Source organism: Ostrinia nubilalis, chromosome 14, assembly GCF_963855985.1.
Source record: "Ostrinia nubilalis chromosome 14, ilOstNubi1.1, whole genome shotgun sequence".
Classification (NCBI taxonomy): Eukaryota; Metazoa; Arthropoda; class Insecta; order Lepidoptera; family Crambidae; genus Ostrinia; species Ostrinia nubilalis.
The window spans coordinates 12,627,715-12,699,803 of record NC_087101.1 but is presented as its reverse complement, the minus strand read 5'-3'; the positions used below and the strand labels follow the sequence as shown (position 1 = coordinate 12,699,803).

At 36.7% G+C, this 72,089-nt stretch overlaps 1 protein-coding gene across 1 annotated transcript; it reads left to right on the top strand.

Moving 5' to 3' along the window:
• The first annotated feature begins 30,751 nt into the window (after nucleotides 1-30,751).
• Nucleotides 30,752-71,065, top strand: LOC135078181 (B-cell lymphoma/leukemia 11A). Its single transcript, XM_063972766.1, has 5 exons — nucleotides 30,752-31,441; nucleotides 54,171-54,347; nucleotides 54,656-54,859; nucleotides 55,900-56,085; nucleotides 67,480-71,065. The coding sequence occupies exons 1-5, from the start codon at nucleotides 31,405-31,407 to the stop codon at nucleotides 69,465-69,467; spliced, it is 2,592 nt and encodes an 863-aa protein (XP_063828836.1). The 5' UTR covers nucleotides 30,752-31,404; the 3' UTR covers nucleotides 69,468-71,065.
• The last annotated feature ends 1,024 nt before the right edge of the window (nucleotides 71,066-72,089 follow it).

Below are 72,089 nucleotides of genomic sequence, written 5' to 3'. Positions count from 1 at the left end.
TAGAATCGCACATGTTGCAATAACATTATTGCGTCGCAACACAAGTGACCCATCTGGTCAGGGCTCCTCATATTTTTACTAAGTGCATACAGTCACTAGCAAAAACTTTATAAAACAGACATTTAGTCGGCCGTTTGGTGTAGTGGTTCAGAACAGACTACTATGCCGAAAGGTCCCAGGTTCGATTCACGGCCGGGCAGAAATTAAAATGATGAATTTTAATTTCTGTGACGGGTCTGGGTGTTTTCTATGTATAATATGTATGTATTTACAAAAAAAAGTATGTACTAAGCTTTGCTTAGTTTAGGACTAGCGGCGTAGTGTAAAATGTCCAAGGATATTTATTTATTAATATTTATAATACAATGTCTACTACATTTACTATCGCCAAAGGTTTTGGATAGACTATTTTCGACAGGTTTCAGGATTATTCTGTCTCTATCAACTTCAAACGGATTGACAGCATTAGACTTGTCTCGAATCAGAATTAATCATCTTTCAAAGCTTATTCATTATAAGATTATCTATTTTAATTCATTATGCCAATCATTATCCTATATTGACAAAAACCTCTAAACAACCTCAGGTTGGTTAACGGTCAAAGATTTAATTACGAACGTAAATATTATGTACCTTCTAACATTTGAGTTTGTTTTGTTACTACATAATGTCAGCTTGTACGCGAGAAACTAAACACTTCTGAAAGGATTTCATGCGGTTTTCACCAATAAATAGATTCATGGGGAAGCTTTTAGCATGTAGTTGATACTTCTCGGTTTTAAAAAGGGAAATTTCCTCTCTAGCATAAATAACAAGTGACAGACAGAATAAAGCCGTTGAAAGAAAGAAAGAAAGAAAGAAAGAAAGAAAATATATTTATTTGGCAACTAATAAAAAAAGTACCGTATCTATTTCATCCAACCGCAGCTGAATAAAGTATATGACACTGTTTAGTATTATAATGATCTATTAAAAAGTAATTTTCGTTCCGTCTGTACCACAAACACCAGTCGTTGGTCCTCAGTTCTCAGGCGGTGTCCATCACATGCGGCTCCGTCTGGCGGCCACGTGTGCAGGGAGGTAGAGAGAGAAAGCGTGGTTAAAATAAGAAAAAGAGAGGTACTACGAGTATATTGGTGTGTCTCTATCGTGTATTAATGCTGAATACCCAGTTAAAGAAGTGCCAAAACACTAGTCAAAATTGAATACATATTTTTGTTTCGGTTTGATTTCAAGTAGAGTTTAAAAACTTCTGGCAGGACATGCCTGGATTGTATTAACTTTTACGTATTTACCTGAAATTGCAATAAAATTTTTGCCTACCGTAGCACTAAAAATCCGTCTGTCAGTCGTTGGTCCTCAGTTCTCAGGCGGTGTCCATCACATGCGGCTCCGTCTGGCGGCCACGTGTGCACAGAGGTGGATAGAGAAAGCGTGGTTAAAATAAGATATCAAACGGTTATGAAAAAGAGAGGCTGAGTTCCACCACCTAACTTTGACTGTAACTTTAACGATAAACGGTGTTTTTGTATGAAGATTGTCAGATTTTTGACGTTTGTCAAAGTTAAGATGGTGCAACCCAGCCTAAACCAAACTCAAACGGTTTTATTTAATATCAAACTGAGAAGATCGTTCTGCCTTCTTCCAAAAGTTGCTGTGCCCTAACTGGGTCCACATTGTATACTGCTTACATCGTAAGACCTAATGTGACTTTGCTAATGAAAAGCACTATCTGCATGGTATTATGTCTATACTGAATACCCAGTTAGAGTTAATAAGGAATTCTGGCAGCTCTGAATAATTATTTGTACTTTAGGGTCAACAAAACTTTGCCTACCTTGTAGTAAAAAGGTCTTTTCCCTTCATTATTTTTAAGAAGCTGTGATAGTTACTACATAACTTTTTTGTGCTTACTGGACTCATTGAAAATCGCCTGACATTAAATCTCAATTGATCTCAATGCAATTTTGAAGGTTCTAGCTACTTATATGTCTTATAACATACTGCGGTTTTATAACTAGTTCTGAACTTTTTCTAAGAGTCTCTTCATTCAGTTAGTTTTAATCCAAACTAACAAACCCAAGTCCAAAACCGAATGTCACGGTCACGTAAATGTCTGAATGGAGATCCTTAGATGGCAGATTAAGGCCATAAATCATGGTCATTCTACGTGAGAATCAAAATAATGCAACCGAACACTGACCTAAGTTTTGACGAAATATGACGCTCGAGAAAAAAGCGGACAAAAAATCGCTCACGATAAAATCTCGAATGGTCGGTGCGTAGTTTCGGATGCATTTTAAATTTTGACGTTATTTTGTGAGATTTTCCGTACATTGGTGAATTCTGGATTCGATGAGATGAAATAAAAGTTATTTTATTTAAACTACCAAAAACTTTGAGATGTATTTAGAAAAATGTGTGGTAAATAAAATTAATTGTTCGTTACAACGTTTTGATTTTGAAATACAGTAAGAAGGGCCACAGGTTACCCTAGTAGCAAAGAAATGAGAAAAAAAATCATTCTTCAATATATTTACATAAAAATATTATTTTGTGTATTTTTGAGGAACACGTTAGCTTTATTTACCCCTTGAGTAACACATAATTATACATAAATATTCAAAGAAATCATAATCAGAAAATATTTCTGGTGATTCTGAAATATTACCTACGTCCAGACAGCAAATGCTATAAGTAATAAACTTTAACCTTCGCATGCGTTATCAAAAATCAAAGGACCCATTTGGGCGTGACTTTTTGTGGGACCACAAAAACCGAAAACCGTTATGTGGACACCAAACGCGTTTTGCATAAATCATCTCAAGTGGGACCTGCTATTGGCCCTTTTTTGGGGATTTCTCGCAAGTCGCCGTGTACGAAATATTAATAGAGATGCGGGTTTTAGCTGGAATTTACTCCTGGATTTTGGTTGTTTTGGATGAAGAGAAAAGTATTGAAATTATTTTTCATTACCCATAATTTAAGGGAATTCTAAGGCTGTTCAAGTTATCTAGTAACTTTTAGCAAAAAGATTTTTCAGCAGTAATTGCTTAAATAAATTATAAATTTCATATAAGTTATTCAGAGCAGGTGACTTCCATCTTCTATCTTCTGCCAGCAAGTAATATTATTTTAAGTATCTATATCGCACTGTAGAGGCATTATGTAATATTAACAGACCTACCTTCATCAGAATTTCCTTTTTGAGTCAAAATTACACCTATAACATACAAAAACGCCGCAGTGCTTATCTTGATCTGATCACATTCAAAAACACTGCACAGCATGCTCCTAATGTTTTCGCCAACATCAAAACAAATCTTTTTCTGATGACTGTGTCCTCAGTCATTAGTGCCCGCAACATGTGTCAGATACAATCAGCGCATCAAGAGCAGTGTTTATGTGCCGAGTCAAGTGGGCAAAAAGTGACGCAAAATGACCGCGCGGGTAAATTGGTGACGTATAGTCTACCTGCGGTTATTTGAGGGTTAGATACCAAAAAAGCAGAAATAAAAATGTGTCTGAAAAAAATACATACATACCTTTAATAAATATTTTCAATTGCTTTTAATAAAATGACAATGTCCAAAACTGCACTTTTTATGTGTTCAAATATGGCACACTATTATTAAGAGTCCAATTTTCGTAATCTAATACAATTTTATTATGAAATCTCCCATAAATTGATTGAATAGAAAATTAAATTAAAACATTCCAACAATGGCCGCTGGCTTTCATCAATCAACTCTTTCAAAAAATATACCAATAGATCATTAAAAAACTAAAAAAACTGGACAATAACACTGGGTCTATACTAAAGAGGTCTATCAAAAGGAGATTAGATCGATAAGGCCTACAATGCATGTGGGCGTTCGGAACTAGCCTGCGTTGAAAAAAACAACCTTTTTTGAAACATGAAGCGAAGGAATTATTCGCATCGATTCCTTTGAGATTTTATAAAACCGTTTTTTGTTGCAAAAAAACGTAAATAGGGGTGCCCGGTAAAAAATAGTGGACAAAGGCCGGCGCACAAAGAAGTCTGTTACGACGTTTTTGTGCTGACCAGAGTTTTTAGATGTTTAAACACATGTGAGCCTACTTGTGCATTGAGGTACGTTTTTTCGAATGTAAAACAAAGTAAATCAAAACTACCTGAACAATCTGAGCTTCCATAATCAACCACAAGGAGAGTCTTATTGAATTTCTCTGAGATATGTATTTTAGGAATATTTAAAAGAAAATGGGCAACCTTACAGATTTAAGGCTTCTCATTTTTAAATATTGAAACTAATTTCACAATTTGTACCTTAATGTGAGTAACATAGGCAGGATATCACTAGGATTATGCAACTACAAAGTACAGAACTGGCCAAAAGATTGCTATAGCCGATATTAGAACGTCCATATAATCTCGGGGAGGAGCGGCGACAGTCGCGTCCGCGCTAATGACAGAGCGCGCGTGTCCAGCCGCGCTCATTCAATGCTAATGCGCGCGAACCATAGACAAGACAGAACTGTAGCAACCATAGAAATTCCAAATGACGTCCACTGCTGGACAAAGGCCTCCCAAGGATTTCCAATGCCAACGACTAGTCCTAACCTAGTAGACTGCTCTGCCCGTGACCTTCATCAGAACGCGTCGATCCCCTAGTCCTAGTGGGAGGCCTGCCCTCAGTACGCCTACCGGCCCGTTGTCGCCACTCGAGAAATTTTCTGCCCAGTGGCCATTTAAGTTTGGCTATTTTGAGGGATACCTATGTTGGTTCCTTTATTTTTTGTGTGGAGGAGCGGCGACAGCCACGCAATACAGAACTATAACAGTCATGCTCGTCGTAGGCAGTAGTCATAGATTAAAGCACGTTCGTTCGTTTCAATCAAATGACATCCACTGCAGCAGTGGCACTCCAGCAGCTGGACAAAGGCCTCCCCCAAGGATTTCCACAACGATTAGTCCTGCTCTGCCCGCATCCAGGTGCTTCCTGCGACCTTCATCAGAACGTCGGTCCACCTATTGGAAGGCCTGCTCACACTACGTCTTCCGGCATGTGGTCGCCACTAAAGAAATTTTCTGAACCATTTAACTTTGGCAATTTTGCGGGCTATGTCAGCTACGTTTGGTTTCCCTATGGATCTCCTCATTTCTCAACCTCCAGATAATCTCGGGGAGGAACGGAACAATCACGTGATGATGATGATGATCCATCTGACCGACTTCGGCCATGGCGACCACTCCGACTCCTAGCTGTCTTGGCGGAGCTGGTGCGCCCGAAGATGGCTTACGTAGCCGATCTTCGCGGAAAACCCCCTCGCACATTGAGGGCATCTGAGCACGCCGCCAACATAGTAAGAGCTTAAATTTCGCGTTGCCCTGTCTATACGTCATACAGTCTGCAGCACACAATGACCCGCGATGACAGCGCCTGCCCACGCGCACTCTAATCACACCTATCCCGTCCATTCATACATATTTGGACTGGTTTTTATTACGGCTACGTTACTTAAATGGACTGTGTATTTTTTTAATTGGGATTATGGAAATGAATGGAAAGGGGTTGGGATTTTAGCTTTTGCTGGAAATTGTATTTAGTTTTTATTGGATAAACAAAGATGCCATGTTATATAAATTCGGTATAACAGCAGCAATTGAGCATAAAATATCAAGAATGTTCAATTGCAAAAAAACATACAAAAGAATTTAGATCCTCCTTCCACCACCACCTTTTTTTTAACCTTCTACTAACCAACATTCGTATACACATCAGTCTCTGGATACATAATAATTTTAAAGGAAACCGAAGGTAATAAACTACACTGCGCACATTAAAAGTGCAGCTTAAAATGTACATTCGTAACCATACATCATCAACTCTGGATACGTTATATTAGGTACATAAAATTGACAATGACTCTTATAAACCAATTAACTTCATTAACTTAAAAAAAAACGAGCTAAAAACTACACTAAGCACTTTAATAGTGCATCTTCTAATACTGTGCCCGAGTGGGCAGATTCGAGCCTTCATTGTGTTGTGTGTATTTGACGGCTAATCGTTTTAATATTATGGTCAAGTCATTAATATGATGCGGTAACGATGATTGTACACACCCACGACATTGATGTTATAATGCAAAAAAGATGTAGTAGGCTCACATTGTACGAATGAATGCCGCAGTAAGTAGTCTCTCTACTCGACGCGAAACGCGATGAAGGCCCGTCCATCTGCCGCCATTCTCTATAAACTATGTTGGCGGCGTACTCAGATGCTCTCAATATGCGAGGGGGTTTGCCGCGAAGATCGGCTACATAAGCCATCTTCGGGCACACCAGCACCACCAAGACAGCTAGGAGTCGGAGTGGTCGCCATGGCCGAAATTGGTCGGATGGATCATCAGTCAGCATCATTCTTTCTATAATTTTTCATAATAAAGTTGTTAAGTATCCACTGAAAGAGAACCCTCTCTGATTTAGGAGCAAATTATTATTATATTAATAGGAGGATTTGTCCTAACACTGCCCATACTTCTTCTTGTCGTATCGACAACAAACCCACACAGTGTCAGTAGCATTCATTAAATCTTCCTGCGTGCAGTTGTTTGGGCACGCAGGGCACGAAATCATGTGCTTCATCGACTGGAGAACAAAACTGCCTACACGTTGGAAAGGCTACCTAGACTGGGCATTTTTAATACAATAAATAGAGAGTCGCTCTACATCTCATATCTTTTTGCATTATAAAAGATTTTTTATCAACAACAAGGAGGCGACCTAGAATGTTGCAATCCACGAAGGCGAGTGAGCTTTACATGTGTGGCTCGCTAGATACTGTTCGTTTTTCAAAAGTTTGACAGACATTACACTATCGTTATGTGCAATGTACACACACACAAACTTCGTGAGTTGCAAGAACTATAGCGTAAACGAAATATTACTTTATGTGACTCAGTTATGTCGAAGTGTTGTAAAATTCCATTATAAAGGTAAGCCGCCGTGTTACCAGTAATGATTATTTGTATTAAACTTGATTTATTGACCCGAGTGATAATTTGCTGGTATAAAAAATGACAGCTCTGAAGTTAATGAATGGTTAGGTTACTGTGATGGTCAATTAAATAAATAACATTGATAGATTTTAGAACGATTAACTTGGGTTTGTTTTGATATGCATTGATTGACCATTGAAGATAATTTAGACCAACTTTAGGTCAAACTTTAACTGGTAGCATTAAAAAAAACAATTAACCAACTAACTTTTCAAGAATGACATTATAAAGTAATCGTTGCAATCCAAATTCAAATTTTATTTTTAATAAAACCATAAGGCAAATGCAGCCAGTGTGTGTAATGTATTTTTATGAAACATAACGTCGTTTAAATTTTAAATTTGGAACGGCTTGTCCGACTGGCCAGTACGGGTATGCTAATGTGGTCGCGCCGAAATGTCAGTCCGGGCTGTGGTGATGATTGTACAGTTTCTTGGCCACGCCCCTTTGTTTGACGCTTACTTAGGGTTGACATTATAAGTTTAGTAAAATTATGTAGACTGATCATAAATAATAATCTTAAGTTGTAAAATTTGAAAAATATTCATCTCCATTTACATACCTAGTTGTAGTGACGTGACGTATTTGTGATAGATATGGGTTTAAGTTTATTTTCGCCAATTTTAAGAAAGCTCCAGTAAAGATATAGGGCGTTTTGACCTCATTTTTTTAAATAAATTATATGGTAGAACCAGTCAGACAAATTAAAGCTTTGAGTGACAACTCTTTCAAAACTTATTATAAATTAAAATAACTTACACAAACTTAATTGAATTCTTCCTGTCACGCGCTAACTGCCAACCCTACCCAATCCATCCAATGGGTCATCATTCATACAATCCTTTAATGTTTATATCGAACACGTTATGCCTTGTTTCCGGCGCGTTTTTGTTACCATTCTAATGGTCGATTTGATTTTTGAATGAATTCTGTTACAAACTGTTTTGAATTTTGTAACGCTTTATAAAATCTGTGTTGTGACATGACAATGATCAATCTTTTTATAAGCAGCTTGTCATAGCCTGGCCAGTTTGATAAAATATTACGTCTTAGGCTGAGTTGCACCACCTAACTTTAACGTTAATTATGACGACAACCGGTGCTTTTTGTATGGAGTTTGACAGATTTTTGACGGTTGTTAAAGTTAACGTAAGATGGTGCAACTCAGCCTTAGTGGATCAGTTGTTTTAAAGATAATGTGTTCTTTACACTAGTCTTAAGTTTGATGTCTAGATAGAATCATAAGGTGGTATTTTCAGTAAAATAGGCAGCCTTGACTATTTGATGGTAAGGCAAATGCAATATTTGTTGTACCTACCAGTGGATACAAGTCACACGATACGATGCGTCCACTTCAAAGTGAAGCATAGAATATTTAATGTGAATGAATGAAGGCGTTCTTACGTCCGTTCTTCCTTCCACCGTGTGGGTTGTAACTGAGGTCACAAACCTGGTGTCAGTCATTATGAGTCACCACTAGACAGCTGATGAGACTATTATTTATATTATGGCGGGCGTGATCGAATCAGAAATGAGGAGATCCGCAAGTGACCGACGTAGCTCGCAGAATCGCTAAAATCAAGTGGCAGTGGGCGGGGCACATAGCTCGTAGAGACGATGGCCGTTGGGGCAGAAAAGTTCTTGAGTAGCGACCACGGGCTGGAAGACGTAGCGTGGGCAGGCCTCCTACTAGGTGGACCGACGATCTGGTGAAGGTCGCGGGAAGAGCCTGGATTCGGACAGCGCAGGACCGTTCATTGTGGAAAACCTTGGGGGAAGCCTTTGTCCAGTAGTGGACGTCATTTGGCTGAAACGAACGATGGCAGTCCACTGCTGAATGTAAGCCTCCCCTCCCCCAAGGAGTGCCACAAAGCTCCTATCTCCTGCTTTTTCCACCCACTGCCAGCTATCATCTTGTGTAGCTCCGTTTGCCTTGGTAAGTACACTTTTCTAACGCCCGTATTCACAAACATTACTATGAGGTCTCACAGTGCACGTGGACGCACAGGGTGACACACGATCCAATCACAGAGCTCTATTCAACGCTGTGCGTTCGATTTTCTGCTTGACTTGAGCAAGCATCGTTTGTGAATACGGGCGTAAGAGTCAGTCTGGATCGTCTTTTTAAGCTCCGGAAAGACTGTCGTCATTTTTAATGACCTTCTTATGAGTGAGAGTGACTGATGGAGCTGAGCTGATCATGCTTTACTAATTTCAAAATATTATTATTTAATTGTTTTCGGACTGTACAATACAAAGCGTTATTGTATGTAGGCGAATCCGTAAGGTACAGACGAGTAGAAAATTTACTTGACGTTTATTTGTTTGAGGTAAGTATGCTATTAAGAATAGTCTACCTACTGTTGAAGAAAGAGGGCAGAAACGTAGCTATAATAATAATTACTGATACAATAAAACTGTTTTTAAAAGCTAACTTTTCTTTTAATTAATTTTGTACTTAGCACATGAACTTTTTGATTGGACTGTTATTGAAATTAACTGTGTTCTCCAAGCAACCCTTTATAAACAGACTTTTTGTACTTGGCCATTTATATTTAGCGACTGAATTTTCCTTCGTTAGGAACTAATTTTCAATCCCGAAACTTGATTCTAGAGATTCTAGATAGACAAATTCTAGCGTAAAAAGGTTCTTCAATACCAAAGCAGTCTTAGTTATGCTCTAACACCATGGCACGCGACTGTCCGCCCAGTGCGTGCTAAGCTAAGCACCCAGTGGGTAGACAGTAGCCAAGGGCTCAAATCTGAAGTTTGGAGACCTTTTTAGGCCTAAAAGGGTTTATAAACAAGATATTAAAGTTTAATTACGCTCTAACACCACTTGCACGCGACTGTCCGCCCAGTGAGTGCTAACCTACGCACCCAGTGGGCAGACGGTCCGCTAAGCGCCTCATTAATTATCCGTTTACCGCTCATTATACCCAGACACGACCAATTAACCATTTCACAATACTGTAATGGATACTGTGATTTATTTTTTAGAGGCGTTGCGCTCGACTGTACCGAATTTTGCGTAATAATTTTGTAATAGATTTTTTTAAAACTAGACCCGTTGGGTTCAAACGTATAGATATTTTAAAAAACATTAAATTAAAAAACTATGTCCATTAAAAAAAAATGGATCCTAATGGTGATTTTTTTTTTAAATCGGTCTAGTAGCAAAAATGTTAATCTTGCCTCTTTGTGATATTAGTAAAGATAAGATTAAGGGTTTCTGATGGGCGTGGAACCCTAAAAAGTACACACGTAACCTCCTTTTTTTAAAGCCGGTTAAGAATAAACACGTATTTAAGAGAAAGTTTAATCTAAATACTTAGTCGAAGCAAACCGCAGCGCACTAAGCCTGGACAAAGGCCAACCGCACTAAAAACATAATATTGACCATATGGTCAATTGCTTTATTGTAATACCCATTGTGTGGAACAACAATATGAAAATACAGGGTGTAATGGATAGGTTTGAAAAAATATATCAGTGACTCTAGATTATAGTGGAGGAGAGTTGATAACTTCAATTTCTTGGGAGAAAAATGCTATACTGATTTTTTTTTGGCAAAAGAGGTGATCATTATTAACTTTAAGTTTACAATCTGTATTAACAATTCCAATAAAACTGACCAAGAATGTAAAAACTAACAAAGTTGTAGTATCTCTTAGGTAATAAATTCGTAATCATTCAACATTTAATTTAAAAATCTACAAGAAATAAAATCTCAATCTGTATTACCAGCTGATAATGCGTGTGGTATAATCTCTTTATTTACAATGCAAAACATGTATTCTGTACAAGTAATTTGCTTGGCACAGAGGTGGCGTAGAGCTGAGAAAAAGATTATAAAGGGCAAACTTATTCGATGGTTAAATAAATAAATACATTACCTGACCTGTCTCTTATTCTCTATGTTCTGGTATTTATAAAAAAAAATCTTTTTCTCTTTAACAATTTATAATGTTTTCAAGAAAGTATACGCAATATCCTCGGATCAGACTAGACTCATTACGATCAAAGTAATTTATACGTAGTCCGAATGGTGTAGTCCAAAATTGGCTCTACTACGAGTATAAGCTGTGAGATATTTTTCATTTATGTATTAAGTTGCTTTTATATTTTATTTAATATTATTATAAATAATAGCATGGTATATCATGAGCTTTTAGTGTAGAGTCATGGGTCGATAAAAAAAAATTATCTTATGATATTTTGTTATTTTCATACTAAAATCTAAAACGTTTTTCAAAACGACTTGACTCTACTCTTTTATCACCTGACCACATAGCATTATGGCAACATTTGGTTGAACCGAAATTCATTGTTTGACACGAACGTCTTATTACCAATAAGTTTATTTCCATGGTTTATTACGCCAAATAATACGCTGGTCATCACAATACAGTAAAGACGTTTTGTTACGTACACAATCGCAAATTGTTCAATTTAATTTATATTCAAAATACGACATCTGGTCACTGTATTGAGTTGTTTTGAAAATTAAATTCTTTAATCATTTTGTTGTTGTTGTTGCGATATTAAAGGTACTAAATAATAATTACCAATTTTATAAAACAAATTATTTTGTTTTTCTTCAAAAAGCTAAAAAAGGTTTTTAGAAAAGCCTGTCTGAAAAGAAAAGAAAAACTGTCGGCAAAAACTTAATGGCGTGCAAATTTAAAAAAATATACAAATGAATTTTAAATTCTAGAACATTTCGGGATTCTAAGCCCGAAGTTCGAATTCAAATTTAGAACAGAGCGACCTCCAGCCCACATGGCCATCGGCCCACACCAGCCATTTGCGATTCGGGCCGCGTGCCCATTGTTTTACTTTTATTTGAATATGGAATCATTGTTTCGACAGCCGGGATTATCTGCATCATTAGTCTAATGAAACCCTTGCGGTTAAACTTTTTAACTTTCTACGTTGTGTGTTAATTTTAATATTACAGTTTTATTGCGAGATGCATTATTACAGTACAGTATGGTTCGTTATAATTAGCATACGTACAAAAATGTAATTAAACTTGCTTTTTACGTAAATTTACGTATTTAATCACAATCATAAAGGTTTGAATTGACAGACGATGCATTTCATTCCCAACTCATGTATTTTGCCCTGACACTTTTGGCCATCAGTTCAGATAAATTGGTAGCACTGCACTTTCTTTTGTTCAAATCATTATCCTTTTGGCAAAACATCAAGTATTTTATTTGTGTATCTTGGACAGTGTCATAACTTTCCATTTTGTCCTTGATGACATATGGGTTATATCCTTGTCAGCTCACTCTTTTTGCATAATTCATAACGAATGTTGAAGTGTTGTTTTTTTCTTTTATAATATAAACGCATAAGAAAATTTTAGTAGGTAATTTTCAAAAGCTGATTATACATTTTGAAAAGAAAATCGTGCGAGCTTGACTAATAAAGAGCAAGACAAGAACCTTTTGCACAATTTGCAGTTCAAATAAATAGAATTATCTAAGTGCATCCTTAAAAAAACTTTTTGTGCATCGCAATGTCATCACAGCTACCGAAAAAAAAACGTGTTCTTTTTTCAAACGGCTAATGTCACCGTCTTATTTTCATTGGCGCTATTTTTTCGGCCAGTGTTTTTTCAGCGGGCCATTAGGTCCATTCATGCGTCGATTGTCCTTCGGAACTCAATGCGCAACTATTGTCACAATATTTACTTTGCCCGGGCGGGCACAATGCGATTCTTGACGCTAATAATGCCGTTTGGGATGTAAAAAGGCAGGGCTGTGGATATTTGAAATTTACTTTTACTTTCAAATAAGTAAGATAAATTCCTCTTTTAAAATAATTTTACTTTTAGTTTCAATGATCGAAACAAAGTGTTAATACATAGTATGTAGAATTTTATCGCGGCGTTTTTCGGTATAATGAAGCTTAAATTAGGTATTTTTTTTTCTCAAAAACATTTTAAAGTACTGGATACATAAATCAGAAAATTAAGCTTTAGCTTAAATAATTTTTGAACATAATTTTACGCCTTTTGACATCTATGCAAATGCATAAATGTTTTTGAACATTGATTTTCTTAAATAAATTCATGATACTAAACTTTTACGTGACAGCCCTACATCACCGAAAACGGCGAATAATAATTGTCATTTGAATTCTAATAGTTGCAGTCACTTAGTATTTCGTATCACAATAGTTGCGATCCGATATATCGATGGATCTCGAGATAACGAGTATCCGATTCTTTTCTTCGAAAGCGTTCGTGTTGAATTCGCTGCGATTCTGTTACGACGGATTACAGCTGGGAACTGATGGAATCAAAGCTTTTTAGTTTTTTTATTATTCCATACTTAAATTCATAGAAAGTAATAAACTCCACTGATTGTTTCTAAGACATAATGATCGGCTGTAAAATGTATTCATAATAATAAAATTTTATTCTGCTAAAACAGACTGTACATAAAATGTATTCATACTATGTTTATTCTGCTAAGACAGCTGACCCGGCGAACTTCGTACCGCCTATATTCATCAAAGAATTAATTGTAATGGTGAAAGATTTTTTTTTAATCGGTCCAGTAGTTTCGGAACCTATTCATTAGAGACAAACAAACAATTTTATTAAAGCTTTCCTCTGTAGAATATTACTTAGGCGGGGTGACACCATCCTACTTTAATTTTAACAAACGTCAGAAATCTGTCAAACTCCATACAAAAAGCAGCGGTTATCGTAACTATACCGTTAAAGTTAGGTGGTGCAACCCAGCCTTAGTGTAGAAAAGCGCGGTTGTCTTTACAATCTCTATCTTCCAGAAACGTCTATGTTATTCATACAAATTGCATACCTATACATACATCGTCACTAACTTAACCAGTTTCGAGTTTCTCAGCAAAAACAGTCACCCGTCAATCAAACTTGACCTCCGACCTCCTGGTCAAGTTCGATCTCTAATTCATTCCTGATGATTCTGAGGTCAAGGTCACCACAATTAGCATACAAACGATCCTGCATAATGAGTTGACCACACTCAATGGCGGGTCAAAATGGTTTTTGTCCCATAATTACTACATCCTTATCTCAGGTGAGTAAGGTTCAAATTCGCAGTTGCATCGGTTTGTGCATTGAGGTAAACATTAGAACAATGGCAACGTTTTTTGGTCTAAGATTTTTAGGATGATTTTTAAGTTGGACATATTTTAGTTTTCTGAAATGTTTTCTATAATTTATGATGCATTTTAAAAATGGTTGGCTTTTTGACAAGTTCTTATAGGTACTTAGCCTGTGTAGCTATAAATAGGTAAGTTTAGTGATTTTTTAAGTTACCGACAATACGTCATCAGCTTAAATGCTGTAGCTTCTTAAGTATTTGCAATGGGTGCATTTTTGCAGTAAGAAAAACTGTGTCATCCGTTTTAAAATAATATAAATCACATTAGTGCAGAGACCTTCAGTCAATTTTCTTGTTCTTTGTTCGTCTGGCAAGCGACTACCATCTTTCCTTATTAGTCTTTCGCCATAACATCAATGTAGCATCGTTGTGTCCAGCAGTTTAAGGTACGATAGGCAGTTTCTCTGTTGTTGAGGATTCCGAGTGAAGCTCGCTTCGGCTTGATCATCTATTTAAATTAGTGAGATGCAAGCCTCGTTCTGGATAAAAAAATCTTACTGATCCTTTAATATAGACTTCAACCCGATTAAGCTGTACCATAGTAGGTACAACACAATGGCCATATTAATAAATGCGGAGCAATTTCCGAAGAAAGTTGATATCTGAGGCACGTGAAGGCAAAATAATTCTTTTGTGGGCCCATCAACGTCGCGAGGCGAACGCTGGCTTCTTAGCAGAGCACGCTAACTGCGAACTTTACAAAAACAGTTATGCCCGTTTTCACCATCAATCCCTAATTTTTAAGTGACCCCTATATAAACAAAATTCCTGTAATTTGTTACCATAGGGGTCACTTAAAAATTAGGGTTTGATGGTGAAAACGGGCATTAGACACAGTCATGTTTTTTTTTAAAATATGGTTGTTTTAACATCTTCTCAATATTATGTGCCAATAATTAAGGAATAGTGTGTGTTAGAGATTTTCATAGATTATTTTTCAAATTAAGACATTTAAAAACTGGTCCGAAAATGGGTTTCCAGGTATTCAACGTATGAATAAGATATTTCTTCTCTATTGTTTTTGCAGGGTATGGGATAAATGGGGAAGCAAGGTCCTGTGGAGTGAAGGCAACGTACTGGCAAGCACAGCGTAGAATCCACCAGGTGAACAGACGACCTTATTGAGGTAGGCTAGGCCAACTGGCCAATTGGTCATTCTCTACATTTTTGTACCTAATTAATATCTACATCATGTACCTAATAATTTTTACATCTTCTGTTTCGCCATAATTTCCCATCAACTTAATTATTGTAGTTTCCAAAATACATTTGTTTTCACTGCTACATTCGAATATTTTCCGTCGTCCATAGTTTTCGCGGTCAATATATTCATAAAATGACATACGGGCACATAATTACGGCTACCAAGCGCGACGTCTCTCTTACAAGAGTTGACAACGGCTCGCTCGCTAAGTGGTACGTGAGTATACAGTAAAACGCTACTTTTTATAAACTTTAACGACATCCGAGTGGTAGATGGCTGTGTTGAGTTAAATTGGTAAAGAAATTTGAATCAAGAGAGCCATATTTTATTTTATTTTATTTATTACGGTATACCAACAACATTACATACAAAGTAATTACATGAAAATCTTACATATAGAAGTTTAGTGTGTATGCATGCCAATAACAGTACACACAGCTTTGGCTAATATAGTTAATAGAGCCATATAGTTTTAACATCATATTGTTTTAAGAGAGACGTCGCTAAAAGGAATGTAACGTGTGTTCTTAATAAATTATATTATAAACATGGACAAAGAACGGGGTTCCTTGAACTGTCAAAAAAATTAAAACATCTCGACAGTCTGAAACATACGAGTAGGTACATTGTTCGGGTATATTCTAAGAACACTTTTTCTCAGTATTTTGTAAATATGAGTGCCTAATAAAAGCAGTTTCTTGTACTTGGAGGTGCTCTTAAGTAGAACAAGTGAAAGCATATTCCTCATAGAAAATTAATGTTTTTCATTTTTTATGAAACTGAATTCATAGCTAGTAGTTTTACCAAACATATTCTGATATGAGATTCGTTACTGAAAATCTACCTTTCAGAAGCATATTTCAGCTGTCAGACACGTCAGGCAAAATGCCAGTCAGATTGCTTCAAACCACATACGCTGTTAATTGTTGAAAAGCTAAGCAGTCATTATACATTCTGAATGGCGCTTTTTTTTTTAATTTGTACTAAGATGTTGCACTTTAAACTCTTTCGAAACTATCCATCTCTCATTCCCACTGCAACCAGGATCTACAGACAGATTGACTACCAATAAAAACACAACCAGTGAAGGTCAAGGTGGGTGCGGAGTGTTTCATAGATAGCAATGGACTGACAGCTGATAGCTACGTACAGCTCACACATCTCCTCTCGTCTTCGCTTTTCTCCGCTCTTCACCGCTCTTCTCCGCTCCGCTTTGGTGGAAATAACCTGCCAGCTTCGCCGCACATCTGCTCTTGTCTCCACACCACCCTGCCTTGGTGGAAACTGGGCCTTAGACCCCGCAAAACTGGATCTGTATTGCCATGGGAACAAACCCTAAGACCCGCCATACACGGACAGCTCGAGCAGTTAGTCAGTGATCAACAAACACGGACCACTCTTGTAGTCAAGAGTCAACAGCTTGAAGCTGCCAGTCATAACTGCTCGAACAGTTGGTATTAACTGCTCAACAAATCACAAGCGCGCGCGCCGTGGAATGAAGAAAGTGGGCGGAGATAACTGCGCGACAGCTCGAGCAGTCAGTGTATGGCTGGCGACTGCTTGAAAATTCACCGTGCTGTCGACCGCCTGAATCAGTTGCAACTGCTCGAGCGGTTCGTGTATGTGCGTCCATAGAACTCTGCAGTTCACTGTGCAGTCGCAGCTTGAAACTGTCGACCCTGACTGCTTCAAGCTGTCCGCGTATAGCAGCCCTAAGACCAAAATTGCCCTGACCGTACTCTCGTAACTACGGGCTCGTGTTGGATCGAACTACCCCAAGGTCAGCGCAGTCGATATGTGGTGCCGGCCCGTGCCGTACACCTGACATCCGATGGCTACTCACCCTCACCCTTTAGACTTTTTATTGTACAAGCTTTAACAGGCACTAAAGTTAAAGATATTATGTTGTGGATATGAATTTTAGTAGCAAATAATGGTATTACTCGTGGTATTTATGGTATATCTACTCGCTATTGGTGCTAGCAGTTTACGGAAAGTTCCTACTCTACCATTTTTGAGACAAAAATATCTTCATAATATTGACATTAAAAGGAAAAAATACATACCTACCGACTTGAGAACCTCCTCCTTTTGTTTAAGTCGGTTAATGAAGGAGGTCAATAACAATTTCATCGCCTTTATGAAACAATTTTGCGCGCATTTCAAAATAAATCTATGTATTATTAAGTGAAAACAATCATTTTTTATAAAAAAAAACTAATAAACATGAGGCTGAATGCAATAATAAAAGTTTTATACAGCATTTTGGCATACTAAATACTAATTCAAAAGGTCAAGTCCTGCCATTCATTCATCAATAACTCGTACGCCAACACGAGTGACCAAAACAAAAAAGCGTGTTCCCTTTCGTCCAACAAAGCCGATTCGAATTAAAAAAAGTTCTAAATTCAAAACCTAACAACTGACCGAGTGGCGAGGGTGGCGGTCAATAGCTGGTGCCTGCCAGTACCATCCGAGCGCGTACAGGCTGATTAAAGTTCTAATTAAGAAAAGAAAAAACTTTTTCATAATGTCAATAAAAACTCTTTTCTGTCTTTTAATTCGTACGAAACAAATTAAACCACAAAAAATAGTATCGGTTTTACGTTTATGGTAGTTTTTCATGATCTTTCAGGGGTAAAAGCCTTTTTTTTTTCATTTTTGTAAATTCAAAGTAATGTATACGTGTACCAGAATAAACAATAATTTTATGATTATTTGTTTCGAATAGGTTACATTACGACCTTCAAGTTTTCGTTCCATTTATAAACCAAAGGTTAGACGTTACACAAAAATAGATCGAAGTGACCCGCCAAGCGAGAGTCGGTAAGCGGTCAATATACGGTGCCGGTTAGTACCTCGCTCGAACCGGCCGATTTCGTGATTAGATTAAAAAAATATAATTCAAAAATGCAAATGGCTGCGTTTAGTCGAATAAAGTCGTTTGATGAAGGTTGTGCATGCTTGGCCTGGAAGTACACTGCAGGTTGATGAAGTAGACTCAGTGATGTGCATCATTATTAAAATTTCAGATATGTAGAGGTATATCAAGTGGCAGTGGGCGGGGCACATAGCTCGTAGAGACGATAGTCGTTGGGGCAGAAGAGTTCTCAAGTGGCGACCACGGGCTGGAAGATGTAGCGTGGGCAGGCCTCCCACTAGGTGGACCGACGATTTGGTGAAGGTCGTGGGAAGAACCTGGATGCGGGCAGCGCAGGACCGTTCGTTATGGAAATCCTTGAGGGAGGCCTCTGTCCAGCAGTGAACGTCATTTGGCTGATACGTACGTAATAGGTTTATTTACACGGTGTATAATGTGTGTACGCTATTGATTCATTCCTTCAGACTAATGGACTACCGCGCGCTATCCGCTTAAGTTAAACAATATCGTTTTATACTAGGTACCTGTATTTTATTCGAAATGTCACTGAAAAGTTATTTTTACTCTAAAATCGTTCGAAAACTTTCACGTTGAACATATTAAAAAATATCAAGACAATGATTGCGTCATAAAGTATCAATACTTAGGGATTAGTTGGTCATGTCACTATCATTTCGTGTCAACTGAACCAACTGTAACACCTGTATATTGCTGAAAGCTGGTTATCTATTTAACTTTGTATAATTAGCATTTTGCATGGGGAAAGTTTCGATTAATTTTATAGCCTCCTTCGGTGATAGGTTAACGGTTTGGATCGGTCGGAACAACAAACAAATATTGAGCTTTATTAGTGCAGTTAAGTGTATTGGTATATTGACAATTTATTGTTTATGACTGGTAAATCACCTGAAGGGTTTTAGAGGTCACCGTTAAAGCCTTGAGATTATTTCAAAAACAACATCAATACTTATAAAAATAAATGCCAATTTTTGATTCTTTAAAAATAAAAATAACCTTTTCTAAAACACCAAATCGTTGCTATCGGCTCTTCAATTTAACGCTCTTTATTAAAATTCATAATTTTGTAACCAAAAATTGTGGTAGGTACATAAACATTGTATTTAGAGGAATTTCTCACTTTTATTATTAAAATTTTGAAAATTACAAGATGACTAAAAATCCTTTTCCTAAAGCTTTTCCTTCAGGTTACATTCAGTACAAATATCACATTTTAAGTAGGTACTATCGGCAACAGTACTAACTGCCCATTACCAGTCATGTCATCTCGTTCTATCGCAAAGAATCACCATTTGATGAGAGCGAGAGCACAAACGGAAATGGATAGTTAACAGTGTGGCCGTGTGTACCCGATACTCGTAATTTAAACATCCCGTATACAGCATCGCAAAAAATCCAAATGTAAGGGTTAGCGCACACCGATGTTATCGCGCGACCACAGTGGCGGCACGCGCTCTACTCGAAGTAGAGTCGAACCCTTTTATTTTGCAGATAAATCTTGATGGACCAAATCTGTGCTAATTGAAAATTATTTATTATTTTGATGTTATTTTCAATAAATTGCTTGAATTCTATTTTATTTCAACAAAGATGCATTTTTAATGCAAATTACTCCATAGCACAGTTTCCATACTTTCATATCCATCTATCGCTATCTCTATATTTTGAAAAGAATGTATAATATTTATGATTGAAATAAATCTTACAACATTTGACCACCACACGAATATTGTAAAAACCTCAATTTTATAGGACACTCCCCGAAATATGTCGATTTTAATGCTATGAATACGTTTCAAAACACCAAAGAAAATATCAAGCGATCTTCCAAGTAAATGGGGCCTAATCAGATAGTACTCTATGAAGAGATCAATACGGCCATTGGCCAACAAGCCTTGCAAACCCAGCACAATACCCATTTCACATCTAAATTTCATCAAAGATTTATTATAACATTATTAAGCGTAAAACTTAATACAGTTGCTTCACAATGAAATAGAGCTAAAGGCTATTCTAAAATACCAGGTACACCCTGAATTCATTCAGAGATTCTACACGGTTAGACAATGTTGATTGTATGGAGCCCACATAAATTTCAGCTCAATCGCTTTGCTGGGGGCACAGTGCAAAAACGATGAGCGGTAAGTCATGTTTGAAACCAGACATTTGTAAGTACGTATTTAATTCAATTGAAATCAATCATATCATACAAAAAGTAGGTAACTATAATAGTACTAATTAGGCATACCAACTCAAAAATTTGGAAATTATTACACAAATACTAACAAAGTAACACAGGATTATATTTGTTATATTTAGACCTTTTTGCATTACGTAAGATTTACATCTAAATAGGTATTTTACTCATAACAACTGGATAGCAAAACGCAAAAACCTTAATGTTGGTATTTATGATTGTGAACGATAAAACTCAACACCTTATTCTACACTTAACAATTATGTATTACTACTACTTTTTTACCTACCAAATCACGTGTGTTCTAATTTCAACAGGTAAGATATGGCTTTCCTTTATTCATCATAAAGAAATTAACAACAAATTAAAATTACTGTTACACTTTACTGTGGAATCTATATTACGATGGTTATGATGCGCGCTAATAGTAAACTCGGATTAGCCTTCGGGCGCGCAGGTAAGAAATCTATTAATTCTTTGATGATTGGCCAATCATTAACAGAAGTGTTTGTTTTGTATGAAACATCATAATACAACCTACTTAAGTTCTGAGTAATAAACGTGAAACATGATTTAAATCTTTTTTAGTTAATCTGATTTTTTTGTTTTTAGTTATTTTTAGTTTTTTTTTTTACCAAAACAGGGAAGCTCTTGGCCTGCATCTCTGATAGCAAGTGATGGTCAGACCGAAAGGTAAAGCTGCAACCGAAATCCTCAACCACACACAGTTTTCATAACTTCTCTTTCACCTTGACAGCTTTCTTTGCTGTTAACTTGCTAGCTTAGACTGGACTTGCTCTGAGTTCCATAGTCATAATAACGAATGTACAGCCAGTATGACAGTTTTTTTTTACAAAATGGAACCTATCCAGCTACTAAAGGTGCCATAGTGTTTATCTTGATATTATGTCGTCCATATTCCTAATAAACCTATAAGCACACACGCAATAATCCCTGATCCTTATAGAGTGCCTGAGGCGCCTGTATTATGCTTCTCATCGGGCAATCTGGTCCATTCAAGCCTCTTATAAATATCTTAACTAAACGAGGAAACGTTTCTTTTTTGTCTTTATGTCTTCATACATGGGACTTCCAGGTTGGTAGAGTCTATCTTTGTATTTCGTGGCAAAATACACTGCCGATTCTGGAGGACGTTAGTTCAATCCACGTTCATAGCTGTTGTGTCCAATTTAAACTAGGTACCTAAGTTACCTCCTTAAGTTAATTACTCCTAACAAAAAAAATGCTTAGATACCTGTGTTAATGGAAAAATACAAGACAAATAACTACACTCGTCGTCAAATAAATCGCACCTCCCGCGACAAGCACTTTGAAACGTATGCATCCCCACTTCCCACCAATATTGACACCATTTAAAAGCCTAGTTCTAAACTTCATTTCATTAAAGGAAAGGTTTTTACCTTAAAAATGTGTCTTTAGAAGGATCCAGAGTCACTTCTTCAAAAAATAGGTAGTTACGTTTGAGCCAACTTTTATGGCAATAAAACTGTTAAGTTGGGATTAATCGCTATCCATCTGTTAAAGAGGACACGTGTAATCATTATTTGGTTTTATAACCATAAAATTTGGTCTAATTGATCCCAGAAGTGAGCCCAAAGTGAGGTCTTCTTTCAAGTCACATTTATGGTATATGTTAATCTTTTATTAAGAAATTAAATGTGTTTTTCTTTAAGGATATTTATTGGGCTTTCAAATAACACCAATATTGTCGGGGTACCATGATTGTGTCAGAAGAAAATCTTTAAAGTTCGCGTCGCGGAAGGTGCGGTTTATTTGATGTTGAGTGTAGTAATTTTACAAAAAAAAGCAGTGACAGACTTTTGCTAATGATTTTTGTACCAAGCTAAAGGCAGTTGGTTTTCCAAAGTCAAATTCCTCCAGGGGGAAATATTAATATGATGAAGATTTACTGCATGTATACAGAAACATTAAGAAATATTGATTGGCCTTTAAGCTATATTATGTGTATCTATTTGAGTATATTAATAAGTTACCTATAGCTACTATAGTTTAACCTCTGCCTGCATCTTAGTGATGAAGGCAACGCAGTGATAAACAATAGGCACAATGAAAACACAATTCACCAGAATAACTTAAACGCACAGACATCCAGACAGATTCTATTAACGGCAGCTGATTAGCACACAGTTTCTCAAGATGAGTCAGCTGGGAACAGCGTGGGCGGGCGTTGAGAGCCTCAGCTCAATAGGTCGCGTTTCATCATCGATGTACGTACTTTACTAATAAGTATTTGTATTTAAATGATGGTCGATACGTACGCGTACGCACTAGAAACAATGGAAAAGCGAATCTCTGGATCCCGATTGTCCTGGTAGAGTCGTAAGTTCTAAATGACCCGTACCCCCTTATCACAAAAAGTTAGACTCTGGATAATCTCTGATTTAAATTGAATTTTAGTATGAAAATGTCATTTTAAACTAGTGTTAGTCCCGGGTTTAACTTTTTGTAATAAGGCCCATAATTATTTTTTCAGTGGTTCGATTTTCTACACGGTAAATGTGTGTTAGATGACCTACTTCGCTTTACATTCCATTCTAGTACAAGTAAATACGGTAGGTATTTATTTTCAATTATTATATTAGTAACCAATGAAATCTATGTACCTAAGTTCAAAGATTTTTTCTTTTTCATTGATAAATATCAATGCGTTCTAAAACACGAAAACCACTAAAAGAAAACAACCTGAATGGATCATTTTTCAGTGTATCATTGAAAAAATTATCACTAAAAAAACATTAAATAATAACTCAAGAATACAACTCACTTCAAAATAAATAAGCAAGGTGTTTAGATTACACTGACATTAGAGTAAATAAATTTACTGGTGTTTACGAGCGCGCTAATGAGACGAACGCTCGCGTGAATCAACGCGCCTACTTGCGCGCGCGCCTAATGAGCGCCGAGCCTTATATGCGAGCTAAAAACTATTTCTAGCGTTAAGGTTATTCCCACCTCTTTCCCACTTCTGCAACTCCTGTGTAGCCAGGATCTACAGCTTGACCGCCAATAAAAACACAACCAATGAAGGTCAAGTGAAGTTTGTCCCGGGGGAAAGTTAAACTGTCATTGGAGCCACAACGAAATTAATCAAGAAGACTGTTTCCGCAACTATACCTAATGTGAGAATAGGGATACCTAAAGAGTTACAATTGAGAAAATGCGGGTGAAGACTTCATCACCATCATTAATTTCAGCCACAGGACATCCACTGCTGAACATAATCCTTCCCCAATGCTTTCCATAATGACCTGTTGGTAGCGACCTCATAAAGGTAGCAGGAAAGCGCTGGATGAAGGTGAAGAGTTATTGATTAATTATACTAGCCCATTTATTATCCCGAAGCAGTAGGGAGCTTTTTAAAAGCCTACATGCAAAAATAAAATGAGTTTTATGAGTGTAGAGTTTATTAAAATAGTTATTACGTTTAAGCAACATAGCACCTATCTATGAGTATAAAATACGCTATAGTTTTTCTATGTCTCTATCGTCGTCGCTATAATATTATCCACGCCCACTTAAAAAAAATACTCTGGAAATATTTTATTAACGTGTTACTTATTTAAGCTTGAGTTACACCCACTGTATATCGAATCACCTTAATTTTTTTGCTCTACAAAAAACAAGATTACAATTTTGATTAGCTTAGTATTAGTTCATGGAACAATGTTTTTTGTACATCTTACTGAAATTTCAATCTATCTATCTTATCTTATCTTATTTAGTGCCGCGCATAGGCGCAGTGCACGTCGACCCATTGGGATCTTTTGTGCTTCCCTATACCTTTATCCCCCCTCATCCGCAAAGATCCCATCCATATAGTGAATCAAGTTCTTGGGTGAGAAGGACCTATAATCTTCTGGTGTCGGATAAGCCGACCCCAGGAGACCCATTCTAGTTCTAGCTAGCGCGTCGCATTCTATCAATCTACATATTATTATAACAACCTTTGGTTCGTCTTCGAACATAGGCCTCCTCTTCCACCGACTTCTGTCCCTGGCCACTTGCATCCAGTTTATTCCAGCTGTTGCCTTCTATTCTTATCAAAACTACCTATTTTCTCGTAAAAGTGAACCATAGGCAAAATTTCAAGTAGACCGCAACTAGGTCGGCTTTTTGTACCGTTACGTCAAAATGGATATTTTTTGTAGCACCAGATGTGTGTGACAGGATACGGCGAAATTGCTCAATCCGAACCTGTAACACTATATGACGTATCCAGTGCTGACTTGTGGTGACATGGACTTTTTATTGGAAAAGTAAGTAAACTGTTGGCATGTTGAAATATGAACGATGTGATGTTTTGTAGAGAGAATATTATTAGAAAGAACGCGTACTTGGATCTTGGAGACCTAATGAAATTAAAACAACCTAGTTTTGTGTACGAGTACCTAGATAAAGTAAAAAAATAATTTAAGATTAAAAACTTCCGCGTTCCATTTCAACTAAAATAGAGAAACACGGGTCTTAAATCTCATCGTCACTAGCAGGTGAAATCACCGTGAAACGAAAACTTACTTTTAGTTATGAAAAAAAAGGCAGTTTTTTCAGTATCTACTGCGTATGTGTTTAACCTTAGCCCAAACGACTTATTTGATCTCGACCAAGTACAAACTCCAGCACGTCACCTTCGAAGTGACGTAGGTATAGATAGTTCATATGATTAATTTCGTTGCGGGTCCAATGGCATTTTAATTTTCCCCCGGGACAAGCTTGACCTCCACTGGTTGGGTTTTTATTGGCGGTCAAGCTGTAGATCCTGGCTACACACTACACAGGAGTTGCAGCGGTGGGAACGAGAGGTGGGAATAGTCCCGTAGTTCCTCCTATGATCATGATCGTCAAAAGTGTTACCGTTTACATCCTTTATTTGTTTCATTACCCTTTTGCCCCAAACGTGCAAGACACACATATGACAAAATTTGTTCAGTACATAGGTCATAGGTAGGCCGTTTTCAGGGCGCTTATACAGGTCCCAAATATAACTTGCCCTTCAACCACTTCGGGACAACATAATAACGGGCTGGTGCTGAGAAGAAGTGTAACGAAATTGATTATTTACAAACATCTAATGGACGTGTATTTCTGTGAATAAATGAATTTGAATTTGAATTTGAAGAAGAAGTGACAGCAACAGTTGCGGATCGCTGTCATTACAAATAAATTTCATTTATATCAGTTATTGAAGTATTTAACACTTTTATTGTCGAATAACTCATAACACTTTATATTTTTCACGTAAAATCGAAGTAACTTGTGTACCGTTGAAACTACCATGACTGATCTCTCTCAGTATGTCAACTTCACATTACCCTAATATAAATTATACCTTTAATTAACTGAGACGTCACCCCATCGAAGGGTCCCAAAATAGATGGCATGGGGTTGAAGGGACACTTCTGGACAACACGTGTGGAAGAAAAGATGTGTGACGAGTGTGATTTTTGAAACAAGCAATGGTTACGAAGTCGAAATTAGGTCAGTCTTATTTATGTATCTAAAGGTTGTTTGCAATATTAAAACAGGGAATAAGTAAACTTGAATCAATCTTAAAGGAATGTAAATCTTTATTCAATACTAGCTTTTTCCCGCGGCTTCACCCGCGTGAGTCTGTCACAGATCGTCATAAATTATAACCTAAGTTTGGATGTCTGGATGTTTGTTACTCTTTCACACAAAAACTACTGAACGGATTTTGATATTAGTTATAGGCTATAATTTATGACGATATGTGACAAACTAAATTTCACGCGAGTGAAGCCGCGGGCAAAAGCTAGTTTATAATATAAGTAAGATCTCACATCACAATTAAAAGGCAATAGATGAAATGTAAATTCTGTGAAGTGAAAAAAATAATATGAATACATAGCTAAAGATTGATTTTCTATTAGGCAATTCTATACCTAATGAAAAATTAGTGTAGAACCTGAAATGTTTTTATTAATTTCAACCTATAAGTTTAAGATTAAGATACTTAACCTTAAACTACTTATCGAGGTCTCAATATCATTTCAACCTTTAAGAGCGTTTACGCCGTTTGGCGCAATAACAGTACTTTTTCAACCCGTTACAATCATTAACCAGTTACATTACAAATATGTTACAGGCATAAATAATTAGGCAATTTCGTCGTCTAAATAGTTAGTTGAGAAAATATTACGATTAGTATAGTATTTAAGAATGCTACCAAGATAAGTCCACACAGGTTTTCAAATTTCCACTTTAGCGTCAGTTTACAAGCTGAAATTTTTATAAAAATACTGTGAAAACGATATAACAAACATTTATATCCTATAGCATAGGTCCTAAGGCAAATAGTTAGTTGAGAAAATTCTTAGATTTAAGCATTTTACAATAAGAAATCACAAATTCAAAGAACGTGAAATACCCAAAAATCAAAGTGATTTTTACACCATTATTCTTCATTAATTCAACATAAAAATAGCTTAATATAAAAAAATAACATCTTCTTTAAAATATTTACTTTGAAACGATATATAATTCATTGTTGTTGTTTTGCTATAAACATTTGAAAACTATTAAAAAACGCCGCGCGCGAATCATTTCCAATGATGCCCCTTGAAACGTCGCGCTTCGCGTAAACGCTCTTAAGAGTATCTAAACCATAAGCCTATCAAAGTCTTAATACAAAGTGTACTTATTTTTCTCACTTTTAAAAAAGTTTTTGTTATTTTAGCTATAATTTCTTTGTAACTTCGTCACTTTCATTTCCAATACGTTTTACTTGTAACGTCACATCGGCCCTCCTTGAACGTAATTCAGTTGGCAGGATGGCCGCCGTTGCCCAGTTTTTGTCACTGTTTTATAAATAGACCGTGTTTGGGTGGGTCGCGGTCGATCTCGGATTTAAGACGACAGTTTGAAGGAATGTATATTGCTTTTTACAGTTTGTATGAGACTTATGAGGACGAAAGGGCAATGAGTAGCCATTTTATCTTCCCTTTAGCAGTAGTTTATATTTTGAAGAAATCTTAAGACTTCCACGAGTAGGTATAATGTAACAAATAGGGCCTATTAATGATATTATCTACTAACTAAGTAGCTACCGAGAAACTATTCATAAAAAAATTATCAAAAGAAAATATTGTAACAGTAAGTAGAATCACCCATTCCATTTATACAATTCTACGATGTAACATAAAATTACTCGTACACATTTTAAACAAAGTTGATCACTATTAATTGTACAAAAAGACGCCATGTCCACTCTACCAATCTTTTATGCACATCGAATAAACAGTTTATATTATGTAAGTATATTATATTAACAATTTGAATAACTCTAATCCAATCTATCGAACGCGAAACGTGAAATATAATAAGTTCTTGCAACTTAAAGAAAATCGCAAGCAAACTTCGAACCAAAATCTCGCAAAGAACCATGGTTCCAGCATCCCTGTACCAAAAAAGCGCCGCCTGGCGGCGAGTAGCGCTCTCCTCCACACATCCCCCATCCACCATCCCTCTTTACTCACCCACGATACCTACACATGAACGAGATAGCCGTATATCGGTCATTATAGCAGCTTTCCACTCGTGAAAACGGACAACCCTTTAGCCGTCTCTATTTTCACTATACGCAGATGCGTATTAGAGTGGGACGGATGCACGTAGGGGGTATGTGTTAAGGTGGACACTAGTGACCAGTTCTGCACGAATTTTTCGAGCCTATCGGAGAATGACGTTGACAGTGCGATTGCACTTTAAGGCAACGTTTTCGTTGCAAACTAAAAAGTTTACACACTTTGATATTTTTACGTCTTTTTTTTCGACTAAGTATTACAGTTCTCTAATAAATCTAATATCATGCTGAAACATGATCACACACAATTAATCAATTCAATTTTCAATCATAAAAAATATTTGTGACTAAAGCCGAGTTGCATCATCTTGCTTTAACTTTGACAAACGTCAAAAATCTGTAAACTCTATACCTACAATAGCACCGGTTAATGTTAGTGATACAGTTAAAATAAGGTGGTGCAACTCAGCCTAAATAATTCATTTGTTGTCTTAAAAAGTTACGAGATCATTATTATAATACACCAAGTATTCGTATTACACAATTTGGTAGCAACTACTTAAAAAGTTTTTCATCTTAGCAGCTTTTAACTTACTTATTTCCATTTACTTTCTCTCTTCTACTAAGCATTTTTAATTTTGTGAAGTGTTTTAGTTTATACAATTTGCCCCTCGGCTATTATTTAATATTCACTTGGGTTGAAAACTCATAAAAAACAGCATATCACAAACAAAACGGTCAACTTTCGTATATTGAGAAAATTGTTACCAGTACAGTTGACTGAAAACAAGCTATCAATGATTTCCTATGTAGAGCTACCAATGGCTTTGCTGTATTCATACTTTTTCTGTGTCAATCGTTTGTAGTATTCAGCAATAGGTAATTGTATCAATAGTCAAGATGTTTAATAGCAAAATTATGTTTTTTAAGGCTACAAACTTTGTAGCCTCTCAATAGGTCTGTCAAGGTTACACAAAATAAACACTTTTTAAATATCGCTCAATTATCTAACTATAAAAATTACTTGTTTACATTCAGCAAAAACATGTAATGAACACGAAATTGACTCGAAAATTGACAAATTCAGTTTAAATAGACCTCATTAATTTAAGTCCTTAACACATTCAACACTGTTTTATTTATTTACAATAGTTATAAGCAACTTCCAGTCGCAATAATAAGTATGATAATACAGAGAATGTCTACAATTTTAAATAAATAAAGTCAAAATTTAGTTTGAGATGCGACTCTTAACGCTAGAAAATGTTTACAATCCCTGACTCTGTAAGCCATAAATAAACAATATAGAGTTCCATGGTGTTACACTTCCATTAGTGTCAACTCTGCAGCGTTCTTTAAACTGCAAGTACAAGTCTTACATCTTACGAACGCACACCAGCAAAATATTTCACTTTCGCCTGAAACTTTGCGCGATTTTTCCAGCAAACTTGCGCGGTCCTTGACTTTAATAAGTTCACTGTCAGTCGCTCAACTTCAGTAATTGTTTCAGAGTCGGCTTATTGAAATTCAGAGGCATTGATTGGTCATTTCTGACCGTTTGTGCGGAATGATCCGATTTGGGGATTGGATTTTTGTTGAAATGCTCTTGATGTAGCTAATATATTGTCAATATAGCAAAAATGTTTGACCGCAAAATATAGCAAATGTGTTTTTGAAGCCACCAAAAACATCTATAAGTAATATAGTTAAACATAAAATACTATGAAACGTTATTAATAATATCGACCAATAGATTGAAATTTTCAAAGAAGAAGAAACAAAATTCAAAGTGGGTACATCTGAATCAATTTGAAAATTATTTTTAGATATTGCTAATATTAAAGAAACGACATTCATAATTAATTTCGAATTTGTGAATGAGAGAAACCTAAAAAATACAGATAAATGAGGTCTTTATTCAATATAAAACGTACTACGACCCGTTCCATTCAACGTTTCCATAATTGCGATATCAGATTGTAACGTTTTTCCGCTACGAGAGAGCGTCTACGAGTGCGTAGCGTGCGTAGTCCGCTACGAACTATGCAAGTCGCCGCAGAAAAAGAAAAAACAGTTTTGTTACCTATCTCTCGTAAATAGTCTCGAGAAGAATAAATAAAAATAATGTTAAAAATAAATAGGTATACTCCTAATTTTCAATTTATCAAAAAAGTAGTTTAATAGCCACCTCACAGAACTCGCACTTTTATCATAAAAAGTATTCGCAAACAAAATTCCAAGTCTCAAAAACCACCTGAGCCAGGTACCTCATTTCAATTTCAGAATCATAAAACGCGGACTGACCGCGCTTCGGTCCATTCAATTAAAAATTCCATCTCCTAATCGAGTCATGAAATATGCAAGCAAATATTATCCCTTTTCTTTTGTACGCTGCATATTCGCCCCACCCGCGCACGCACACTGACGCACGGCACTTATGACTTATCATCATCCCGCTCACACGTACGTGGGAGGTGTAAGGAGTCGGGTGGTGCCGTCTTTGTCGGACTGCCGAGGCGGCAGCGACCGCGAGTAACCCCTGGCCACTTCGTGGTGACTCGCACGCGCCTTCGTCGGCCGGCCGAGCGAGATGGCGCGAGTCGGACATGCGGAGGCCGCGGAGCCCTCGCGCGAAGGGACACAGGACAGACGCTCTCGGACAGCGGGCGAGAGCGGGCGGCCGGCCGTGCACCTGCCTCGCGAACCGCGCGACGTGCTCAATCGCGACGCACTAACACATCGTAAACACAAAACATTTCGAACTCAGTTCAGAACTCAATGTTAATTTAAATTGCAAATTTATTTTAATTTTCAAAAATAGACAGTGAACAAAAAACGGACTAAAGTGAAGAAGTTTTACTGATAAAGACGCTGAAATTTAACGGAGTGACCAATTCGCCGGAATCTGAAGATCGCCACTTGGTGCGGTTAGATTAGATAGGAGACGCTTGTCAAAGTGTTGATAACACCTATGACCAGTAAATTTTGGCAAGCGAACCATTGGCCGAGTCATAAACTGATTGGATACATCATGAAGAGGAAAAAGTAAACTTGGAATGTTAGATTTAACAGTTGTGATGGAAAATTCAGGAAGATGACTAAACATGTTCAGGGATTTATCCGTCGGACTTTTAAATAAATTTGTGATGAGTATTTATCTGTTATCAAAAACGTTTTGAGACGATAACCGCTGGACCGCCGGCGGCACGTGTGAAGTGAGCTAAGAACTGTCGACTGATAATAAAACATTAAGATAAAGATTTCGGCGGATAAGAAGAAATTGTTCAAGAACTAAAAATAGGTGACCAAATCAAGATGAGAATCAAAATGCCAGCTGTACGCATCGCGCAAGGTAAGCACAATGTTATTTTTTTTAGTAGACCATTGTTTACAATTAGATTTCAACTAGAAATTTTACCACAAAAATAAAGCTCAGAATCAAATAATATCTGTCAACGTTGAAGAATTTTTGTGGCTGTGATAAAAATTTTTGATGCTTCAAGCTGAGTTTATTTCCACTAAATCCTTCTTTTAAAATTCAAAACGCGTCAGGAAAAAAATTATAAATAATGAGATGTCCAAAATGAATACCCTCAACGTATTACAACATTGAATTTATTTTCAAAAAACCAGAATTTCTGCATCACGTCTCCAAGATATCAAAACAAACACGCACGCACAAAGAAGAGCACTATCTCATTTACCATGCGGAGACTCTATTCATTCCAACGAGCTACTTAATGCCCGGGCTCCGAGCAAACATTTACCTAAGGCTGGTCATCTTGTCCGAAAGAAAAAGCAAAGGGAACTAGAAAAGCTAAAGAGTAGCCGCTTTCAAATATTCATCAGCCACTAAGTTCAGTGAACAGGAGATTGTGGAAGAACTGATAATTTGCTCAAAATATTCAGTGTCACAAGTTGGGTGGTTTGGAACTAGGCTAAAACTGATATTTTATTTATGAATCACGGGTCAAGAGCATGTTGGCATATGAAAAATAAACTTTTTGAAAACAATTGACTTTGCCAACATTTTAAAATATACCTAGTCAAATATCAGTAAGATATAGGAGAAACATAATGTATCTTAATATTAAAGAATAATCTAAAATAGCTACTGGATTCAATGTGTCAAATTAATCAAGTTGTAAAAAATGGAAATATTTTTACACCCACTTCAATATTTTGGAAATCAGTAATTACGGTCATTGATAATGAAATATTATAAATATTAGGCTATATTAGAAGTTTAGTTCTTAACCATGAAGTAAACTATAAAACTGATAACGTTATTGCCAACGCCAATTAAAAGTATATCACGTTGTCACGATGGCCATAAAACTGTTACGGTCATTATTGACCATTGTCACGGTATTAACAAATTGAGTATCAGACATAATGACTGGATTGTCCTCAAATTGAAATGTAATTACTATACCTTGTAATTGGTCACCCGCACTTTACTAGAGGTCAGTAGCAATGAAGCTACAAAGTTAGAAATTGCTAGGGATAATTATAAATTAATTTACTATCTGCTAATACTACTACTTCTGCTTTATAATCTTGGACCGTAAAGCAACATTGTGTCGGTGTTAATTATGTGGTGACATTTAATTTCCTTGAGGCTTCTAATGTTATCTTTACTTGGACGTCATTTGCTTCTTTATTATTCGGATCCTTGCCTTTAATGTAATTATTTGCATCAGTAGAATCTTTTTTAGTGTTATATTAAAATGTATCTTTTTTATTTTTCACTAACTGTAATTTGTTTGTTAATTGCAATGCAAATATCTTGCCTATTAGTTCATTGATTTAATTTGTGCGCACTGTGGTGGTATAAACAGTCTAATTGCCTTAAAGTATGCGCCGCTTATTGACTACAACACACATTAGAAACTGTTTTATTTCTTCTGCATGTCTAACCCATTGTCTTGCAGCGTCAATTCCCACTGCCCAACAGTTATTTAAATTAATTACTCATTATGCCCGAGTTAAAACGTTCCCATGCTTTACTCTTGACTTAAGTAGAATGGTCAAAATTATGATTTGCAGATTACTATGGACTGTTTGCATGAGAAAGTATTTTTATTGTTACATTAAAAGTCACTTTCAAATTATTCCACTAACATCCTGTTAGCATTAATTCGAGTAATGGTCACGTATTTTCTATAATTGTTTGAGGAATTAATTATAAAGATACAAGTAATGATTTATTAGCAGAACAAGTCATGCTAAGGAGTCTCAATATATTCAATAGATTTTTTCCGTGTACGTACGCGGTTGGGATGCGTGAGTGTGCGTAGACTCCTGCGCACGATTTCTTCTTAAAACTAGCGTTACAGCACACATGGGCAATTAGTCCAAGTTGACCGGAGGCGACGGGGAGGCCTGATTGGTCGGGCCCACGGTGACGTCACCGACGTCAGCGGCCGTCGCGCGCTATTGGTCGACACGCGTCATTTAGTCGATGACACGTTTGTTCTTATTTTAAACGCAAGAAGTTCGAGGCACTCGGTTTTTGTTCGCGACACAATAAGACCCCCTTTTGTACATGAAACTGGATGCTTTTATGTGGTCGTTGAAACATAAATACAGCTATACGTAATTATAGCCGTAAAAGCTCCAAAACTATTTCGTTTACCGTGTGCTTGGAATTGGCGAATTTTATATTGGTGATAAAAAATGGAAGTTCGCTAAAAGTTGCTAATGCGAACCCAATTACATTTAAGGGTAGAAAAACCTTTTGACTTTTTAAACCCTCCTCAAAAGTGAGAATTAGGGAATCGTAAAATTACTTTATCAGGTGCGGGCGGGACAGCGGCGCGAGTAACTTTGGGCAAACTTTTAAAAATCTAAGTTAACTTCCCGGACCGCTCTAAATAAAACATCAGAGGACCTGTGTTTTGTTTCGCCGATGTTTGCAGCTAATTGATATGGGTTTTTGTGTCCCGTGTCAGAATTTTAATTTGTTACTGTTAACGTGTTGGGCTTAATGATATTAACGCCGGACGCTTTGTTCCCTTGTCTTTATTAATTCAATAAAATTACATTGAATATTTTGTATTATTCAATGATCTTTAAGGACTTTTTCAAATAAATGGAACTAATTTGCCAATATTTAATGATCAAATTTAAAATTCCAAAACGTAGATGCCAAAAAACTTAAACAGTTTTTTATTAAACATGACAAAATTAGTAAAAATAGAAACCTTTATTCCCATCCACAAAATCGAACGGATGCCACATAAAAGAGCCGCACGTCAATTTAAACATTGCCTATGTCTTGTCCGTTGCCGCTTGGCGATTCAATATGTCTTCATTAAGCGAATATCGAGGCATCGCGGCGGAACCCTACGTCTTGATCCTTGATGCGAAATATTGCTCGGCTAATCGGCGTACTTTCAAGTTTGATACTTGGACTTGATCTCAGATTTAAAGTAGGAACAGTCGACAGCACAGCTGAGATTTTTCTTGCAAAATCACATCTGTTGCAGCTGTATAAGATCACTGCATTGTAAGTTTGTGAAAAATTAATAATAAAAACAATTAAACATTTTAAGGAGCTCCAAAAAAAAGTTCCAGATAAGTGAAGTTTGAGAATTTATAAACTAAAATGAAAAGAGAATGAGAAGAAATAAATGAAGAATCTTGAATCACCATTGGCCTTTAGGGTCAACGTAAATTGAATATTATGAGATCGATAAAATTAATAAAATAATGAAGAACATAATTACTCCTTCATTAAATAAATTACGGCTATGATACATAATTGCATAGCAGGCTAATTGCAATTAAACTCTAATTTTATGCATGAACTAGCTGAAACCTAGGTCACAGTGCGTTCTCACAATTTGCAAATACTTCAAATGTGATTGATGAGTTCGAACCCGACAAAGAATGCAAATAAACCTGATCATCTAAACAATTAACACGCACCGTTAATTATACTACTTTACGCAGCGAAGCCGTGGGAATGATCAAAGGGATCAATCTCATCATTGTAGCGAAGAACAAATAAACTGAATTCGTCAGGAGAAATAAATTTCACATCTGACATCTTATTGACATCCTCACTCTATTAGAGGAGGATAAAAAGGAGGATCAAATTTAGAGTATCCACCGTTGTTATTCAAATTATGGGAATGAAGTTAATTTTCGTATTTAGAATAACGATACCGCGGACGACGGCCACCCGTCTCGTACCAGGACTGGACATCGATCTTCTTTTTACGCGATCGTTCGTTCGGCTGTATTTGTGATTCTTAAGATAAAGACGTATGGATTTACATATGTTATGTCAGTAGTGGGCTCGGCTCCATTTAAATTGGATTTATTAGTCCGGCTATTAAAGTACAGCGACGTTGGAGGCATTATTGAAAACGAAGCGAATCAAAAGCTTAGCGATCGACGTACGCCAATGACGAGGATACTTTTAAATTTCTCCAAACTCGAAATGTTTATTGTTGCAGCAACAAAACAAACAATCCTTTCTGTAACAAAAAGGATACGTCTAACAATACAAATCGTATTACAAACAAAGAAAACAGTAGCAAACATGAACTTTTTTTGTTAACAGTTTAAAATATAATCTTCAGCAGTAGATGAGACAAAAAGATAATTTAACACTTCGAGTAAGCCTATCTTACACGAGTAATCTTCAATTGTGTTTTTTTTTGTATTGATGGTAATCGATTGTATAAATTTATCTAAAAATATCTTAATCTTTATTTCTATTTATAGTGTATTGTATTTTGAAATATCTGGAGCTTAAAAGAAGTAGGTTTCATTTTATACCGTTTTATTTGTAAGAATAAAAACGTAGAACAATCCGCTTTACAATCTATTCATGAGTCGATTTAAATCGGCCTTTATTCCGTCCAAAATCTCCTTTGACCAATGTCCGCCCATTAGGCCCTATTACCGGGGCTAGTAAAATAAATACTCCACCAAACACAATGGAATAAAAAATGTTCATAACAAGAATTAATTTATTGTGAGCAGACCACGATCAATAGCCGGGGAGTGGGTGGACAGTTTCTGAAGAGTCCATCTTTGTCAGGCTTTGATACCAATTTGTTATTGTCGGCCTTTCAACGCTAAAGACGATTTAAGTTTGGTAGGTGTAGCCTTGGCTTTCTTTAGATTACGCTCCGAAAACAACGAATCGAGCCGTTTGTGCTCTGAACCTGAGTAATTCTATCTCCTCTATCAAATAATGCGAAATCACAATGGCTCACCTCGAATTTTTATTTATCAAAAATCAACAGAATCCGCACAACAGGTTCACAATAGCCCCGGTTTTGATAGAGGCACCTGAATCTCCGATATTTTCCCATGGTCAGACATCGATAAACACCTTGACAAAAAATCACACCAGCCAGCCTTTGACAAACAATTGGTCAAAGGGATTTTTTTTGGGCAAAACAGGCTTAAAGTCCGCACCCACATGAGTAGAATCGCCGATAATATTTCAACAATACCGAATGGGGTTCGGAACCGAATTCTTCTGTAGGCAAAATAACTATTGTGCATCATTATGGGACGTCCTTTCATCAATTTTAACAGAAAGGGGTTTACAAGTGTCACTTTCCTCTTTTTTCAATACACACTTACTGTTAGCTATTGTTGCATCCACAGAAGCGTTAGATGTACAGATACAGTTTTTTATCGGCTACTTCTATCATATCTTCTGATTAGGCAATATAAATGCTCTAATTTATTTTTCTAGGATTCACCACACATGCCAAAAATGTTTGATTGAATGAAAAATTGCTACGTGTCAAATCTACCTGAGCGTCAAATCTCGCATTCTTCGTTCCAAAACTGTCTGATCTTTGAATGATCTCTCCGTGACCATTGTCCAATATCTTTTGATTCCATGAGTTCTAAATTTCTCGAATTAATTTTTTCTTCCCTTTTTTTCAAATCGCCATACGGCTTACATGTCAAGACGAACGAACGTGGTTCCTTAATAACACCATTGTGCTGTTATACCCAGTTTTGAGGTTTTTAAATTGCATGGAGTATTTAGCAATGAAAACTTATTAATACTAATAATAATACTAATAGGCATCTTTTCGACTAGTAGGCAGCTTCTTTTGTGACTTCTAAAGCTGTATTTAGTACTGTTGCGATATCTTTTGTTTTGTTCTAGAGATTTAAGTGGGTGTTAAAAATCGTGAGAGCTATAAGGAGTGAAAGAGCATGGGTTGATGTTTCGTATGATTTATGTTGTGTTGTAGTGTAAGTTAGAGTATTGTTCGTTTGTCTAGCAACATTGTAGGCGGTAAGATGGATTTATAACGCATCATCTGGCTTATAATTTTGAAATAATAGAGATGGACTATTGATTCGACTTGTTGTTGAATTATTTTGAATACTATTTAAAATTAAGAGATATTTTTTTACCGTCTAAAGTACATTTGTTGTTATTGATCGTCATCATTTGCATAAATGACACAGCAATAAGTGCTGTCACATAAAGAAACACATCAGGTCTAGGTCATGACAATTCAAACACAATAGAGCCAGCCTCATCTCTCCCTTTATCGTAGCTGTCAATTACTTCGAGTTCACTTAGTGGCATATTTCTTGCGAAAAGTCTCGCTTTGTTTACACCTTTGCTCATTTCACATGGCCTCAATTAACACCATCAAGATGCAAGTGCATATCAGGGTACAGGTCATCACTAACAAGCAGCGGTCACGGTGGGAAAGCTCCCAGCGTTCAGTTGCCACCTTTTACCTCTTGGACGTGGCTAGCTCACGAGTTGGCGCTAGAAATAAGGTTGCATAGTTTAAAAAACGAACACTTTGATTTTTTTTAACCAAAAAGTTTTAATGCGCCCTGGCATACGAAAATGCTTACATCAAAATTACGCTACGCTTGTTTGATTGCAGGCTGATAAAAAAATACGTGACATAGATAACAGAAATCTTGAAGAATTTAGAAATTGTTAATGCTTTCACTTGCAAATTTTCCACTCTAAGAAATTAAATAATATTTTTCACAAAATATTTATTTAAAAACCATAGAGCTAACAACTAATAGAGACCATCGGCAATAAATATCGTCCGACACGACATATCGACTCCCTGATATAGAGATAACCGCCGAGTGACCCGCGTGCGAGTTTAACCTATTGTTTGTGCTAGCTGTAAGCATAAACTATACTACGGGATTTAATGAAAATTGAATATAAAACAATAACACTTATTAAGTGTTTAGACAGCGACATTGTTGTCTTGAAGCAATGGTAGGGTTTAATTTTGACAATATGTAAAGGTACTTTTGAAAAGCCTAATTGCAAAAAATAAATGACTAATAAGAAATTGCGACAACATAAGAGGGTTTTCCAGACTAAACAGTTGATTAAAAAACTCCTCAATGAAAGTCAATCAACTTTGACTGCCAAACATAGTTCTTGCAAGTTACTATAGGATCCTTTCTATAGGTATAGCCTATAAAATATACTATGAAGATGATACTAACAACAACAAAAATAATTAAATAGAATTCCAATAATTGCCATTTATAATTTCTCATTAAACCACTCGTATTAAAAACGGTTCTCTCACGTAACTTTTAATAATCGTTAAAACGTTTAATGGCATATAACCATAGACCAAGTGATGGCTAGAGATGAGCAGTAAATAGGCATATGGGCTTTCTTCGATGCACAGATAGTGTAACGTGCGAGCGGTCGCCATTGTTACCGTGTGACCACAGATAGTGTTCTAGGTTATAAAGATAGCATAAATATACTATGTTGAAGTACTTCCTTGCGATTTATACTCATTATTTTATTTTCTAGGTAATTAGAGGCATAATTTATAGGTATAAATAAAGGAAAAAAAACCGCCATATTCTTTAATATCAAAAATGATGTACCTACTAAAATAAAAAATAGACGGAAAAGAACTGAAGATTAGAAATACAATGCAATGCAGTTGTAATGAATCTTTAAATTATGTGTAAAACTTTTGAGATTGTAAAAATACTGAAAATATTATTATTTTTGTTGCAAAATGATAAATCTAATTCCATTTATAGAAATTAACAATTTATCTAACGATTGATATCTACTATTCTTAACTCTACATTATTAATTAAGTCTCCAGTACATTATTAAGTAACTCTACATTATCTACTTTTATTAATTAAGTCCTGTTTATTTACCAGTTCCCAGTTAAAATGTCAACAACCATAAAATCACATCAGCATGATCAAAATGTCATACAACTTAGTTATCCAGATTTAGAGTCTATAAAATACTAATATCTTGAAAATCTCATAAAAATCTAGCCATCAATCTAGAAAAGTCATATCGCTTATGCGTCGATAGCGTGTGAGTACGCGTCGCGATTTAACGAAGTAATTAGTTTCATCAGGCAGGCCACCAGTCTATCTTGACCTTTCACCTCCCTCCGACACTCCACTACAACCATAAGCCAGCGAGAACAGTCAGCACGTTTGCTAAAACATAACCCTCCTTCTGACGCAGTCTGATAAAAATGGTCATTAAAGTCTTGTTCCCTGGAGACATCCCGCTTTTTACAGGAACTGTTTTTTGCAGGATTCTATTCAGTTGTAGGTATACGTGTTTTTATGTTAACGTTCACATGAACATCCCGTTTACAGTGTCGAAAAATCGATCCGTTCGAATTTGTAATTCTAATTCAAACACATGACAGTCCTGTTTTGCGGGCTGCATTAGTGGATACCGCAAAACTGGATGGCCGTGGATAAGAGCTCTGAGTCTATAAGTAACATTGTGTACAATAAAACGACATTTTTTTAGTCCATAGAGTGATGTTTTTAATTAAAATAATATTTAATCATACTAAAAAAAACTTTGTAAACATTCTCTTTTCTCCCCATAAGTAAGTAGTTTATGTATAAATGCATATAATATTTTGTCTGCACTATTAAAGGTAATATTTTCCAGGTGATAATAATAGAGCGGATACTTACTAGATAATACGGGTGTTAACAAGCGGTAATTATGCAAGTATTGTCATTACTGCATTTACTGCCTTGATTTCAGGAACAGATGCATATTCATTATGTTAATTACATAAGAATGTTATTGGTATGAAAATTTTATACAACTACAAACACATCATATTACCTACTTTTCAATGGTAGTTCAAAAATTAATGTATCTCGATAATTCGATTTACTTGTGTTTGCATGAGCCATCTAATGAACTGGCTTTAACATTTAGCCTATGACACAATGAACCGTGGAGCGTGTATGGTGACAGAGAGGTCTAATATACTGGCGCTTGGAGTAAGAAGCCCACAGAGCACCGTTATACCCTGACACCTCGCCCCTCTCTAATACATGACAATTTGCTTCGAACTGGGGAAAGAATAAAGTGCACGACAGGTCTAATTACAGTGGTCTAGTAGCAAGAAGTGATGGGAATAAGACCAGCGGAGTAAACTCAATCTGACCAGTTTTTACTATTTTAGAAAACTCGTCACGTTTCACGCGAGCGTTTGAAATTAGGTCTCATAATTCATTTCTGCATAAAACTTAATTTTATAGAATATCTGATTGCTTATCTTTCAAAGATGTTTTTGCTAATTTGTTTTAATCAGAAGTTTGATTATTTTATGAAGTTCTTTTTTCCGTCTTTTATTATATTTAAAAATAGGCATGATTTTTTTTGCAAAATAACTATTTGGAATTTCTGCTAATCACCGATACGCGTATCCGTATTTACAAAACGGACAAAATTAAAAAGTGGTTTTTCCTCAAACTTTTCATGATAATATTTTGATCCTTACCTATTTTGAGTATAGAAATAAAACCCATTACGAAAGTGTCCAAAAATGTTTGCCAAGTGTCCTGCACCAATCATCCCACGCTGTCGTCCTTTTTTGTGAAGGTACAACCCTTTGGCACCGCCACAAAGCGGACAAAAGGTGTCTTGACCAGAATCAGAGCATGTGTGAAGTTTTTTTTTGCAAATGATAAATCGATGTCTTCCGCCTTTGACCGTGTGATTCTGGTGAGAATGAGTTTTTAATACATTTTCAGACTGCGCGTTATGGAAAAAAAATTGCGAAAAGCGGTCTAGGAAAAATAATCGTTGAGAGAGTTTACATTCAGTTGGGCATATGGAGGGCAGATTACAACTGTCTACAGCATTTTTGCGCACGGGTTATGCATAGCTTATTTTTATTGCTTTATGACCTAGAAATAAGAATAACAACAAAAAATTGTTCTGAATTTGCTTTTATGTGTAAAAAATAGAAAAATTCATATCAATGAATGTATGAAACATGAACATAGAGATGATTCAATGTGTTGCCAAATATATTTTTTTCTTTCTTTCTTTCATTCTTTCTAATTATTAAAACATACCAAACATCCATTTAAGATTCATTCTCACAAGAGAAAATTTAAAATAGAGTCCAAATATTTATTAAAAATGAAAAGTTCTAATTTCCTGTTATGTTCCATAGAAGATTTTTCGCATAAAAATCTAACCCTATCATGCTTTCAGTATACTGGCCTTGGTAACGTCGTCTCTCAAATCTTACTATATTTTGATGAAAGCGTGCCCCTTGTTCTTGCGAATAAGCCTCCATAATTATTTATAAATATATCCCAATGAGAATGGGACGTGCATCTTTAGAGACATTCTACTATGAAGATGGAAAATTCAAATCGCTATAACTTCTTAAAAAGCAAATATTTTCGATTTGTAATCGCACTTTTTTGTATAAATTTGCTTATATAATCAGAATATAATAAGTAAAATCCATGCGCAAAAAAAAATTTTTTTTTTGTTGACCGGTGTTATTTTTAAAATGTAGAGCTATGTTTTGCATACTACTATAATATACTTCGCGTGATAAATAAAAAAAATCGCAATAATTATTAAAAAACTATTAGTCACAATAACTAAAACACAAAAAAAGAGTAGGTACAAATAGAACAACAATAATATTTATTACATTTCCTGTATGAGATGGCCAAAGTATAACGGAAACAATACAAGAAGCTGTTATTTGAAAATTCACTAAACATTTTCTAGAAAATGTACCCAACAATTTGAAGTGTGACAGCAACATAGAACCTAAATATAAAAAATAACAATTGTAGCATAAAAGTTACAGAAAATCAAATCGTTTTGCGCAGAAACCGCGCATCGACTCCTGCGCATCACGCGGTCGCGCCTCCATTGTCCAGCGGCGTAATTACAACACCTGTTCAGGTTCACACGACCACAGGTAGTCCGGGTCCGTTGTAACAGTATCCCTTTTTTGTTTCATCTCCCGGGTCGGGAGAAATCGCGGATCTCCGGTCAATCCCGGATACGGATTTTTTGACAATTGTCTGCTTTGCTATCATTCTGATTAGATTGACAGTCTAATTGCTGTAGTTTATGCTAAACATTCAACAATTCAAAAAATATTTTTTGAGAAAACATTGTGGTCTCAAAAAATGATTTTTTTTTTGGAGATAGATCTTTGCAATCATGCTACAACTGTTAGTAAGAAACAAAAAGGACATCAATTGGTCGAGTATTTGTACAAAAAGCTTTGACATGACTACAGAACCCGTAATACCCTAAGTACATAATCATGCCACAATGATTGACGTCCACGTAACTCAATTCATATTACGTTTATCCCAAAAATCATCAGTCCGAGGCTCACGCACAATTTGCTTCGACCTCAGCAAATCGAGTTATTCTATTTGCCCCTAATATTTGCGTCACTACACCAGATGTACGCTGGTGTCAATCTTCCATGTTTGTTTGCGTAACGGCAAACATTCGGCTGGGTCACTCATTTTGGTCGCGAAATATGATTGTCGTAATTTTATTACGCTCCCGTTTTTCGTCCGGCTCAAATGTGTTTGGTGTAATTGATGGAATATCAAATTGGCCAGATTTCCTACTGATTTTGTTAAGAATATACTTTAAGTATAACATTTCTTAATTTACCCTTAGATCATTTCTTTTAATAATCTTTGGAATAAGCTTAGATGAAATCCGGCGACACTTAACAGGAGAGCTAGGATAACCTTAATTTGTACCGCATAACTCAATTAGAAATGTACAAATAATGCGGCTACGGCTTTCTAATAATATAATTTTTAATCAGTATGGTGGATCCAAAATGAATTGCAATAAAACTTTTGATTTAGTTCGATCTCTGGCCATCAGTCAAGTTTAGAATATTAGCACAGTCCATCACAAAAGCACCGTCAAACCAATAATTCATACTAAATATAACGCGGAACAATTATAAGTCATCCATCCATTCAGATCTGTGCAAAATCATATTCATGCGCTAATGTCATTTTGCAGTGACATGCACTTTTTGCCATTCAAATAGGGGACAGTTGAATTTTTTCTGTATAAGCTTCGACTCGCCGTCCCTACGCTCGCATACGCATATTTTTGCTCATACGTTATTAGGGGTTGTGCGTGTGAAAAAAATGTACTATTATAAATAAAAGGAGCATAACAATGGGATGCGAGAACGATCGGGGTCACTAGAAAACGGCGGTTTTCGTACGAGCATTTTTTACCTGCCAATCTGGGGGTCCTTTTTTCATTAAAATTTTTAGGGTCTCAAACTTTATCGTGGTAGCCAGTCAGTCTGTGTTCATCTGCGAAGATGATCACATGCTTTATGACTTGGCGAGTCTCTTCTCGAACTGGACAGTGCTTTGGACTTAGAGTTTTTCTCTACTTTTAACTTAGTGAATTTACTTAGCAGCTTCAACTTATTGTCTTCGTGTGTTCCGACTTCTTCTAAGACTTTAAAAACTTTTTCAAATTATTTTATCGAACAATTTTGGTGTATAAGTGAAAGTTTTGAAAACATGGATCTTTCTTCGAGGAGTAAGTCAAGATTTTTCGACTCTGGAATAGATTTGCGACGCAAAGGTAACTTACATTTTAGTACTAACAATTTAGTGTTAGATTGCTTCCAAAGTGTAGTATTTATATGCAATCGAAGAATTGGAGTTAATGGAGGGAGAGGGTTCGTAATAAACGATGCAATAACCAATATTGGAGACAAATTGGAAAGTAATAAGGCAGTGAAAATGATATCTGGCCCAGAAATATCTGTATGAATCCCGATAGCATCTGCATTAACATATAAATGAGTGCGTTAGTGGACGGGACGGTATATATTTATGTTTTCCAACTATAGATTGAGTCGTGGGTATATTGTATGGGCTATAAATGATAAGATGTACATCGCTTCGTTCCGGTGATCGTTAATATTGCCGTTCCTAGTTGATTGGGTTTTGTTCCTATCTAGAACTTTGTATGATTCTTCTTGGGACCAAAAGTACTGAAAATATTATGGTTCATGAAAGAAAATAAGTCTTGAAATCTACGGCATTCCAAATAGGCTAGTTTATATCAAATGTCAAACAGTACGGCCGTCGGCGATTTATTTAACAACGAATAGCTAAAACAAAGCGTTTGGGGAAATGGTTATGGCAAACCTCAGCACTATATCAACATAAAGCGATATTTAAAAGTATATTTCAGATACAATTGCATTCCTTGGTTGCATTGACCGCAAAATCCTGCCACAGAGGTTGTATGTCAAAATAATGACCGCGGGGTAATGGCCCAGTGGATGGGCCAACGAGTGTGCGTGTATAATTTAAGTTCTCGCTAGACGAAACTGCGAAAATGTTTTGTGTGCCTAATGCCTCGGCTAATATAGTCGGCTATTTTATTCGCCAGGCCTTTTAGTTTTTTGTTTATACGAGATTGTGTTTAAATGTTTTGCTTAGAATTAAAAGCTCTAATTAAATTGGGATTTATTTTTCTTCAATGACAAGAATAATTTTGGAGGAATTACATTTCAGTTTTTCTAATTATTTATATTGATGACAGTCACGTTGAATGTCTGTTGTATTTTTTTTCTGTTTGATTTCTTTCTTATACAAGATTTAATGTTAAGCATCGTTGAGAAATTGTCTATTCATTTGAAGCTATAGTAATATAGTATTTCTAAGGGTTGCTGGTCGCTGGCAACAGTCCCGGCCGGACGTCGCTTTATAGTCTTTTTTATTGCCTTGATATACAACATACATCTATAGTGGATTCGGTCATATTCAACTCATAATAAATGTTGAAATTTTGAAAGTTACTCGTAGCATGAAAAGAAAAAACAATTGTGATGTGTTTTATACCTAGTGTACTAGCTTTTTCCCTCGGCTTCACCCGCGTGAAATTTAGTTTGTCACAGATCGTCACAAATTATAGCCTTTATGTTATTCTGGGTCATAAACAGTAATGCTGTAATGTTTCATCAAAATCTGTTCAGTAGTTCCCGCGTGAAAGAGTATCAAACATCCAGACATCCAGACATCCAAACTTTCGCATTAATAATATAAGTAGGATTGTTAACTTGTCATATTGACACATTTCCCATACTGAAACTCAATGTGCCTATTCTTCAGTTATAAGATATTAAAAAATCAGCCCTAAATAAGCTTAGTCATACCACAGGATAAGTATAGTAGGCTTCAAGTTTAATTACAGTACCTACTTCAAGTTTAATGAAAATGTTAATTCCGTAACATTTTCTTATAGCTTAGATTGTAGTTGCTATCCTAAGTTATACGGTTGGATTCAAATAAGGAAAATTTTTGAACAAACTGTGACTCACGCCGGATATCGAACTCTCTAGGCTCTAGACAGTGAATAGGTACCATACGACGTAACTTTTAGCATTCACTTACTTAAGTATTACTTAAATGAAAATGCAATGAAAATTACATTTCCATCAGATTTTCGATAGGTGTGAGTAGGTAAGGGTGTACTCGTTATTGCACTAACAATAAACTGTTATTTTTATTAGCCCCCGACTTAGGATTTTAATTTATTTTAAAGGCATGTTTTAACATCATCAAACCTTTGACTTAAAAGGTTAAATGTTGAATTTGACAGTAAATAATCCTCATGATGTGCTGAAGATTTGAAGTTGTAAACACTACCATAATCTAATAGAGTAAAAACGAATACTCACGTGATTTACGGATCTAGCACCTACGCTCCTACTTATAAGAGTCAAGGTATCCACCTATCTATGTAACCAGTTAATAGATACAGCTGGCGGCAATAATTAGCGTCGGGCAGTTAACGGCAGCGCAGAATTAAGATTTTTCCCATAAATGCCCGACGGCGGAGGATTAGGGGTTAAGTGTCCGCTTTAACGGGTATTGTTCTAGTGATGTAGCGCTGTTGATAGAGATATATCGATACGTGCTTTGACTGCCGATAGAGAATGGATAACGATAGGTGCTAAAGTCATGTTGCACAGAAATTGTAGTAAAATATTTAATGTATTTCCGAGTACGGAATAACTGTAACAGATGTACATCGTGAATGCTTGCTGTTAATAAGAATCAAAGAGATATGGAAAACAGACATAGGAACTAAAAATGTAGTAAATAGCTACCTATTCAGTTTTATATTTTATTAATTTGCAGTCAAAAAATAAAGAAATGGTAATCAGCATGATTGTATCTCTATTTTTTAGGCTGAGTTGCACCACCTAACTTTGTCCGTAACTATAACGATAACCGGTGTTTTTTGTATGGAGTTTGACAGATTTTGACGTTTGTCAAAGTTAAAGTGAGATGGTGCAACCCAGCGTTACTTTTATTTGTTTCATGAATTTAAATGTTTAAATGAAGTCTAACAAAGGACGATGGAAATATGGAATATAAATTTCGTAGCATCTTCAAAACATAATATTGCGCGTTAGACAATCTTTCTGCATCTATCGAGTATCGACACAGTGATCCTTCAGCATGGTCCCATCACTATCACATCGTAGTGTAGTGGCAGGCAGTCCGGCGTGGCGTTTTTATTGACACTCGTGCCGTGACAAATACCCACGAGTTACTGCAGGATAACGGCTACCACCCTGTTCGACTTGGAGATTTGATGTCAGATGTATTGATATTTTAGTGCGAGTGTACTTAGGTGAGCCTTTATGTGTCGCTATTTTATTGACAGTTGTGTAGGTATTAAGGCGTATATTTGGCTGACGTGTGGTGTCCACATTAGAACGCAACATCACACCACATAACGCTCTGGTTTAAACGTACCATATACTAACCATGGGTTGCACCATCTAACTTTAATTATAAAAAAACGTCAAAAGTCGTCAAATTCCATAAAAACACCGGTTATTTTAATAGTTAAGGTTAAGGGTGTAACTGAGGCTAAATGTATGAAGCCGATTCCATTCTGATGCTCTAAGCATAGCTTGTTTCTCACATGTTTTTGGAGCCAAATTAATTTCTTCCCAGAATTATATGCTAGTGCTAGTACTTAGTAGTAGCTAATAAACGATGCTAGTCTTATATTTGTCTGTAAACTCGAAATCGCCAAGCAGACTCTCGAGGTGTAGAACGAAAAAAACAAAGCAAAAAACAGTAGTATTAAATTAAATAGATCTTACTACAGCAAGGGATTATCTTTTAAGGGTGTTCTCGCCGATATCTAATCAAATTACCCGCCGTAATTCGTACCGACAAAAAGGCTGATTATCTTTATCTTGTTTTTGCCCTTTTCGGCCCTCGGGAACTAAAGGATCACTGGCCAGTGTTACACTTGTTGTTTTGAGGAACAAGTGTTTGGATTGCTAGCTTTTTTACAAAAACATACGGTTCGAATTGAGAACCTCCTCCTTTTTTTGAAGTCGGTTGAAAAGCACTACTTTTTGTAAAAAAAAAATGTGTGAAATTCATGCATCTTTGTTAGTGATAATTATTTTCTTCTGATGTTCTGGTTACGCAGTACTTAGTGAGCACCTATTCTAATATGAGTATTAAGAAGTATTTAGCAGTAAATATTGTTGTTAGTTCAAATAAAGGTAGCAAGCATATTTCCACCCCAATTAAGTTAAGAAAGTTTTCAGTTTCTACTTGTAAAAAAAGTTAGTACACCTGAATGGTTACTAAAAAAATAACAACTGTTTTTGAAATTGGATTACTGTGATTTTTGACACTTCGTCTTTCCTACGGTAGAATCGAAAATACCAAAACAATATGATAAAAGCCATATTTTTACTTAACACCATTCCCGAAACTTCCCGGGGAATAGAAAAAACAGCGTCCACAGAGGTGGCTGATCGAATTAAGGCCAGGTCAGTAATCGTGTTACCGACATCCAATACTGGGCAGAATTCTGCACAGTGATCCCAGCGCCCTCTAGCGAATACCCATCGTTAGGGATATTTGAATTTTTTCACCACTTTTTTCGCCACATTTTTCGCTCTAGGTGGTGTAACTCGATGCGTTGTGGGACACCGGACAGCCCTAATATAAAAAAATGTTTGTCGAAAAATTGAGAGTGAAAATTTATATTGTCAATTTTCTAACGCATCGGTTTCAACGTCGGATTCGATGGCGGATCTGATAGCCGATGGGCTTTGGTTAGGGGGAGACTGTTTATTAATTTGGATATTCATATTGATTGAATTTGATTGAGTTTCGCTGTTTTTGATAACAAATTAACTTGACTCATTTTATATGGCTTTTAAACATTTTTAGGGTTCCGTACCTCAAAAGGAAAAAACGGAACCCTTATAGGATCACTTTGTTGTCCGTCCGTCCGTCTGTCAAGACCCTTTTTCTCAGGAACGCGTGGAGGTATGAAGCTGAAATTTATATCAATTACTCAGGTCTACTGTCCCTTGAAGCTGTGAAAAAATCAAACTTCTAAGCCAACGTAATCAAAAGATACAGCCGTTTATGCCGCAAATTTTCGACACTTGCAAGGGAATCAAAACCTACAGGGTGCTTCCCGTGAACTCAGAATCTTGAAATTTGGTACGAAGCAACGTCTTATAGCATAGATAAAGGAAAAATTACGAAAACCATAAATTTTTAGTTACATCACATAATATATTTTTTTTAATAATTTTAAACTTACTACCCATTTCCTCATAAACGCGTAGAGGTATTAAATTGAAATTCATACCAAATACTCAGGTCTATAATACCTTTAAGCTGTAACAAAATCAAACTTCTATGTTAACGCAATCAAAAGAAACAGCAATTTAAGCTGCATATTTTGAAACTCGCAAGTACTCGCAAGGGAATCAAAACCTAAAGGGTACTTCCAGTCGACCTAGAATCTTGAAATTTGGCATGAAGCAACGTTTTATAGCACACATAAAGGAAAAATTCCGAAAACCTTAAATTTTTAGTTACATTACAAAATATATATTTTTTAATAAATATAAACTTATTACTTTTTTCCTCATGAACGCGTAGAGCTATCAAGTTGAAATTCATATCAAATACTTAGATCCAATTGCCTTTAACCCGTGAAAAAAAAAAAACATAGTTATGACTCGATTGTCGTAATGAACGAACTTTGTAAACCTTGCAGGTTTGTACGGAACCCTCGGTGCGCGAGTCCGACTCGCACTTGGCCGGTTTTTTTTCATAAATGTTTCAATTTATTTACGTGTATTTTATGAACCACCATACATGTATTGTTAGTTATACTAGTTTGCCATTATTGAAGACATTATTATCTTGTTAATCGCATTTTTTTGGTAAAGAAACATTGTAGTAACACAAATAAATGTAGCAACATTTTCGAGGACAGATGTAGTGGGCACATAAAAACAAAAGCTGTAAGTCCACATAAATGTGGCACATGCCTATGTGCACATAACGCTAAGTATAATTATAGGTGAAAAAGCAAGGGTTGCAGAGTGGCCATGTCGAGAGAAGTGTGACGTCATTAGCAGCCTGTTTGCATAGCCCGCCTTTTCGCATGAATGGCGACGCGAAACTGGCTTGATGGGCGTGTTTCCAATATGGAAGCTGGTTTCAAACGGCTGAAACCGTTTCGGTTTAGGCGTTCTTGTTTAAAAAAGAAAAAAAAATGTTACAAAAAATATTCATAAGAAATTATACTTACTAACAGAGCTTAAAGAAATACTAATTAAAAAGCTAACATTTTTAAAATAGAAACTTCAGAGTCTCAAATCAAATCTTTCCTATAATCAAGGCCAATCAAACAAATTTATTTTGATCTAAAACAATAAAACATTTATTATAACCAACAACGTATTTTTTGTGTAGAGTAGTGTAGAGTGGATTGACTGCTGTACGAATCTGTTTATCTGTAAATAAATACTGCCAAGAATTTAATCTACTATAATGCAGTTGATCAAAAAGACAGGAATTTCGCGAAAAAAGAATAAAACAAAAGCAAAGCGCGATCGCCGACAGAGGGCTTTATTTTGAAAACCCTTTTATGTCGAATGTCCATTTCCGACAACGAAAACTTTTGTACTGCACAGCAAAGACGCCGCTGTCAAACTCTCATTCACACAAGAAAAAAGAGGTCTCAATAATAAACGGGCATAGTGCAAAGCCAAACAAGTTGTGCCTCATAAAATTAATTTGCAAGCTGTGCAAATACAGTGGTTAAATGTTTGACTTGAATTATGTGGCAAGATACAGTGACCTTTGAAATACTCACGTTGCTCGCACTTACGTTGTAAATTGTTTCAAATAATTTTCATATTTTTGTTCATTTTTTTTAATGCCCACTGGGCAGTGTTTTCTCGTCAGTATTTCGTAGGCTTAAATTTGCCAAATGTAGCTCATAACAGAAACCGAATTTTACACAAAAATCTTTCGTATCATATTTTACATCAATCATTTCAACCGTTTTAACTGCGAAAGTTATAATATCTGGGCATAACAATACCACACCCCCGCAACTCTGTGGCTCTTATTATTTTTATTTCGCTTTATTATCGAAAACGTTCGATTTCCACCACAATGGGGTGTCCGTGAACCCCTGCCAATTAATGTTGGACACGGTGCTCAGAGCAATGTCAAAGTTAGACATGTTTTTTGTCCTGTATCTGTATAGATAGCCCTAATCAATCTATCATTCATGACCGCATATCTTCTTACACATTGACCGCATATAACTTCACAATTTTTAAAACTTTGAACCGAAAAAGTAGTTTTTGATTTAGTCCAAGAAGACCCGGAGTGGGTTTTGCTCTTCTCGATAAAAAAAAGATACGGATTAACAAACAAAAAACAACTACGCAAAAAAGCTTATGAATCCACATTATTTGTAGATCGTGAAAACATTTAACGAGCATCAACACTGTTTTGTACCTGCGTTACATTTTGCAAATGAACAGTGGTTACGGGGTGCAGAGGCAGCGGACAAAACCTGATTAATAATTAATGTCGGTCGAAACTTCTAACATACAAGTTGCTCTGCGAGGTTGACCTTTTCTGTGGCGAAAAAACAAAACTCAGATATAACTCGCGTGTCGCGCTGTGTGTAGTAACAAGCTAATTTAAACTTTTCGGTCCTCCACTCCTTTTGGAGGGTGAGTTCCCCTTGTCACCTGAGGCGTTAGACTATTGCGGCTAGACGTTTTTCAATAAGTTAAAGGTAGAACGCTACATTTGTCGACGCTTCTTTTTAAAATACACAACGCAGTCAATATGATTTCAAAAGATACAGACCTAATATAAACAACGTGATAAATATTTAAAACCTTTCTATCCATAAACAACTGAGTACCCTATTTATGATAGAGATGTCAATACACACATAAAATATCGATCACACCAAAAATACTCGAACCATCTAAATCAAACCGTTATCTATGGAAAGGTTCCGTCCCTAACTCCCAATTCTCCAATAAATCAATGGTCTTTGAAAACAAAATATGTGGGTGTAAAATTTTGTCCACGGCGCATGTGTGGGCTGACCACTGTCCAGTGGCGGCCGGTGGGAGTGGCCGCACTGCCCACTGGGTTTCACACTTTCCACGTAAAACTCAAGGGCTTCGTTTGTTTGGTTTTGTACCGGTGATTGATACAGATGTAGTTTACACACCCACACTTTCCCCTATCCGGTTATATAGCTGTTTATTTGAAGACTTTATTTGGGACATTAACGGGGTATGAATGATTGAATTTTTGATTTAGGGTGTAAGAAATATGTTTCGAGAATTTTCGAAAAGATTTTCCTTAAAAACTTCGTCGTTACGACATTATTCTTGTTTTCAGTTGATTGTGACAACGCATTGGAACGTATGTCGTATTTGCATAGCTATCTCACTCAGGCAGTTCCATTTTGGACATTTAATTGTAATGCTAATACTTGGTGGTACTAACGCAAGACGCATTTTACATTCGAATAGCCACAGAATATTTTACTGTACAACGATGCCTAGAAACCAGTGAGTATAATCTTAAATGTGACATCATCCTAGAGGTGTGACGTAGTCAGGAAAATTCCACAGATCAGAAATAAAGCCACTAAATGGTAAAATTGTAAATATTATTTTCCTGATAAATATCTCTATAAAATCTATTAGACTACGAGAGCAATAAATCAGTGGCCGAACCTAAAACAATAATTCAAAACCTGCAAAAAAATAACTCCCTATCAGAACGTTGACACAAACCAACACCTAAACGGAAACGCTTCCTAATAGGAAGCATTCAAAAAACAATACCATTTGCCACGAGCCATATTTCCTTAAAAAAAACTCAAAATTTACATAACAAACCCTCTATACAAACGCGCGAGTAAACAGACCCGCCGAATCAAGGTTTTTACCTTATATTAATTTAGTGCTCAAGTTTCAAACCACCCCTGTTTGGCCGTGCCTACTTCTTACAAAGGAACCCCAATAATAACGGCTCAAGATTCCGTAGCTCTTACATGAAATTAGCTCTTAATGCTTTGATGTGCCGCCCAATTGTAGAACTTGAATGGGAAAAATGCCTTTATAATTTTGAGGTGAGAGGTACGACCGGTTTCTATATTTACATACACGTATGAACGAAGCAAAGGTACATGTATATTTTTTTACATGCGACTCTTACAATATACCTACCAAAAGTAAATCACACAACATTTTAGTTTAAAAAGTACCTACAGTAACACAATGCAGCTTTCGTAGGTTAAAACTTGGGTAAAATCTTTCAAAAAAGTTATGAATTTAAAATTTTCTCCTTACTTATTTCATTGTCCGTTCCAACAATAAATATTTCAATAGCCTACAAGATGTAATTACCAAATTGAAGACATCTGTTCCAAAACAGATCACGTCGAAAACGATTGACGCTTGTCTTTAAATAACCCTTCCAAAAAGACACCTCAAAGTGCGGTTATTACTTCATTGTAAACAGTGCCACGGACAGTTCCTTGAATCTTATTTAAATGACATAGAGGTCATTTCTCAAGGGATTTTTACTGCCACTTAAAGATAAGTGGTCAACACCGCAACTGACACCTTATTTTTGAAGACCGTGAATGCAAACCATAATTAAATGCAATTTAACGCTCAAAGGGTTGAGAAAGTGTCATTCCCCATATGTCCTGGTCGAATGTTGCCAAACATTTTTTTCAATATCTTTAATAAACAGGTCACGACAGTTTATAGTTTTGAATTGCATGATGGTAATTATCATATTATTTAGTAATATTCATGATTCATGGACATTCATCTTTACATCGGTCACAGAATATAATGACCGTAATTTGATATTGTGATTAGAATCATCGAAAGATTTATAAAAGCAAAGTGGAAACTGAAAACGAAAACCTAGTTTTCGTGCTAGAAAGACAAAACTAAGAAATATAAAATGCCATTGAAGAATAACAACTAGCGATACTGAATCAGAAAGGATTCCTACAACTCGATATAGGTACTAAATTTTAAATAACTTGAAAAAATCGAACCAGAACAGCGTATTACATTTGTTTTCCATTATCTAAGTAACTAGAGATTGCGGGGCGAAGGGTTCGTTTCCCACCTTAGGCAATTCCATTTTTTAAATCTAGTTTGAGATCCGACGCGACTTTACCCCATAATAGAAAAATTTAAGCCTTAGTTGAACTCTAGTTTTTGATATTTAGTATGGAAATGTCATTTTAAATCAATGTTCATTTCGGCTTCAACTTAATAGAGTCTACATTTATTAATTTATCAGTATGGTACGTTGATGATCATCCCATACTTCCAGATGCAAGCTATGTTTTTATAATCCCTTTTTTCCTCCAGCGGATGCGGACAGCGCGGCAGAGGGTGGCGGGTCCCCCACTCCTGGGGTGCCAGCAGACACCCTGACCTGCGGAGCTTGCAGGAGAGCCTTCGCGCTGGCGGACATCGTCCGCTTCATCCAGCACAAGATCTCCGCTTGCGATAAGGACCTCACCTCGTACCATTGTTATAGTGCAGGTTAGTAAACGTTTCGAAAAAGGCAGTAGCTTAAAACTTGGTTAAAATATGTGAGAAAATCCTGAAATCTCTTGTTAATGATTTGTTTATGTGAAGTTTGGAGCTAATATTTCATTTTTTTGAATAAATTGTTCTTTCTAAAAAAGCCATCAAAGTCCAAGGATAAAATTCTAACTTTATTATTATTCAGAACACAGTTTTGTTGAAAAATAACAATAGTAGAGTTTATTTTTATGTTCCATCGTCCATACAAGTTAATATCATGAGTAATCGATATACACCCACTTAAACTAAAAATCATTTACCAGGTCCGAACTCCGACCCAGAAGACGGCTCCAGACCTGGCCAGGTTTCCACTGGCAGTTCAACGGGGCGGAGGCCGTCGCTCCTCACTGCTCGGAGACCTCCCAGCAGTAGGGTGCACACCCCTCCTCTGGCAAGCCCTTCGATAGCGCCCCCTGACCTTCTGGAAGATGGAGGAGCTTCGAGCACGCCGAAGAGGTTATTAGATGGTAAGTTTGGAATCTGCAAATTATTGTGGCTGGGTTGCACCATCTTAAATAAACTATAACAAGTCATAATATAGTCAGTCAACGCTATACAAAATAAATACTGGTTATGGTTATAGAATAGTTACGATTAAAGTAAGGTGATGCAAATTTGCCTTAGAGGATTCATGTAAACATCATGTTGCTCTAGTAAATAAATTATATGGAAACAAATTTTTACGCCATTCATAGGCCTAATATAAAATATTTTAATTTGATTTGGAGCCGATATTAAAGGCAGTATCAATGTTATTTCAATTTTTGCGCTACATAGACCTAATTTGATCTTGAGATCAAACAAACCAACCGAAAAAAGAACTGCTATCTTTGACACTTGCTTCATCAAAGCACAAAATCCCATGATAACGTTTAATAAGATAACAGCTACAACCATCGAAAGAAAATGTTTACTGATACTGTTTCTAGACAAATAAAAATGTATTTTAAGAATAAGTCTGTATCAACCACGTAATAGAGTTATCAGGTGCCTACTTTTGTTAGGAAATGAATATTCTGAACTCACCTTGACGTTACGTAAACGATTAGATAATGGTTTCTGTCTCGATTCGAAACTGTTTATATCTTTTGACGATGCTTTGACACTACCGATTGAGTTATTTATTGCCGATTCTTGTTGATTTATCTGACTCTAACTAGATCCAAATCATTGTTATCATTGTTATGTTCCTACTAGCTTTTGCCCGCGGCTTCACCCGCGTGAAAGTTAGTTTGTCACAGATCGTCATAAATTATAGCCTATATGTTATTCTGGGTTATAAACAATATATACTGTAAAGTTTCATCAATATCCGTTCAGTAGTTTTTGCGTGAAAGAGTAACAAACATCCAGACATCCAAACATTCGCATTTAAAATATTATAGTAGGAATAGTAGGAAGTAGAATTTAATCAGAAGAAATAAGTATGAATAAATACAATTATCAATCCTCAGGAAAGTATCTATTTTGCGATCTAAAGGGGTTTCTATTGGTTTGTTCTAACCAGACGCTGACAATGAGACGTCAACGCCCAAAAGAAGAGCATCGACGTCGCCGATGCCTTCGAGCTCCCCTGATGTAGACATCAAGCCTAAAATCAAGCAGGAACACATGGACACGTCCAGCTCTCCTGAAGACCAGAAAAAATCTAGGACAGAAGTAGCTGATGCGGAATCCAACACAATGCATAGTGGTAAGTTGGTTGGTTGGTTTCCTGAACACTATAATCCGGGCGTTTTCAAGGCGAGAGTGAATAGGCACTTTCAGGGCAGATATGTACCATCCTAGACTGCATCTCACTTAACACCAGGTGCGATTGCGGTCAAATACCTGCCTTGTCTAGCATAAAAAAAAAGTCCAATTTAATTTCATCAAATACTGAAATTGCCATTTTTCAATATTTGCTTATAATCAACGACACAAATCCTTATTATCACGGCAACATTGTTAAAAATATGCTCTCACATCATGTACGTAGTAGACGTTGTAAATTAATCACTTGGTAGCCTTTGATTGTATTTGGTGTGTTTATCTTGCTGATAACGTGTATGAATCACTTGCATAACAGCTGTTGCGTACGCTAATCGGTTAGGATATCTCACAATTTGATCACTCTTTTCGGGGATAGATAAAACGGTTCTTAGAAAACGTTACTCAGATTTATAGTTACGGGACAAAAAATATTTTGGGCTTAATTTCTTAGATTCACTAACAAGTCGTGTCCAAACGGGCAAGACACGTGCGGCCATTCCTTTCATTCGGGAGTTCGGCGTCATTGCCTTTTCACGGTCGGTATTTAGTAGTTTATTAATGATTCTTGCAATTGACGCTGCCAAAGGATTTTCGGAGACAATTTTATCTTCACGTTCTGTTGCCTTTGTCGCACGTCATGCAAGATGTTGCGTAACAATGCTGGACGCGGATTTTGCTGATGTCATCGTGCGTCCATTTGGAATGGAGCTTAGAGCTGTCATTTTCGGGCAGAATGTCCAACAGGATGTTTCGGTTTTGGTTGCACAAAGTCCTCTGAACGAACAAGAGCTAAGACACTGTTTTTTCAGTAAAGATTTAAGATTAAACACAAAAAACACGTCAGGGTTTCCTTAAAAATACAAAGAGTTAAAGAACGGGCGCTAATCCTTACACAGTTCACTAACGGAATTAAATAAAAAAGGAAGATTCAGAACATCTGTATAAGCGAGCAATCTTGGGGGTGGTTCGAAAAATAATCTATCCAACCCTTTTGTGAGCAGATGTGCCGTCATTCGACACTTTTGTATTAAACCGTTGCACAACAAAAGATTTCTTAAACCCGAAAATTGTGCGGCGTACTGGATTTACAACCCGCATTTTGTCATCGCTTTGTGGAGGTAGAAATTTGATCGGCCGCGGCAACTTGCTTTACTTTGTGCTGGTGATGCTAGAGTTGTTGCATTCTTGAAAGCTACATAACCCAGCAGACGTTGCTACCCAAACATTACCACAGAGTAATTTAAAAAGTTTGACTGAATATAAGGAAATTTGTGCCGTGGTAGGGCTTCTGATTTTCAAAGTAAGCCCCAAGAAAGTCAAGACGATTACGTAAATTGCAAAGTTGAAATCGGTTGCTCTTAATCAAAAAGGGGTAAAAAATTAAGACAGTACATGAGCCATACAAATGACATAAATCGTGTTAATAGTTACAGAAGAGCAGTTATTCAATGGTCAATGTCTCATTCACATTTTTTCATTCACATTGCAATGAAATAATAACATCGGGAACGAAATATTCCGTAACAGTTACGTCGTATTGTACTTTCATAATGGCTTGCGCTATCATAGAAATGTCAATTGCAGGTTTGCTTCGACACCAGTTGTTCGGCTTATTGAGTTTATCCTAAACGTTCATATTAACCCTTCGAGTGAGCTGTCAAACCGACTATATTCAATAAAGAGAGGGTCCCGCACAATGCTCCTATATTAAACTGATAAACAGAAACAAAGCAACGCAAACCATAAATCTACTCAAGTTTTAAAACCGCATTCATACCAAAGCTTATTGTCACAACAAGACTATAATTCTAATGGTGACAGTAAGTCGCGACCTCGTGCCAAGTTAAAAAGGGATCTTAATTTTAATTGTATTATTTTGTACATATTAATTAACCCCATCGCTTTACGAACAGATAAAGGGGATGTTTTGGAAGAAAAAAATTATTTGCATGAGCGCACGATTGACGTGCGCGCATTGTTGTCTTCTGCCTTTTGTGATGACCCTTGTGTTAACCATCAACCCGGCTACGCCTAAACGACTCATGTTTACTAAAATGATCATTGTAATTTCGACCTTTCAACAATTGGCTTACAGCACAATACGCAATGACGTCCGCCTGGTGCTAATGGCTTTCAGTTACCTACGGACCATGATATTATAATTGTCAAAGATGCTACCGAAGTCCCATTGTTAGAGCGGCCTTTTATAATTTTTTCAAAGATAAAAAATGTTTGGCGTGTTCCTGACACGTGGTACACGATCATGGGTTCGCCGTGACCTATGGAACTTCTTTAAGCGTGACACAATGCTCGTGGATATTTTTAGTTTTTGTACCGACGGGAAGGTAGCTAAGTGGCGGGTTTAAATAAGTGGGATTTAATTTTAGATGTGACGTTTCGTCTAAAATGTGTGGGGAGGGTTGTCTTGGTCTCGTGCCTATCGCGTGGCTTTGACACAGACTTATATTTAGATATCGAAGATGTCCCTTCTATTTTATGGCCTGGTATTTCCATATTTGTAGATGCCCAGTTTATTTGTGCGTCGTTAACATTTCAACAAAAAGCTGGTACGGCACACGGATACTGAGTCTACAAGGTGGTGCCTCGTTCATTACCATCACAAAACGCTGGCAAACCGTTGGCCGTCACTTATTTGTATCAAAACAAATATTGGATCAAGTGTACATTGCGTCCAGCGTCTGGCCTCTTTGTTTGATTTACGAATTAATGAAGGATTGTCGGGCTGCCGTGTTGTATAGTTAGTGTTAAATATTTGTCAGGAATTACACTCGTTCGAATTGTTCCCTTTCGGTTGAAGAATTTCAATCCTTTTTTATTCTGGCTACCGTGCGGCTGGTCAGTTTATCGATTCGTTCCCCCTCGTTGATAAAATTATCCTCTCAAACTTGGATCCGCATGGTCTACCGCATCGCAAAGCGTTCGGTTAGATCTGTGGACAATGATACGCTTTTTACTTGCTCGCTCATGCAAAATAAACACCCACATAAAAGAGTTTCGATGGCTGCGACTCAGTTAAAATCTGTCCGCTTCTATCTAATTACGCATTCATAAACCGTTTCCATGATAAATGATCGCCTCGCAAATGATTTCTCGATTAACTCCCGTCCGAGATATTTCCATATCAGAACATGTTTTCTTAAGGGTCGCCACAAAAGCGCCATCTCGCCTCCCAATCTTTAATCCTATCTCGGGACCTTTGCGGGCGAATTTAAATTTCTTTAGAAATATCGTCTTTATTATATACGTGCGGGTTCTATTCCTCGTGACGTCCGCGTAAGATAACGTAAGTTAAGTCCGAGAGAAGATTGTTGTGAAAAAACTACCTCTAACTTTGACGAGATCCCATCTGCGGGGGCGGTTTTCCTTGAATTTGATCTCTAACTTTGTGGCCTCAAGATATAGTATCGAATGGAGGGTCACGGATTAGTACAACCTTATTTTGTATATGAGGTGATAAGTCTTTATGAGGGGTCAACCTTTTCTATAGTGAGCCTCACCCTTTTAGTGAAAAGAGTCCGTTGATAGCTGATTTAGGAATGGTGATAATGCATTCAGTGTGTGTAAATATATCATAGATTTATTCTGATAGATGGCCTGGCGAACCGCTTTTTGGAGTGGCTGTCTACTTTCGGACAATGGGGTTGAATTTAGATGTAGTGGATGTGTGGCATTGATGATTTGCATTGATTTGTATGACTGTTCTAAGTAATAAAATAAGCTGTCGTAGAATTCATTCAAAATGTTTCAGAAAACTTTAGGAACTCGAATTCCAAAACATTTTACCAACATTGTATTCCAAAATACAGGTCACAACATCCCCCAGTCTGGTATTCGAGGATCGTAGGTAGATCTATTATGGAATTCGCAGATCGCTTTGATAGGACATAGGGCTTGTTGTCCATTCGTGGAATTTACTAATTAAAACTTGTATTACGACTGATCAAAGGGATAGAGTCCAATGTAGACATAAGTAGTATGCGTATTGTGTATTTATAGTCTGGCAACTATCTACCTTCAATATTAATATCAGTACGAAGGTCGTCTCTAGAATAGCTTTAAACTTAAGAATGTTACATTTCAATGTCAACCTTACTGTGTGGATTTCCATTCATGAGGATCAAAAAAACTTCTCTTCAATACGTTAAAGTTTCAATTTTACTTCATATTATCATCATCATCGAATGTGTGCCTTACAAAATTGTCTACTAAGATTTTTTCTTCCACCTTTTTGGTTTTTTGTCAATTGTTTTTGTCAAGTCAATACAACCTAAATCGTCAATAACAACCTTGAATTTACAAACTCCAATTCTTCTTTCCCTTTTTCATATTGTCCTTCTTTCCCTACAAAACGTCTCGGCTCCTCTATCAGTGGCATAACCCTCTTCTCGTGTGGCTATTTTAAACTCGTAATAACCGTTGTCGGCACATGTGTGACCGCCATTACCGCATATTACAAAAAATGGTGGAAAAACAATAAAACGGGCGAGGGTGGGCACTTTAAAATTGATTTTCGTGTCCGGTGCTGTTTAGATGTAGTGGCTTATTGCTAGATTGAATTTGGAATCGTAATCTGTAATTTAATGTCATATAGAGGTATGATGTATGTAGGTTGAAAGAAGATAGCTTTCCTTCTACAAGATTTTTTTTTTTTGCTTACATTAATGTATTGAAAAGTATGATTTTTCTCAAAACTGCCAGGTCAGATTACGATGCTATTTCATAGCTAAATGTAGTTGAGGTATCGAGACATAAATACCACAACAGTAATAGGTTCTTGGGCCAATTTACATAGTAGAGAGAGTGCATTTACTATGAGCAATGAAGTCACAATAATTTTATCAATTCAAGTCGGCAGCGAGTGACAGCAACGATTTAGACCGCGATTTTTATTCGAACAAAATCATTTCGCCACGGACATTACTAATATTACTAAAACAGCCAATAATGGAGGGAACGTGATTTGTTAACCAAACCGTCAACATTACGCCCTCACATTAGCCGCGGTGATCCTGGGCGCGTTTGAAACAATTTGTGAAACTCGATAGTTTACTGAAACAGAGGGCGTGCCTGCCGCCATTTTTATTTTTATTGGCGCGCAATTTGTCACTCAACTTGCAAAGTTGTTAATGGCCAGTGTCTTGCTCGCCGCGTGTACTTGTTTTTTCTTTTTTTTTTTTGAGAAAAGAATCAGACCGTTTTAAGATAAGTCATTATTTTTTATTTGGAGGATATTGAAAACTTTTTCTAATAGTTTCGTATTTAGTTTTAAAAACTTTTCTAACTTATCAATTGAGCACTCTATCTACTACGAGTACGCACCAACCAACGTATGGTTCAATTTATCAGCAAAACTCTCAATTTTACATTTAAATTGCTATAAAAACTTAAAATGAGAATTCAAACCGTCTCGAGCGACACGTAGGTAACAAAATAAATAATTCTTTAAAACCTCAATGTTCTGAGCTGACATTGAAACAATCGTTTGCATAACACTGGCTAAGGGTCATTCTAGTTTTTGCTCAGTCGGAGGCTACAAGAATTTTAATATTAATTAGTAGGTGTTTTGAACCGCAGGTCACTTTTTGTCGTATGACGTTAAACACAAAACACATGTTAGCTGTTTCAACAGAGTCGGTCAAATCGGTCATTTCGGAAAATGCTTATCGATTAATGTTTAAATTGTCTTTGACCCAGACAACATTGACGCGATGAGTAATTTTCATTTCTTTTTTCATTTGAAAAAGTGTTTTGGAAAATTTACTAATAAGGTTAGCAACTCTACCAACATAGGTATATTAGAGAGAAATACTAAAAATAGCTAGCTCCGTGTCTCTTATTGTTTGTATCAAACATGATTCTATGTAAACAATCTCGTAGCAAAACAGCTGTACCGTAGTGATAGCTGTGAAATGCAAAACAATTTATTAAATGTGTTGTCTACGTATTTAGATAAACTCTATGTTCTACGTCAAAACCAAAAACAATACCCAACATATTAGTCAAGATACCCGCTAACTGTTAAAGTTCAAACGGGTGTCCCAATTCTGTAATGGCCCCTAATAAAGACAGGCAAATAAAAAGTAAAACATTTATCGTCACGATCCTCATTTTGCGTTTATGGCCGATATGCCTGGCCAGTAACAAACACCGCGTTCCATTTTCGAAATTTTATTTCTCTGCCAACATGTCCTCAGTTATGGGTCACAATTTGCACCGTTCGGGTTATAACTCCGGGGGTGAGGGGGCGGAAGGGGAAGGCGGTCATTCAGCGCAGCGGCGCGACGGACATCCGCCGCATAACAAGTCGATGGCGAGTCTCGCCGGAGCGCGCCACCCGCCATTCTTATTTCAAATTTTGCAGATTCGAAAATAGAACGCCGCATGGCTTTTTTCTGAGAAGGTGATTAAAGTGTGCTGGCCAATTACTTAGTCATTGTCAACTTAAATGACATTTGCTTCTGAAAAACAAAAGATTCTGACACGCATGCAGTTTACGTTGACGTTACTTTGAACATAGTCTCCCTTATTACAAAAAGTTAGACTCTAGTTGGACTCTAGTTTAATTGACATGTAGTATGTAAATGTCATTTTAAACCAGTGTTCGTCTCAGGTTCCACTTCTTTGTAATAAAGGCCCTCCCTGTGATATTAATGAAAAGTTAAATAATTGAGTAGGTAAATTAAAGCTGCCCTAAAGAAAAACTATCAATCACGTGGTAGCTTATAGTAAAGGTTTAAATAAATAAGTAATGTAACTTGTAACAAATATTGTTTACATTCAACTTTTATCTGAGGACGCCTCAGACAGAAACTCTGTAAGTGCAAAAAGTCACTTTGGAAGTGCTGTATGTAGTTCCGCGCGCGTCCGCGAGAGGCGCTGGGGTGCTAACAACGGTTGCCGACGGAAGCAGCGCCGGCGGCTTCCGGTCCAGGGCAGTTCTGCGCTTCAGACGCAGTTTTGCATTTTATACTGCCTTTTTCTTTGATTGCTACATTTTAAATTTTATTTAAAGCGATACGGATTAGCTTTAATACAATGTTGCCAATTAAAGCTCATTGCTGCAGCATTTTGATGCTTTTGTTACTAACATAATATGTAATAAGAAATTAGCAAGTAAATCAGTTAATTAATTTCTCTACTGTATATCTATTTTAAGACTCAAGGAGACAGCCTTCAGTGCAACTATCAACTTAGTAAACTTACTGACATTTTGAAACTGGTTATATAAAAATTATAAACTGAATAGCGCAATGTATAGAGAAATAAACCCACCACAAATTATACATTTCATTACTTTATTTTCAACCTCAAAAGTTTTAAATCCATTTCAAAACTGGCCAATACTTTGTTACTTACTGAAAACTTAAAAATAATACCTTTATGTTTGTTACTGAAAACTTTTTTAAAAACCTTACCTATATTTCAAGCTCAAATAAAACCTAGAACACACACATGGAACGGAAACTACACGCAACAAAATCGTCCAGACCGCCCGCTGTCCGCAAATACCGGATCCACCCCCAAAAAGGGGGGGTTGGGGTCCAGACGGGTGGTGTTTAAAAATTTCACCCCCACTGGGTCCTGTCCCGCACAATGCCCGGTAAATCAGCGATTGCCTTTTGAAATCGAAACGCTTATTAAACGTTTTGTTTTGTGCAAAGTTAGATAGTGGAGTTTTCACATTTGGGAAATTGCACGCTCAGATGAATATTAGTAGTAAAAAAAAGTATTTCTAAAACTTGCTGTGAGCAACGAATAATTTCGACGATTCTTATTTTTATTTTACCTACCTAAGTTTCTACTTTTGTTTTTAAATAATAGTGTTTCGTGTTTTTCTTTACTTTTACAACAATTTTCATTATTTACCTATTACCCCATGCCCTAAATATGGATTAGAAAATGCTTTAAGGTAATATGTCCGCCAATAGTAGGTACCTAATCATTATGTAGAATTTAAGTAAATTGACTTCCCTCGGCGCTTCATTACATTTAGCTCACTTACCGTATAAAAGCTCTCAATATTTTGAAAGCTTATCAAGAACTCTTCTATCAAACAAAATCAAAAACATCCCAAACACTTTACGTGCACACGAAAAAAACGTGTCAACTTAAGTCCGGCCACACACGTACGATCTTATCTAACTATCGAATGACTCGCGTGTAATCGCTCTAATCCCTTATCAATCGATTACAGTCCCGCTACCGAGGCTTTTGTTGACCCTACTTAGTAATGGGTACCGTTAGAAAAAAGTTGTTCAGTCAAAAAGTTACAAAAACAGTCATAAATTGGGTAATACCTGAATATGTTGATGATCTGTGGCAAATAATACCAACTGCAATAGGCTAGTTTCCTAAAAAAATTTTTTTAGTCCGTCATGTTTAATATCAAAAAATATTAGACACATATATTTTTATTTGTCAATCTACCAAATAATTACATAGTTATGGTGCGTTGAAGTTCCGCACGACGTCACAACGTGCGGCACTTTTATGCACGCATTGACGTCACAGGCCTCTTCTTATGAACTTTGGCGCGCTTTATCTCTTTCAATTTTCATTAGTTTGAAAAAGTGAAAAATACGTGTAGAGTATTTTTGGATAAGTTAACTGACGGACTAATTAAAAACTTTTGCTTTTTGACCCAGGAAACATCCCTATTTGACTGATAAAAATTACATTAAGACTCAGATGCACCACCTTACTTTAACCGTAATTATAGCCATAACCGGTGTTTTTTTATGGAATTTGACAGACTTTTGACATTGCAACCGTGCCTTATTGTTTTAATTTTTAAAAAGACTTGTTTTTTAATTTTATAGATTTTTTTTTAAACAGCGTATTAATTTATAATTAAAAAGGTTTCTAATTTTAAATCTCTTATTACATTTTTCTAAATGCTTATCTACTTTTCTTCAGAGTCAATAACTTTTAGTATTTTTTACTATGATATCATTTTTTGCTGTCCGTACAAGTTATGATGACCAAAACGTAACACAATGAACAATGCTCTGGACAAAAAGGTCACAATATTGATATCTTGAAGACTACATTCACAGGGTGATTGTAAAAGTCATTGATTGTAATTTATTTCCTCTATTTGATACAATATCATGGACAAAGTGATACTCAGTAGATACCCTTTATCCCAGAAAATGTTTTGGGCATAATATACAGTTCACACTACTGGAATTATATTTGAAAAATAATAAATTTAACTCTGAATATTTTTTTTATCAATGAATATTCCATATTTTATGCAAATAATTTAATAACTTACGCAAGTCGCAAAGAGTAGGTATTATCTCTAAGTTCATACAAGTGGCCGTACAATTACTAGCGTTCCGTATATCCAACACCATTTTCCAGAGTTTCCGTAAGACCAATATTTTTTTTTGTATTTTTCCTGTTGCCTTGATGCATTAAATAGCCGATATAATGCAAAATCACAGGAATCGTAAGAAAAAAGGGATATCCGTAACAACTGGGTTAATGTCTTATGTGCCGAAATTATTATTTTAGTTTTATTAGAAAAAGTGCTACTAATTTATTGTTAGCGCTATTTGACGTCATTAAAAATGTGTTAACGTTTTGTAAAATCGATAGAATCGTATTTTTTCTTTGGAAAATGACCTTTCTTAAGATAATTTTAAGGAGCAGCCTGTATTGTGTCTTCTTTCCGGTCGGCCACAATCTGACCGTTACAATTCAATAATCGCCTTAACAGTCGCGATCGCTTATCGGCGCGCCCACCTCTAGTGATGTACCGGCCCGATAAATATCGATAGTTTTCCAATTTTAAAACGCGTGGGAGTTATGCTAATCTGTGAGCTGCGAGCGATGTAGGCGTTAGCAGATCTATTAGTGAAATTATGATTTTATCGTAATATCTGGCCATTGTGGGCAGTGTCAGCCAAATCATCCTTCTGCGTCTGCTAAATTAGAGACAGTTATACTTCTATAGTAGAGACAAAATGGCCTTATGATGATCAACAAGTTTTAGCAAGTATGTGTTGTGTTTTTTTTGCAATTTACTTATTTTTGGATAGCCATCTTGCGTCTTTACGTAAAAAATATACAGTAATGTACCTAGCTTAGTGTTTAACCAACCAACACACGCACTAGACTGCCTATTGAATTTTTTTCTTTTTCAAGTAAGTTTTTAATACGTTGGGTAGGTATTTCTAAAGATATCTATGCGCGTCACTAGACCACAATCGTCTCCGCAAGAAAATTCATCTATTCGTAAATTTTTGAGGCAATGTAACACTTTTTAAGAGATTTTTTAATATGTCTATGTCCATCCCTAGATCCAAGACCGCAATTGTCTCCACAATAAAATTGTTATAATTTGTTCCGCTTTGTTCTTAAAATCTACAGTTTTTAAGAGATGTTCAGATGATGTGAGTTTCAAGATGAGTCTATGCTAGTGATTCAAGACCGCCATCTTTTCCAAAATAAAATTAATCTGTTTCTTAAATTTGTTATGATCTACAGTTTTAAGAGATTTTTTTAGATGTCTATGCCCATCCCTAGATCAAGACCGCGATTGTCTCCACAATAAAATGCGTCGCGCATCACAATGAGCAATCAAACGCGAGGGGCGCGGGCGCAGCTGACCACGTGACCTCATCTCTTATACGGATTATGAATAGTGCTACTAGGCATCCTGTTTGGTTTGTTTAGACGTCTTATAAGACGTAAATATATGAGGTCAAGTTAAAAAATACAATTTTAAATTAAGAGGGACAATACAAAGCATCAATTTTATTAAAATTACCCAAAGTACTTTCACAAAGTTCTTGTTTTGCCAAAACAACAAATAATTTCCGTGATGACGAGACGCTACGAATTAAGATCGTTAGCGATTTACAATAAATCCTAATATCAAGGCATAATTTTACGACATGTACGGATGTAACTCATAAAAACGTCACGCAGATAAAAGATTGTCACAGCTGATAAAAACCTAACGGTCTCTGAAAGTAAAAGAAATACTTTTCTCTCAACGCCAGTATAACGTTACATAGATTTCAATATCAACAGTCTTAACCCGCGCGTGCGTACGTGATCCCGCTCCGCGTATATTTCATAAGATTTTAGAGGTGCATGAATCACGCGAGACACGCAGCGGCGATCACTCACCCTACCCTCGGACCTCTGCCTACTTAGCATGCGACCCGCGCCCACACCCTAGGCCCAACACTACGATATGTGAGAGCTATTACTAGACACTTTGCCACTGTTAATATTGCTGTAAATCTCCCATCCGAAACCGATCACCATTACACATTCTAACCCAGTTTTTTTTTCGCAGAACCGAGCAACTACGTGTGTTCCACGTGCAAAGCGAAAGTGCACTCCGCGTGGAGACTCCTCCAGCACGTGCAGCACGTGCACGGCGTCAAGATCTACGTAGAAGCGCTGCCGCAGCAGCCCAAGCAGAACCACTCCTCATCGAGCACATCTTCAACCAGCTCGTGCTCCTCAACGGGAGCCCCGTTACCACCACCAACATTGCGGCACCATCCGCTTCTTCCACCACCAGATATGCATTCCCCATTTGGAGTCGGTGGACTCCTCCGAATGCCTCTACCTGGCAGTCTCCCACCTCTAGCTCACCCATCTGTCCCACCCGCGCCTTTGTTCGCGCGACCCAACCACCACGACCATAGATTTCGCATGGAACAGCTTGTATCCGAGCAATTTCGCCACCATGGTCTCAACCTGGCCGCTGCTGCAGCGGCTGTGGCAGCCAACTCGCTGCCACCCCACCAACCATTCCCCTCACCAGCTGACCGACCACCTGTAATACCCACTTCAGTGTCCGGTCGAGATAGAGTTCCACCAGTCTCACAACCCCTCTCACTTGAACCCCAGCTGGATTTTTACTCGCAGCGCTTGCGGCAACTGGCCGGTACGACCAGTCCAGGGGCGGCCACAGGCAATTCGAGCTCTCCTAGCCCCAGGAAGCATTCGCCGCCGTTCGCTTCCCCGTCGCCCTCCCGAGTCGGCCAGACTCCACCGGCGGGCGCCGGACCCGGAACGGTGGATACGCCCCGCGAGGCGACGCGGCCGCACAGTTCGACTTCACCTGAGCGGCGCATAGAGCCAATGGCGGCAGACGCACCACCTCCAGAGCGACCTTCATCGACACCCCCAAAACGCAATAGCGATGAAGCAGTCCACAGCTGTGAGTTCTGCGGTAAGAAATTCAGATTTGAGAACAACTTGATGGTACACCGTCGGTCACATACAGGTGAACGACCCTTTAAATGTTCGGAGTGCGATGAGGCTTTCGAAAAAGCCTCAAAATTAAAAAAGCACATGAAAGTACATCGAAGAGCCGATGTGAAATCTGAGGAGGGTGAATCAGGCGGTGACACTGCCGAAGATGACTCCGAAGATGAGTTGGAGGATGAGGAACTTGACGGTGAGGAAGAGGAAGATAATGAAGATGGCGATGATGTAGAAGAGGCTGAAGATTTGACAGTGTCGAATAGCAGCGCTCCCTCAGCGCCGACACGAAAGCAAACTCCTGCTTTGCCCGCTCACCCACCTACGGCTTCTGTAGTTGGTGAGCTTATGGACAAATTCGGTCTTTCGAATATCGCTCAATACAGTGAAGCTTTCAAACAAGCTCTTCAAGAATCGGGAAACTCACTAAAGTGGCAATTGGCAAAGGACAGAGATAACAACAACGGTCCTCCCGGTGACAAACCCAATGGCATGCCTCCTACAGCAGCCTTGCGTTTGAAGGAAGAGTTTGCAAAGATGCCTCCCCAGCCACATCCTTTGTTTAACCCTTTTGAGAACCCGTTTGAAGCTTCCAAGCGAATGAAATTAGATATGGAACGGGGTGAGGGCTGGTGGCTGCCAACTTTACATGCTCAGCGACCACCCGAAAACATTTTTGACGGGTTGAAAAACAGTGGTAACGGTTTACTCCAAAATCCGCTGTTGAAGTCAAAAGATAGTCGCAGGAACGATACTTGCGAATTCTGCGGCAAAGTATTCAAGAACTGCTCAAACTTGACCGTCCACCGGCGATCACATACTGGCGAGAAACCGTACAAATGCGAGTTATGTTCCTATGCATGCGCTCAGAGCTCGAAGCTGACTCGCCACATGAAAACACACGGACGGCTAGGCAAAGACGTGTACCGATGCCGGTTCTGCGAGATGCCCTTCTCCGTGCCCTCGACTCTCGAGAAGCACATGCGGAAGTGTGTTGTGAATCAAACTAATGGTGCTCCATTAGCATTATCCGATGACTCAAACGCTTGCCGTGACGAGGCGTCGTGACTCTACCCGTGGGGTGGCCTGCCACTGCCACCGCCCGCGCCGCCCAGTCAGATATTCTAAGACCTAACTTAGCTCCATTCGATTACAATTCAGGTCAAACTTTGTTCAACATCTAGTCTTAAGAATGAATTAGTTGGCGATAATTTGACGGCAATATACGCCCAAACGATAGCACCGAAGGGCATTATTAACATATCTTTCGTGTAAAGTTGATGTTCCATTGTTAATGTTGATTTGACGATTTTGTTTTATTTCCGAGGCTGTATATCGCATCTCGACGTTATTCCGATATTGTTTTGACATGTTTTTATTTATAGAAAGAATTGTGGAAACCAATGCCAAAGTTAGCTATGTTGATTTAACATGATTTAGTTTTAAGCTGTATAGTGTCAATTAAACATAATTTTTCCAGTAATTACTAGGCTCTTCATAGTTCGATGTAGTTCGTGGTTCGGAGTAAGTTGTTTCGTAATTTTAGAATATTATGTAATATATGATAAGCAAAATGTTTCCTATCCTAGATAATGAACTTGTGTAAATATTATTCTAAGTGTATGTGTGTAAATGAGTACCTACCTATCGATGTTCATATTTATAAACAATGATTCGCAAATTATAAAAAAATAATGGAAAAACGGTGAGTTTCCTGTAATCGATAAATAAATAAGCATTGTAGAAAGCAAAATTGGAATCAATCTACAGGTAGGTGTTATTGGTATGGTAATGATGAGGTACTTCTTATATTAATTAGTGTTTAAATTAAAAACTAAATAATATCTTGTGAGATGTTCGATCCTCATTTCTATGCTTTTGTTTCTTATGAAAAAGAGCTAGTTATTTTTTAAGACTGAAAATAAATTCCAGTTTTGTTTTAAATTAATGTTTTTCATGTGATTCTTGATTCGTGGAGGAAAATTCACTCGTACCTAAATTTAGTCCAAGCGTGAAATCTTTCAGTATACGTACTTAATGTAAATTATAATAGAATTTATATTAGATAATTATAAGTAAATTATAATATCACATTTTGTCGTCCATCAGTCTCCTAAATGAATTCTGTTCTGTTTTAAATAATTTAGGTCTCCTTCAGACGATGTACTGAGTTCGTCGAACTATGTTTGAGGGAAATTGAACTTTATGTCGTCTGGACAAGACCTTGTACTAGCGGAATAACCTCCGTTAAAATTCAAACAGTAATTTATAAATTTTGTTTAAATTTAAAAATAACTGTTTGATTGTAAATCTTACCTTTCTCCCTGTGTTTTATGTGTATCATTGTAATATAATTAGAATGTCAAAGTAATATATTCCATTAAAATAAAATGTAAAAATAAATAATATTTGTTGTGAGATCTCTGTTCCTTGTTGTTGTTTCCAATCGACAGAATTTCACAATTATTCCTTTAGTGATGACGAAATTTACCTGTAATGGGTAAATTAATTTACAAAATTATACGTAAGGACGACGAATGGGGACAAAATAGCGAAACAAACAAATCTAAGACAAATTTTATTGTGTAACGTGAAAGATGAACTGTTTTTATTATTTTTCATTTTTATTATTTTTATTTCAATAAATATCCACGATTTGTTAATCAGCTCTGTTGTTTCTTTTTCAAACCTTACACGAATTATGAAAATACTATAATACATTATGTACGCATACATTACACACACACAAAATGCTATTCGTAAATCTTTAATCAAATAAATATCAACATTATTATAAGTAATTTATTGAGGAAGTACACAACACTAATAAAATAATCAGAATCTTATAAGAACACAAGATTCCCAATAAGCTTTTCTTTATCTAATAAGATGAAGAAAACATTCATCAATTCTAAAATCCTATTGGATTCCTGTATGATGAATCAAATATGATACACACGCTCATATCTATTAAATATTTAATTTTGTTTACGTAACAAGCGTACTAGGCAACTCTATCTTTTTTCTTGTGGTTAATTCCTTATGGGTCTAATGACAGAAAAGCTTGATCAGACACTAACGCCCATATTCTATTATTACTATGAGGTCTCACAGTACGCATGTTCGCACAGGGTGACACACGAACCAATCACAGAGCTCTATTCAACGCTATGCGTTCGATTTGCTGCTTCACTTATGCAAGCATCGTTAGTGAATACGAGCGTAACTTATCTTTCACTATGTTGCTACAAGCAATCCTGCCTACATTGTGGAGATAGATTTAAAGAAAGAAAGGATTAATTTTTCGTCTTACAGTAGAGTAGTAGAGCGAGGTGAGTTTAGGTTCCTTTAAAAAAAAGTAGGAAAGACCATTAATATAACAGTGATAATAGATTATCAACAAGCATTTTATCTTAACTAATCAACACGTTGTTGCAGTACAGAGCTCCGATTTTATTTGTAAAAATAAAACAGATACCTGACATTATAATAACTACTAAGATAAACTGAAAACTGACACTGAAAAAGACGAGCAGATGCCCGTTAGTTTGTTTGTGTGAACTTTACACATCACATTTTGCTTTCAGAGAAGGGATTTTCAAAAACACTAGCTGTTTTTTCATTCATAAGTCGAAATCTCAATTTTCAAGTAAGTAGATAGTTATAGTTAATGTATATTTTTATAGTATT

What these genes read in the sequence shown, in the direction of transcription:
- LOC135078181 (XM_063972766.1), top strand. Translation starts at nt 31,405, where the DNA reads ATGAGAATCAAAATGCCAGCTGTACGCATCGCGCAAG. An exon ending in AGCTGTACGCATCGCGCAAG is followed by an intron (nt 31,442 to 54,170) that starts GTAAGCACAATG and finishes TTTTTCCTCCAG; the next exon opens with CGGATGCGGACAGCGCGGCA. An exon ending in GTACCATTGTTATAGTGCAG is followed by an intron (nt 54,348 to 54,655) that starts GTTAGTAAACGT and finishes ATCATTTACCAG; the next exon opens with GTCCGAACTCCGACCCAGAA.